Source organism: Ruditapes philippinarum, unplaced genomic scaffold, assembly GCF_026571515.1.
Source record: "Ruditapes philippinarum isolate M1 unplaced genomic scaffold, ASM2657151v2 ctg709_1_1_1_1, whole genome shotgun sequence".
Classification (NCBI taxonomy): domain Eukaryota; kingdom Metazoa; phylum Mollusca; class Bivalvia; order Venerida; family Veneridae; genus Ruditapes; species Ruditapes philippinarum.
The window spans coordinates 16,816-88,904 of record NW_026857486.1 but is presented as its reverse complement, the minus strand read 5'-3'; the positions used below and the strand labels follow the sequence as shown (position 1 = coordinate 88,904).

The window sequence follows — 72,089 nt, the reverse complement described above, 5'->3', positions numbered from 1 at the left end:
GTTATATCAGTGAAACACCAGAGCAGAGAATTTGTTTGTTTTGTCCAGATAATAAAATAGAAGATGAAAACACTTTTTAGTTCAATGTCCCTTTTACAACAACATCAGAGTAGACATTTTTAGTGAACAATTTATGAATGAAGATTTTATGAACATGAACGAGGATATGAAAATGAAATATCTTGTTGTAAGTTTTCCACGAAAAGTAGCTAAATACCTTGTTAATGCTTATCTTAAAAGAAAGAAATCCTTGTTTAATCGTTGAAATATTTATCCTGTAATATTGATGATGTGTACAGTACAATTTTCATGTGAACTATTTATAATGTATATATGTTTCAGGTGACTTATTGGTCCATTGGGCCGGGTGTTATGTTAAATTATTTAATTTCGTTATTTGTAAACTGTCATACACATGTCACTATAATAAAATATTTACTTACTTACTTACTTACTTGTATTACGAAGAAGCGGATAAAATGTGTGTAATATCTTTTCTAAACAACCCATCTTAACATCTCAAGATTTTGAAAAAAAAAAAAAAATATTTAAAATCTATTTATGTGCCTTAATTTTTTCTGTTTGCATCACAGGCAAATCGGATAAAGGATATTGAACACTAAAAATGCATTATCACCTGTTCTGATATTTTTCTGAATGATAATTTATCTCCATTTCATGTTATGTAATTTCTTTTGTTTTTAAATGAACTATTTCAACAGCAAATAAGTTGACGTTTCATTTGCTAATAGATATATCTCCACATCTTCTTTAAAAAAATGATCTGAGTGTCAGTTCCGTGATAGTAAATTCTTAAACAAGTATCTTTTTCACGCCTTTTTATGGCATTCTTCGCCACAAAGCTATAAAGTTATCTTTTCTATATTTGTTAAAAGCTATTTTATATAATTTTCCACCGTTTACCTTGAACTAACTCGGAATTGTCTATGAACTTTTACTATATTTCTATGTAGGGCGAAGGATTTCTTGCCCTACGCAGATTGCGCATGCGCGAGAAAATTCTAATTCCGGTCGATTTTTCATAGCAACGGACCGCGTCGTAAAAAGGTCTATTCTTTCAATTATTCCTTTTTTAGATTCAAGCATACATTTTGTAAACTTCAGGCAGCAAAAATTAAGCTGTTCACACTTTAAAATTAAATAACGCTTGAACTAAAATTAAAAATAAAATGTAATTTCGTCATCTTGTAATGCACAATTTCAAAATGATACAGTATCACGGATTTATATATTGTAATATAAATCCGTGACAGTATGTACATCGAATAAAAACTTATCTTTTTTCATTTCGACTTTATGTATATATATGTCGATGATTATATGGTTATGACAAAAGTTGAGATTTCATCAGATTGTTTTCAAATAGTATTAATTTTCATTGGTCACATGAAAACCTCGGACTAATGAAAATATATTACTCCATACAAAAGCAAAGGGAAACAAATCTGCTGTGCCATTTTACTTTCATTTTGGATTGAGAATTTGATATATTTATATATTACATTTATTATTGTAATATAAATCCGTGATTTGACATATAGGGAAAAGGTGCGTTATAGTTTCATATGATGCTTTGATTGAACATTATTACAAATAATAATTTAATTTTATCATATTTAAATACGCAATACAAAGAAATATTCATTCACTGTGAATTGATAGTGTGTTTTACTGTTTTACTCGTGAGAGTTATACCGAAACAGTGCAATCAGCAGATCTCTTCCGTGTTTCATTTGTTGACAGTTTGGGCTTGAATATTACTTGCTACGTATAATCAGCAAAGGCGTCAGTGTTGTTTCCTTAAAAGGTATTTATTTATCTAAGATTTGACACCAGGATTGTTAAGATCGGTGAAAAATTGATGAACATATGCGCTGATAATTGAGATGCTAGTGATATTTCTAAATTCTATGCAAAATGAAAGCAGAGTAAAATACCGTCATAAAATTTTTTTTTCATAAAATTTATTTTTGTCAATAATTATGATGTTTGGATGATGTTTAAGGGTTTTGAGTTGTAGAGTACAGTGTAAGTCATGGCCACGCGACGTTCACCTGTGGTTCCAGGATAAGTCTATGGGAAAATCAATGCGAGAGTCTGACCTAACAAGGCCTTTAAAGATGGCGACAAAGATGCAAATGTGACGAGCAAGGAAAGGCTTCGTCAATATTTGAAAGATTACACAAACCTTAAAACAGCATGTCCACTTAAGATCTTCTTCTGCGATGCCATAGCGTCTGGGAGAAGCTTTTCGGAAGCCATAGTTGAGTTTAATGTTCATAAAGGGTGGCCGCTAGCCTCTTTCGAGCTTAATGGAATCAATACACTGGTTTCTTACATTAAAGGAGAAACTGACAAAATAGAAGAAATATCAAGGTTGGATGAATTCCTTGCAGACAGTAAGTTTTTTATACTCGAGTGTTCTTATGCAATCGTGATGCATCTTTTGATGAATCCGGGTCTTGGACCCCGAGTCATCTCGGCCCTATATAGCCTCGAGTGCCCATGTTCCGGTGATATAAGAACAGGATTGAGAATAAATCCAATTTAAAGAATGAAAAAAAAAAAACAGTTTTAGCATTTGCCAAATAAAAACAAATAACTTACCTTCAAAATGCCTTGGTTTTTATTAAAATAGCATAAGTAGTTCATGATTTTTTTTCAAAACTTTGACCACCTTCCAAAAATTCTTCTGTAAAAACATGGTGCCCTGATTCCGGTGACGTCATACACATGCTAATCAAGGGGGGTAACTCCGAATAAAACAACAATTAGGCCACTCACATTTTTATGTTGGGTTCTACAGGTACATATGTTTTATACATAGTAATTCTAATTCAAAACATAAATTTTTCACAATTTTAATCAGTTATCATTTTATGGAACATATTCTCAAGGAATTAAATTGTCAATTTAGTTTATTTACATCTTGTAATCAAGTCACAAATATGCTAGGATGCAAATTCACTCTTCCTCCTTGCAACATGGGCAAACAAAGTGATCTCCACGCCTTAAGACTCTTTCAGAAGTACAATAAATCAAATGCACCCAGTGGCCACAAGAATCACACTGCCCCCATGTTGTAAACTTTACAAAATTGCAGTTCAACAGTTCAACTAGGGTAAATTTTTTGCATTTACAACAAAGTTCAGACTCATCAATTTCAATTTCACTGTCAGTATCTGACACATTTTCTACAAGATTTATACATGATGGCCCAGGTTGTGGTGATGGTGGGGTCTTCTTTTGCTGTTTTCACTGCTTAACCTTAGATTTTGACTTGTTAGATTTTCCTTGTTTTTGAACATGCTCAGTCATTTGTTTCAGTACAGACTCATTGATTTCCTTACCTGCAACAATTTTACTCATGGTATTTCTTGGTTTTGTTTTGTTTTCATTTTTTACCCTTTTAAGACTAGCCTCTTTCTGGTGCAAGAAATTTACAATGTCCTGAGACATTTCATTTAATTCTGACTGGACGCCACCTATCACTGTTGCCTGGCTATCATCACTGACATCAGTGTCAGAAGAACATGATCTGAACACCTCTGCAGGTAGAAGTTTCTCCTGTGCAATGGCCAAGGGATCAAACGGGTAAATGCCTGCACGGCGGAATGCAGCCTGGACATTTTTTGGGGTAAAAGCACCTAGATAGGATGAACAAGATACTTGGCAAATATTGTATCTGGTAATTACTGATGAAACTTCCCTTATGAGCTTGTGACATTTTATATCATATATTTTCTGAAAGGGGCCAAAACATCCTACATCCATGGGCTGAAGAATGTGGCTTAACCTGTACGAAATTTTACTCCTGTAATTTTGCCTAAAATACACCTGTTTTACTGTTAAAAATTACAACTGTATTTTTCTTCAGTTTTGATAAACATATAGCAAATTACACCTGTTTTTTTAAAAATACACCTGTTTTACACCTGTACTATGAACGAAATATGTAAATTAACTGTTTTTTTCTACGGGTCGAAAATACAGTTGTACTGTTTTACAGCTGTTTACAGCTGTTTAAAATACAGGTGTAAAATTTTACAGGTCTAAAAATACAGGTGTAAAATTTTTTCAGCTCAAAAATACAGGTGTAAAATTTTACAGGTCAAAAATAAAATACAGGTGCCCTTATTGTTTAAGGGATGAAAACCACACATAAATGCAAACATATTTGGCATGTTTGGTGCAAATATCTTTTTCATTGGGATAAATACACAGTCGGTCAGAAATTTTGTGCATTTGTTGCTACTCAATCTTTAAAAATAAGAAATAGTTGAGGAGAAAATATCTTTTTACAAGATTAAGGTACAAATAGCATACAATCACAATAGTTCACAATGGCACTCTGTGCTAAGGTGAGCGGAAATATCACTGAACTAGAATCACTATCACTAAAGATGGGGATAAATATAACAAATTTTCACTTTGTCTTAAATGGATTACTATATTTTATTACATTCTGTTACAGTCTTACACTACTGATACTTCATCAATAAAATCCAAGTCATGAATAACAATGACTGCAGGCATATCCTTTCATTTGAAGAAAAATTCACAAATGCTAATAAAGTTTTTTTTCTTGTAAAAATTTATTGCCAGTATTTGCCAAATTAATGTCTACATATATAGGTACTTGGAATAAAGCCTTTGCAAGTGTTTTCTCTTCTTAACTGGTCCCTGTCATTGTGATTTAAGATCCTGTTTAAAGCAGCTTCACCTGAATCAAATAAAACATCAATAGTTTATCATTAAATGAATACTAAATGATAATCATGTAATTTTCAATGCTTGCTTTTGTACTAATGTCATCAATGCACATATTCAGTGCCTGACCAATTCATTTTTTTAAATACGTACCAATTAACTTCAACCTATATAATTATGTTTTGACAATTATTGAATACATGTCTATTAGTGGTAAACTGGTAACTTAACTTTAATAATTAAGGTAGATTTTTTTTGTTTAACCATGAATTTCTGTCAAAACTATTCTAATTAGTTCAACTACAATTTCGTTTTACCATGTCTGTTTTAGTCCTTTGCTTTGTTTCATGTAGATCAACGTCTCTGGGGGGTGTACTGTGACCTTTAAGAACAAAATTCATAGTTCATTATAAAAGATATGAAAATAAATTATGACCTATTAATAAGAAGTTAAGTATAAATGTATTTAATATCATCTCTTCAAGACTGTATTCAAAAATATAAAGCAGTTAACAGTCAATATTGTAGTATCTAATTAAATGCTATTGGTGACAAAATTTACATTTAAAAATTATTTTCCAACTGGGTAAATAGAATGTAAAATATTATTTTTTTTCAGAATAAAGTTGATAAAAAGAATTGCTAGCAGACCTGAAATAATACTTGTTTTTTGCATAAATGTATCCAAAGGTTATTACCTGTTTTTTTATGATTCTGGTTTTCATCTTCTTGTCCAAGATTCAAATTTCATTTGCAACCAGCATATCCCATAATCCAGAATATTGTCATTTTTATTAACAAGACTGTAGCCTTGATTTTTTTCTTTGAAAAGTTTAAGAATTTACAGCCAAACATTTTATACAAAATATTGCCTAGAAAATTGCTTATATCTCCACAATTTCTTAATTATCAATAAGATCCTTTGTGATACATGAGCACTATTTCCACAAATATCTCAGATTTTAAATTTTACAACTGTAGAACTGGACTGATTCATCATGCCTAATGTTAAGCAGGGATATTCCACAAATCAAAGCACCCATCATTTTACTTTCACAATCATATAGACATATGAGAAAAAAAAAATTTCAAATTCATAATAAGTTTTTAAAGATAACTTTGCAATTTCTTTCTAAACAGACTTCATTTAAAATTTATAAAGTTGTTTCCCCCCAGAAAAAATCAGAAGAGTCTGGACTGTAGCAGAATTTATGGTGGGAAAACAGGTGGTTACCATTATCAGACTGGTCAGTGCAAGGTGTAAAATCAGTCAGTTGTGTAAAATCATTGTAGAGTAGTAGAGGCAGTGTTTATTTATTTATCCTACTTAAGGTATTAGGACCCTAATGGGCACTATCAGGAACTAAACAATTGACATCATAAGTCAGATGTATACCTTAAAGTACACCTGTATGCAAAATTTAAGCAAAGTTTACCGTACTGAAATCACGTTATGGCCACTTTTCTGAACTCAAGCTAGGATGTTATGAGTGCCCTTTTTTAGAAAGTAGGAACCTTTAAATAATCTGCAATAACATTCTAATGAAAAATGTTTTCCCATAAATTTTTGGTAAGAAACAAATAGTACCATTCAGCTAACAATCCAAATAAGCAAAATTATGGTTTCTACTTAAAATTTATGAAATCTGTATAAAAATGTTACCCTACCCTACCCATTTTTACCACGTGTCTGACCATTTTTCTACTTGGGGAGCCTAATTTAAAAAATTCTTAAAATTTACCCAAATGAGTGCCTGTTTTCAAAGTTTCCCTAAATTTTTAAAAAAGTATATTGGTTGATCTTGTAAAATATTAAATACTTTTACCGTCTAGTTTTGATTATATTACACTTTGAAAATATCAGGTACCATATTTATTACTAGATTTAGCATAATTTAGCTAATAAATACCAATATAAATTAAAAAATAAAAATTTAACACTTTTTTCTTTCCAAATGGGACATGAGAGATACATAAATAATGTTAAAAGAAAAAAAGAAAGAAAAAAAAAGTTGACCCTTCTGGGGATTGAACCCATGGCCCTCATTTTCAATGTAGTTAGCAGTAGTTCTAGCCTATTTGAATACTCTTCAAAGCGGAGGTAATGCATTAGGGTGCTAATACCTTAACAGGTCATTTATATTACAAACTAGATTGAGAGAGATTAATGTATGAGTTTATTTCATACACAATTAACTTTACAGAGTGAAGAATAGCTCATAATGTCTGCAAATTTGGAGTCTTGAATAAGAACATGTACCAGTTTGTTGTTGTTATAGTTTTTGTTGTTGTTCTTTTTATACTTAAAAGAACAACAAGGACAGGCCTATGTGAACTATCTCATATATTTTAAAACTAAATAATCATATACAATGTACATGTATATTCAAATTTAGATAGCCCTCTTAGTTCAAAGTTGCTTACATAATGAATGTTAAAAATTAAATCCTAAGTGTAAATACTGTGCATGCAGTCTGTACAATTGCATCAAAGTGTGTATTGTACATCTGTATCATTGAAAATACAGTTGTAGTTTTGGACTTAGATTATTTTCAGCACAAAATATCAGCTCAATATTTTTCTAAGTATCAGAATTACATGTGTACATCTAAAACACAGGTCTTGTCTCAAAAATACAACTGTAAAATTGTTAAAATACACCTGTATTTCTTAGTCAAAATGTCAAATTCAGCAAACACAGGTCCCTAAGACCTGTATTTTTACAAAAACAGGTGTTTTTCAGTCGTTTTACAGTTGTAAAACAGGAGTTTTTTTCGTACAGGTACAATGGGGTGGCAATAAGAAAATAACAATTCCTAATTTATGTGCCCATTCAGAGAGACCTAAAGACACATGAGACTAATGCCCATCTAGGATCACAAGGATTTTCTTATCATTGCGTCCAGGAACAAATTTTAGAAAGTGATGTTCTAAATAGTATCTAAAAATGCTGCCATTAGACCAGCCGATTTCACTAACTGTTCCATCAGCACCTGAAATGTAAAAATAGTTTGATTTAACTATGCCAATATAATATTTAAATATGATAAAAAATAAGTATTAAGATATTTGTTAAATAATTAACTTTTTTTTTTAAATTAAATAATTAACCTGGCGATGCTCCAATCATAAGCTCAGACCTCATACGTTGTCCTGGAAAAACAAGATAAGGGGGGATAGCTTGTCCAGCTGCACTTCCAGCACCAATCAAAGTTACAATCTGTCCCTTGCCAGAGGTAACAGCAGAGGGGATGTAATCAGAACTTGCCACTACATTAGGAGGCTTATGCCCTGTCCTGTTTTTGTTCGGGGCCCGCCTGGGCTCCTTGCCGTTGGTTCTTGTTGCTGGGTCATGTGGGGGTTGCGTTCATTGAACGCCGCCTTTCCTTGTTGATCTTGTTTATCATATTTTATGTTCAACTTTGACCGCCTTTTCATCAATGTTGAAAATCAAATGGGGTTCAATGTTGTGGTTTGCAATTGTTTCTTTTAAGTTGATGAAGTACTTCATCACTGTATCACGTGATGCCATTTTTGCACGGGCGTGTTCTAGACCCTAGAATGGAGAATAATAATATGTTTAAGAATAACAATTGATTGAATACAAATTATGAAATAATACATTAAAAAGCATATTATGATATAGGTCTACTGTACTTGAATATATTTAATTATTAGATGTGAATTATTTCAATATAAAACAAAAAAAAAATACCTACTTTTGAATCTGAATCTGAATCTAAATGTGTACACTGCAGAACCTTCCGGTATGTACGCAGCGGGAAAGAGGAGCTAAGTAATTTAGTAGCACTGTTTGAGAGCTGTTTTAAAGCTCTGTACTGTCTCTGCGCACACAACGGCACTGTCTAAGTTATTCCAATCAATAATAGTCTTAGGAAAGAATGAATGTTCAAATTTGTCACTTTTTGAGATAATAGGTTTATAGCACTTATGATGGTTTATAGCTTGTTTTTCTACAATGTTTTTAGTTATGTAATTGTCTAGTTTCTTAGGTTTAATTAGGCGTTTACCACGAATAGGGGTCAGATAGGTATCGGTGGGCATGGATGGCACCAGCCCATCAGCCACCTTGAAGAAGAATGTCAATCGTGCCATTTTCCTTCTGTCTTGTAATGGAGATAGCTCAAGTTGCTTCAACATCCTGGTAACGCAGCCTTGATCTCTTGATTTGTAATCCCCAGAAATAAATCTAGCAGCCTTCCGTTGGATCGACTCAAGCTTGTCTATATCTTTCTGTAGGAATGGGTCCCATACAATTGAGCTGTATTCAAGAGTGGATCTAACAAGGGATAAGTAGGCTGTTTTCCTGCAGAGTAGTGGGCAGTGTTTAAGGTTTCTCTTGAGGAATCCGAGTGTAGAGCTGGCTTTGTTGGTAATCTTCGTGATGTGGGTTCCAAATTTTAGATTGTCTGTAAAAGTGACACCAAGGTATGGATTTTCATCAACTTCTCGTTTAGGGCAAAAGCATTCTTTTACTTGGGGGACCATACGCCGCTTTTCATGGAATGGCACTACTGTGTCACATTGAAGGCTCCATGATAACCGTCGTATGAACACATCTGCGGATGTTTCTAAATTCAAAGTTTCGCCATTTTCGTGTTAAATGTTGAATTCTGCTTAAGCCGGTGCTAGGGGGCGTGGACGGTAACTTGCACTTTACAGTACCGTCCATGAACAGGCTCAATCAAACCGAGCCTGCATCATTTTCAATTTTGTTGTGTTGGACTTTCTTTAGGGATTCTGTTTTTCTCTATTTTGTTGTATGATATGATTGTCTAGTCGGTAAAATATGAAAAACAAGATCAACAAGGAAAGGCGGCGTTCAATGAACGCAACCCCCATATGACCCAGCAACAAGAACCAACGGCAAGGAGCCCAGGCGGACCCCAAACATAAAAAGGACAGGGCAACGACACGTTAATCATTAAATTATAAATAATTTGTAACTGATTAGGAATTCAAAGAAAATAATAATAGGCCCACAAAGGGGAAGGGGACAGAAGACCGGGGAAGGGGGGGGGGGTTAATCAAAGAAATAAAAACTAGAGGCAATGGGGAAGATACTTACCGTAGACGAGAAAACAACAAGGGACACAAGCAAGTGTCACCAAAACAGTATGAAACAACATAGACAAACATCTGAGGAACACAGTGGGGCGCCGCCTTGGAACGGTCAGCAGCATAATAATGACTGCTGGGGAGTTTAAACCGGTTAATGGTGCACCAAACCTCGCTCTTAGCCCCACCATGTTCCTATAAACGAGACAGTGTAAATAAAATGAATCCCCGCCACTGTCAATTGATGTTTGGAAAATATGTCGTAGTTGGTGTAAGGGTCTTGGCACAGGTCTTTAGAACAATGTTTGGAATGTTTGGAATTCCATCTGGAAATATGGCTTTGCTTTTGGTTTAACAACCTTTAATTCTGGCCACCTCTTTAAAAACCCTCTCATCCATTTCATCGTGAGTGGTCTATCCTGGGTTCGCCGACCTAACTGGACAGCATAATCAGTGGCAATGTCAACACACTCTTGTCTTGTGTACCCATGGCCATATCCTGCCATAGTTTTGAAATGGCTGACAAGATTAGCCTCGTCATACTCGTCAAACAAGGGTTGTCCACCAGCAGACAGAGTATCAATATGAACTAACCCTAAAGTTCTGTCCCTAAGGGTACTCTCTGGGACACCATAGAGTTTTGAAGCTTTTCTAACTGATGTGCCATGCTCCTTTATATGCATATAGGCATTTGTCAATGCTGTAGGGGAGTAAAGCCTGTTTTTACGGCGAATTTTCTTTGGATTTTGCTGAAAAGCAATTTTGAGATAAAACAAATGATAAAAAATCACATAAGAAATAGGTCTGAAAACCACTCATGGAAAATGTGCTTAGCCCTAACTTACCGAAAATTGCACGATGGGAAAATGTCAATGGAGGTTTGTTTACAAACATAAATCAGCTGTCAAATTTTCAAATGATGTTTTTGCAGCAAAAATAGGCAGATTTTAAAAGCAATGAATTGGAAATAGTAAAAAATACAAATTTACATCAAAATGAAATGTCATGACCTGTTTTACCTGCTTTGATCGCATTTTGAGTTAATTTTTCTATTTGCTGTTTGCGTTCTGCAATACACAAAATTTTATCGAGCACTTGACGTATGACGTCATCGATTTTGCGCGATATAGGAAGTAAACAAAAATCACCGGAACCAGGAATCCCACGGAATAAGGGCACTCGAGGCTACCAACTCGGCCAAGGTCAACTCGACCCATAATTATGTACTGTGTATTACTGGTAATGATTACTATTGTAACTTTTTTTAATACACTTGTTACTCAATATAGTTACAAATAATCAACTTCGTACAAACACATTTTTGTTACTATTGAAATTTGAAGAAATAATACGACAAATTCATTCCGAAAAAATAAAATTTGCTTCTAGATTCTACTGCTTTGAACACACAATCAGTAAATATCTCTGTACAAAACAGTAGAAGTGTAGACAAGAATTTCAACGAAAGAACTTCAAAGTATCTGTTTATGTTTTTTAATGCTACTTTTAGATCCACCAAGTGTATTAAAGACATTAATACACGGCAGAGTACGGCCGGAAGGTGATAATCAGCCCTGAAATGAATAATGCTCTCGGGCTGAAGCCCTCGGGGGCCATTATTCATTTTGCGGGCCGATTATCACCTTCCGGCCCTAATCTGCCGGGTATTAATCTCTTAATATATCTTTTCATCATTATTGATCACTGTTTAATATTTTCATGTTTAAACTTATCAGGTATATATATTAATATACGATATATATATATGATACTTAATTAAATAGTTATGGTAATTTAACACTGTTTCAAAGTTTTATTGGTGAAAGAATGTGAATTTGTAGAGAAAGGAAGAAATTACAATTATCCTGCTACTGTCAATATCATCAGCTGGATAAAGCCTTGCCTGATAAACTTATTTATCTCCAGTCATTACGTCATATGATGCCGTCAACTGTTCAGCAGCAAAACAAAACTACATAGAGATGCTATTTTATCGGGGAAAAGTAAGAATAAAATCATTTAATTATTCTAAAAACATGATTAATAGCAGGATAAATCAAATACATGGTTGATGTCGGGATGGAGAAGGTTTATCCGGTTCGCTTGGCTCCATCAGGAACATCGTCATCTTTGTAAAATTACTGTAGCTCTGGACAGGTTAGGCCATATTTTGGACAAGGCAGGCCATGACTCGAGACACGTTCACGTGCTTTAATTTAAAATTTAATATTGCTATTTCATTTTCTCTTTTTTTAACCTTATCAATTATCATCCTAAACATCTGGGACAAATCTTGAATCAATACATCTGAATAAGAAGAAGTGCAGTCCAGAAGAACCATATCCCACCCCTCCTCCCATACATTATTTTGGGTTTGTTGCCGTTTGTTCATTTTGTACACTAAGAACTTTGTCCATGACATAACTTGAGAACTATAAATGGTATCAACATGAAATTATGTAGGTAGATAGATCTCACTGAGTAGAAGTGCAGACATATCAGGGAGAAAGAACATAATGCCCTGAAAGGAAGTCATGAAACGCCAAATCCAAACTTCAATTTATCTTATTGATGTAGGATAAATAATTCAAAAACATTTGAAAAAAAAATCTATAAACTACTGCATTCTTTTTATGTGCAAAATTATTAACTATAAAGGATGTTTTTCTGTTGAGGGTGTTCGGCACTTGTGACAATTTCTAGTTTCTTATGGTATCTACTTCAAACTTCAAATATTTGTTACTTATAATAATCATCTAGCATGAATATTTTCAGAAATACCTCCCCCTTGAACTTAGATTTTTATAAAATTGTTATTTTTATGCCACCGCAGTATCTCAGATATATAGTTATCTGCGATGTAGTGACATAAAGCGATTCAACTGTGTATGTGTTTGTGTGTTCTAAAGATTATGTAGTGAAGTTAAAAAATGGTAATTTAAAATTCAACCAAACTAAGCAGGATTATTTCTTGCATGAAGAGCTTTCAAAATTGTTTTGAAAGAATTAAATGCCATGCGGGAATCTGTATGTCATTGCATCCCAAAAAAAATCTTCTTCTAAAGACCCACAAGGCCTAGAGTTTAAATTTTTTGCATAAGACATCGTCTATTGGACCTCTACCAAGATTGTTCAAATTGTAGCCCTGGGAAAATTGGCCCCACCCTTGGGGTATTTGATTTTTATAATGTACACAATATTACAGTAAAAGCTTAAAACTGAAGGTACAAGGCTTAAAACTTTGATATTTGATATATAATATTATCTATAAGTCCTCGACCATAATTGTTCAAATTTTGCCTTATGTGTATATTAGCACGAGTAGAACATCCAATATTCATAGCGATAGCATTCATCATCATTCCAGTCAGGATTTTTTTTCTGGATTTTGGGAACAAGACCCATACCCATGGAATTGGGAATTTCAACAGTGTTTTGTTAAAAATTGGGGGAAAAATGCATGACTGAAATTTTGCAGTGATTAAATGGATGCAATCAATTACTGTCTATGATGGCATCTTCAAAGATTTAAGCACTATTACAGTGAAGAAGCCCTTATTTGCAAAGATTTTAGAATTTTTATTCAATATTTTTATTTTGTAACTTTCATTTGGGAATTTTTTTCTGCGGATTGGGAAAATAATATACTATTTTCAATTTGGAATATGACCTAATAACGGCTATAAAATAAGCCAAAAAAAATCCCTGCCAGCATTAAGCATGCCAATGTCACATTTGCATAAATTTTGCGGAATTCTAGGCCTTTAGAAAATACAGAAAACTGATTTTTTCGAGGTCTTTTTCTTTTTTACATGAAAGTCTATAAAATTGCAATGAAAGGTTTCATAAAATATACAACCCATTTGACCATGCATGCACATGAAAGTCATGGGTCAGCTGGATTTTCCTGCATTGATAAAAACTAGAAATAAGGTATTTTCATGAAATATTGTGTAGTGAACCTATAACAAGATTGTCCAAATTATAGTCCTGGTGTCAGAATTGGTCCTGCCCTTGGGGTAAATGATTTTCCTTACATACATATAGTAAAAACTTAAACATATTTTTGAAGGTACAAGGCTTAAGAGTTTTGATATTTGGTGTATAATCATTTATTAATAGGTTCCTACCAAAATTGTTCATATTTGCCCCTAGTGTCAAAATTGGCCTGGCCCTGGGGGTCATAAGCTTTCCTTGTATGTATTATATGATTTTCAAAGTGCATCTTGTAAAAAATCAAAAGATCTTGTCTGAAGGGAAATAATATGTATTGGAATGTCTTTTATACATGTAATGCAATTTTTGGCAAATTGGCAAAATAGTATGTATGATTTATTTGCTGTACATGTTTTGTGATATTGAGATAATCATTGTTAATATATTTCTTGCTAAAGTGTAAAATGCTATGCATTAGATCCAGGTCTGTAGCTTGAAGGTCAAAGTTACATTTTAACTAAATCAAAGTAATCTTTCATAAAAGAAACAATGTAGACTCTTCCTGTGGTGTACTACATATAAGTAGATCAGCAAAATTTGTTAATACTAAACAGGTCTTTTCCTAGTTTCACAATTCTCAATGGCAATTATACTTTTCCTATTTTATAAAAACATGTCCCATTAATTATAGACACTAAATTGTTTGAAAACACATTATTTGTTATTTCCTTTGATAGCATATTAAAATGAAAAGTTCTGTGAATTTTACACTTTACATCTAGAATTTATAAGGGGTGAAATGATTCATCAAAATTGAGCCGCTTCATGACAAAACCAACATAATGGGTTTGCGACATGATGCATCCAGACCAGCCTGCGAATCCGCGCAGTGAAACTGATATCAAAGGGCATCGATCCTGATCAGACTGCGTGGATGCGCAGGCTGGTCTGGATCCATGCTGGTCGCAAACCCATTATGTTGGTTTTTTCATAACACAGCTCAAATGTTACTTGTTTGCAATTTTTTAAAGTGAGTGGGCACTTAAAATAGTTTTTTTTCCATTTCTTTAGCTGTATAACCATTATCTCAACTTATTTGACTTTTTAATCCCCTTCCACATCTTAATCCCTTCCCCACGGCCTCCGTCTGTTTGTTGTCTGTAAACTTTTGTGTCCACTCCATTACTTTAAACTGCTGAATTTTTTTTTTGAATAACTTGACACTAGTGATCAACATTATGAAACAATATGCAGAGCGCAATAATTTGGTTGCTACCCTCAAGGTCAAGGTCACACTTAAAGGTCACACACTTAAAAAGTCTACATTTCGTGTTTTCTCCATAACATTTAATCCGCTGTAATGTTTTTAAAATGACTTGAATCATCACCATTATGAGACAATGTGCAGAGAGTACAACAATCAAGTCTCTACCGTCAAGGTCACACTCAAAGGTCATATGGTAAAACATCTATTTTTAATATCCACTCAATAACTTACTGACAATTCAAAGGTTTAAAAGTTACTTGGCACAAATATACCCACTATGACACAAACTGCAGAGTGCAACAGCTAGGTCGCTTCTCCAAGGTACATCCTGGTTGCTACCCCCAAGGTCAAGGTCATACTTAAAGGTCACTTAGTGTTAAAAAGTCTACATTTCGTGTTTTCTCCGTAACATTTAATCCGCTGCAATGTTTTTAAAATGACTTGGCAGAAATCATCACCATTATGAGACAATGTGCAGAGTACAAAATCAAGTCTCTACCTTCAAGGTCAAGGTCACACTCAAAGGTCCAGTGGTAAAGCATCTATTTTTAATGTCCACTCAATAACTTACTGACAATTAAAAGGTTTTAAAGTTACTTGGCACAAATATACCCACTATAAAACAAACTGCAGAGGGCAACATCTAGGTCGCTTCTCCAAGGTACATCCAGGTTGCTACCCCCAAGGTCAAGGTCACACTTAAAGGTCAAGTGATAAAGTCCACTTTTTTTTGTCCACTCCTTAACTTTAACTACTGAAAAGTTTTTAAAATAACTTTGTATCAATGGTCACCATAGCAACATGATGTGTAGCCCAATATTAAGGTAGTTACCTCCAAGGTCTAGGTCACACATAGAGGTCCTATGTTTAAGTCAACAATTTTGTTACATGTTCTCTTCCTCCCTATTGATTCCTTGTGTGTCTTTTTAGCTCACCAGAGCCGAAGGCTCAGGGTGAGCTATTAGTATCAAAGGGGGATGCTCTGGCGTCCGTCGTCATGCGTCAACAATCGTCTTCTTCTCTGAAACTACTGGGCACGAGTTGAATAAAATTATATTATGCGAGCCTCTGGTGAGCATATTATTTTATTCAACGAGTGCAATAAATTCAGTAATGAACTAACACAAATTTAATATTCTATTTATCACATACCCAAAATAAAGAATAAAGACCGTTTAAAGTGAAATAAGAGTTATTTTCCGTTGACGCGCCTATAGTAGAACGCTAACATTTAGCGCGTCTTTACACTATGTTTGCATAACGCTAATAACGTCACGTCAAAATATATGCACGACCGTGCAATACCATATTTACGGAGTCGGCACGGGTGTGTGATAAAACCAAATATGTAAAAAACTTGTCAATATATGAATTACCCATGGTTGCCAAGACCTTGACCTCAAAATTAAAACTTAAATAAGAGGATCTTCAAAGGTATCTACCTTTTAAATATAAAAGATAATTGGTCAATACCTGAAACACACTTTTGTGATGAGCAAATGTGTTTAAGATATGCATGGAACACACACACAGCACACGGTCATGGTTGGGTAAAGGTCAAGGAATACACATTCATGTCTGCTGCGGAATGGAATTTAGCTGTCCTTCCGACTGCCTTGTTGGAAGTTGTTATAACTAGTTATGTTTATAAATCCCCTTCTGAAAAGCAAGGGGGGATTTTAGTACAAAGGTACTTTCTTGTTTTTAATGTATAGCTATGACAATAGGACCATGCATATACAAAATAACTGTCATGTTGTATAATTATAAAATACATTTTGCATGAAGTGAGGTCTAGTGACCCACATATTTCATATTCTTGTAATAAACACTAACTTTGACTGATTTCACAGAAATAACAGTCTGTCCCCAGGTGAGCACTTTGGGGTTAATGGGCCCTCTTGTTGCACACTTTATATTCATAAAGTTTTAACTAGTTTTATAAAATATTCCTAAAATTCACCATTTTTTGCTGTGAATAACACCACAATCCACAGTGATTGCCAAGATCTTTGTTAGTAAATTGAGCTTCATCCAGTCTCAAAGTTTTTATGCAAGTCCCTTTACTGTTAACTAAACAAAGTTCTGCTGTTAATATAGCATGCCTCTTACCTAGTCATATATGCTTATATCAGGTCATGGAGATGTGTGGCATATGCCTGCAGATATACTTGTGAAAGGAAGTGTAGTCAAGGTAGGGTCTGAAGAGGATGAAGAAGATAGAAGTGGTGAACCATTGAAAAAGAAAATGAGAACTGAAAGTGTTGACGATGATGAGAGTTCAGAGTTAGGTGAAGATTATGACAGTAGTGTTGAAAAAGGAGTGAAAAAGAATGCAATAAGTGATCATGCATTGTCTCAGCTCTTGACGCAAACAATCGTTAATGCATTTGCAGAAGTGAACAATAATCAAGAGTTGTCCAGTTCCTTTATACCATCTTTTATTGTCACATCTAAAATTGTAAGAATAACTATGTACAACTGTAAATTGGATAGTCTGATAATGACAGATGATTTGAATATCTTTGTAAAGCCCAAACACAAACCCATCTTAAATTTTTCAACTATCTTGAGTATCTGGTATGCCTTGAATTTTGAAAATTATTTTGATAAAACCAGTGACCTCTTTCTTAAGTTTGAGAAATTTGTCCACATTAAGTCAAATTTTAAAGAACATGCTGGTGACAGGTTTGAGATTTATAAAAAAAAGTGTACCAAACCTATGTCACAGGCAGCAGAAATGCATAATGGTTTTGAATTTGTAATGACATATCAAGGTATTTCATCTTTCTTTGGTGTATTAGATAAAACACTTTCACAGATTTAAAGGATGGTAGATGGCATTTACTGTTCAACATATATGGATCACTTCTCTGTCAAATTTGACAATAGGGACAAATATGTTTTATAGGAGTATTCTTTACTACAAGATGTTTTTGACTTAGGAAATAAGAAAAATTCGTGTGGGGTCAACGCTAGACAGTGGCACTTATTTTAGTTTTGCTTGATTTTGCTACAACTTGTTATAGCTTTGATATTTTTGAATGAAATGTCTAGATACTTATTCAACATATATGGATCACTTCTCTGTCAAATTTGACAATAGGGACAAATATGTTTTCTAGGAGTATTCTTTACTACAAGATGTTTTTGACTTAGGAAATAAGAAAAATTCGTGTGGGGTCAACGCTAGACAGTGGCACTTATTTTAATTTTGCTTGATTTTGCTACAACTTGTTATAGCTTTGATATTTTTGAATGAAATGTCTAGATACTTAGTCACAACATTGTTTATGTCTAGATACTTAGTCACAACACTGTTTAGGAAGCTGCCAGTGTGAACTTGACATTCCTTCAAAACTTACCTTAAAGGTAAAATTATTGAAATTTGCTAGATTTTTGCTATTATTGGCTATTACTGTGATTACATAGTCATAACAACCAGTAGGAAAAGTCCTTCAAAAAGATTTAATTAAACTCTACTCAGGAATGACTTGAGCATCAAAGTTTTCATAGCTTTTATACCTAACTGTATACTGATATCTTTCATACATGTTATGCAATTTTGCCAATAAAAAGATTCAATAGCTGCGAGTTAGTCAAGACCTCTAGCAAGCTTTTCAGAAATATTTATGAAACTTTTGAGGTCATGGCCTCTAGCAAAAGAGAGGATATTAATGAAATGATTTGAGCACATTATAAGGACATTATGATTCATACCATGTATACAATGATGATTTTAAACTGTTAAAACAAAGTTTAATACAGCTATGTAATACAGTAAAAAGCTTAAATTTTTATCATGTTAAAATAATTTTATTTTGAATCAATTATTACTCTATTTTATTTATTTATTTATTTATACATTTTAGGAACATAGCACATGATACAAAATATAAAATCATACAGTTAAGAGATAACATATATAAATCATATAAATAAAATGAGATCATAAAACAGCATAAAAGAGCACACTTTTGTCATAAAAAATAAAATAAGAGGTACTATGCACCTATGGATAGCCCATTAAGCTAAATGCTTATTTCCAATGGGGTCCATAGAAATAAAAAAAACAACATAATTTTAACCCTCCCCCCCCCCCTAAGAAAAAAAACAAACGAAAAACAACAAGATAAAAAACTAAACTAAACTTTGGTCAAAATTTTGGTTGAAAAAGGAAATATATTTATAAAAGTATGCCCTTTTTAAAATAAGCATAGTATTACTATCACAGAAATATTTGATCACAGTGCCTAACACATTAGTTGTACACATATATATCTTCTGAAAGACTTTTATAACTTTCTAGTAGGTACTTTTTAACAGATTTTTTGTATTGCACAAAATTATTAATGGATTTTATATACTCTGGCAGATCATTCCAGTCGTCTTTAATTCCATTATAATAAAAGGTCTGTTTCATCACAGAACTACACTGGGGGACAATAAAATTAAAATTGCTTGATCTAGTGTTGTAAAATCTTGCATCAGCACAACATCTAAAGTCGGCTCTAAGGTATGATGGACTCTTTTTGTAAAAAATCTTATACATATGATTGAGTCTTAACTGTTTGACTCTGTTTTCTACATATAACCAATTTAATTTTTAAACTCATACACTGTTACAGAAGTTCTGGGCGTTAAGTTTTGGACAAATCTTAATACCTTATTCTGAGTAATTTGTAACTTTCTTTTCAAATGTTTTGATAAACCTTCATACCAAGAGGAACAAGAGTAGTCAAAATGACACTGAATCAGGGCTGAACATAAAAGCTGTTTTGTTTTAGTATCTAAAAGTCTGCTCTGCCTGTATAAAAATTTTAGCTTGGCATTCACTTTAGAAATAATGTTATTAACAATAGTTTCCCCAGATAAATCACTATTGATATATAGACCAAGATACTTGACTAAATTAGTACCCTTTATGCTATGACCATTACATGTAACAGTAAATTGTTCTTGCTTTTGTAATTTTCTTTTGGGGCCAAACAGCATACATTCTGTCTTACCAAGGTGGAGTGACAGCTTATTGTCTACGAGCCATTCTGAACAGCTTTCTAGGGCTGTCCCAAGTTTTTCTGAGATGAAATTCGAGTCTTTATGTGAGAATAAAATAGTGCTGTCATCTGCATACAGTATTAACTTGCAATCATTATCAATACTTAAAATCATATCATTTACGTAGCACAGAAAAAGCAACGACCCTAGAATACTACCTTTGGGGACGCCACAGGTCACACTGTTTGATTGAGAGTAAGTATTTCCTATATTAACAATTTGTGAACGTTCTGAAAGATATGATCTGAACCAGGAAATAGACTTAACACCCATTAATTCTAACTTTCCACTAAGAATATCATGGTCTACGGTGTCAAACGCCTTTTGCAAGTCAAGCATCACCATACCTGTGTATAACCCTTTACTAGTATTAATTCTTATAACATCTTGTAAGTGAATAAGACAGCTATCTGTAGAATAACACCTTCTAAAACCAGACTGGTGTTCATACAGTAAATTATTGGAAACCAAAAATGTTTCAAGTTGAACATAAGCAGCTTTCTCTAAAAAATTTGAAACTACACTTAAAATACTGACAGGCCTATAATTACCAACTTCTAGAACACTATTCTTCTTGTAAAGTTTCATCAGGTACTTTACCTTCAGAAAAAGATAGATTAACAATGTAAGTAATTGGTATTTTCAAAACACTAGAACAATCCTTCAAAATCGGGCAGGAATACCATCTAATCCTGTGCTTTTACTAACATTTAAGTTGCATAGTTCCTTAAAAACTAAATTTTCAGATACATATTGTAGATTTAAAATATTACTATCAGGATTTCTTTTACTATAAAAATTGAAAAGCTTTTCAGACCCTAAATCATACAATTTTTTACTTGAAGGTAATTTCTCAACAAGTTTAGAAGCAACACTTGTAAAAAAATCGTTAAAATAATTTGAAACAGTATCAGCGTCATTGCAGTTTTCCCCATTAATTGATAATACAATATTTGAAGATTTCTTCTTGTCATTTTTATATCCCAAAGTCTTTAAGTTTTGCCAGAGTTTGCTAGGATCAAATTTGTTTTCCTCTATTTTGTTAGTAAAATATTCTGACTTAGCAGTCATTATATCTCTTTGAATTTGATTCCTTAACTTACAAAAAATCTTATAATCCTCTCTTTCACCATACTTTTTGTATCTATATAAATACGAGTCTCTTTGTTTGATACTATCTAGTATTTCGGAGTTAATCCAAGGCTCTGACTGGTTACGTAGTCTTACTTCCTTTACTGTGGCCACAGAGTCTAAAACACTAGTAAACACATTTTAAAAGAAATCCATGCAGTATTAACATCAGTAGAGTAAAAACAAGTACTCCAGTCAGCATTTGTTAATCTGGAAATAAAATCTGTTTTATCATAATTTTTTAAAGACCTGATTTTAACATAATTATATATAGGAATAACTCCTGACTGAGATATTTTTTCTTTGTTATTACATAGAATATGATCAAGTAGACTAATAGATGAACTACAAATTCTAGTAGGTTCTGAAATAATCTGTTCTAAATTAAAAAGCCGTAAAATATTGTAATAAGACTTGTAAAAAGAACCAGACTTATGTAATACACAAATATTAAAATCACCTAAAATTATAGTTTCACAATCTGTTCTTAAATGAGTTAAAATGTTTTCAAAACTGTCTAAAAAACTAGAATGTTTTGGAGGTCTGTAGACAGTCCCAACAATGATAGGCTTGTTTCTTGGCAAGAGTAGTTCCAGGAATAAGATTTCTTCGCCATCCCATGATAAGTCTGTTCTTATATTGAACGCCAGGTCGTCACGTACAAACATGCACACTCCACCTCCATTCCTATTGCGGTCACGCCTTATAACTGAATAATTTGGAACATTAACTTCCCCATCAGGTACTGAAGAGTCGAGCCAGGTTTCTGACACTGAGATAACAGCTGCTTTGGATTTTAGTGCAATTAGCCGGAGTTCCGATATTTTAGGAAGTAAGGATCTCGCGTTAACATGAATAAAATGCAGTCCTTTTTGAAAGAAACACTGGAAATGATCTTGACTTATTTCAGAAGGATTTTGTGTTTCATTTGAATTTGTCGTAAACAACAATTCAGAGTCATTAAAATTAGGAGCATCTTGTGAAAATGGAAGTTCAGTAAATGTGCATCCATTACACGTAAAGTTAAATATAACATCACCTCTACATAGGGATTCATAATCTTTTTCTGTTATACTGGTGGTACATTTTATATGAGTCCACTGTTGACAAATATCACAGCTTACTGCTTTACTATGAGGTGTAACTCCTCTTTCACAATTAGTACATGGAGATCTGGGTTGTCTCCCTTTCCGTGAAGTAATACGTTTATCTGAAGTTGGACCCGGGTGAGGATGAACATCGCCACACTGAAGCAAGTAGAAAACAAGTAAAATGGTTTCCTGCGGGGAACGTTTTTAATGATATAAATATATTTCATTTAACTATTTTCAATGGGGGGGGGGGGGCGAGGATAAATAAACGTTTGTATAAGGAATATAGTTGACAGTAATCGATTAATATAGAAGAAGGTGTTTGGAAACTGGTGACCGTTGACGACCGGAGAAGGTCGAACATAAAACAATTATTTCTTTTTTAAGAAAATAATTAAATAGGCCTACCATTTTATGAATAATTCCGAGCAAAAAAAAATAAAGTAAACACACAAGTATTTATTATGGCAGATGCCACTACGAATATTTTAATTTTGTAGATTTTCAGTACATTTTGAGATACATATTAAAGAAACATTGATAATTTTCAAACACATCATTCAAGTTTTTCCACCTTAAACGGTAACATAATTATAGAAAATTAAAAATCTCACGTAATAGTTTTTTGTTCTTAATTAGGTGTCTTATTCCCTAGAGGATTATCCGTAACGTACCGGCAAACGGTATTTATCCAGGTTTCCGAAAAGGTCAATTAACCAATCATGTACGGTTTACAGATCACATGCTCCTCCATGTACCGAAAACAGGTCACGTGCTCCTCCATGCCTCAAAAGTTAAACGCGTCCCAATACCCTGCGGTCTCCAGACCGCAGGGAATGAACACTGATCTAAAGTTTAGTGTTACATAATGTTTATCAAGTTTAAAAATTTGTTTCGAGTCTTGGTCGAAATGACTTCCCCCGAGTTTGACAGTTGAGTACGAAAGGTACGAAAGTCTTTCAAGCAGATTTACAAGTCCAATCTGCGGGTATGTTACATTTACAAGGATCCCTGAAGAATTGTGTATCGTTCGTTGACAATTTAAAATGTTTTTCTGATAAAAGTTGATTGTAGTACAAATTAAAATCGTAAAAAATGTGGTCAACAAAATTCCTTTTTGTCCCGCCATCTTGACCGGAAGCTACTATGACCTTTGTATCTAAACATTAGACGCATCTGCACATCTTTCTTTTGACTTGCTGAAAAGTTATTAGCTCCCCTAACTAGAGAACAGTTCAATACCGTTACATAATCATTTTCGGAATAATTTGGGATTCAAACCTAACACAACTTTGGGTCTCCTAAAGGGATTTTCAACATCATTTTTACCCCATCTTACTACTATGTTTACCTTTTAGCCCTAATTATTCTGGAATTTCATTAATTACACCCATTATCAGGAAATAATTTGGTAATCTGTTGTACTTCAAAATCCTACCGTCTGTTGAGGCCTTTATACCACATACCCTTTGCACACCTGTAGCGTATTAGAAGGTACATGTTTTTTCTCCTCAAAACCTGGCTGATTTTTACAGTGAACGGCTACAACGTTACAGAACATATTCAAATTTCGTTGTTTCAAATCCTGACCCTGATTCAGCTTAGGAACCCTGAAACATTTTTTCTTTCTTAAAATATACAATGATTAGTGTTTGTAAATGAACTGAAACTTAATCAGAGAAAAAAATTAAAATAAAACTACGACGTTTGAATGTTCAGTATACAGTTCATTGACTTTAAACTTGATAAATAAATTTTTGACCATTTATTGTTAATAAAATAATAATTGAGAGTTAAATAATAAATATTTAAATGCTCAAAAATCATCCATTGTCAGTGGTATTTTTAAAATTATGATTTCCTGTCAGGTTGTTTGGCAGAAAAGATCAAAACATACAACGGAACATGTTAAATATTGTTTATTGATCTGTATTGATTTTTTCTAAAATACTTTTTTATGCACCAGGGTTTCATTTTTTTATTGACAAAGTTTTTACAAATATGTTACAGATCTTTACTTCTGCATCTACTTATTACTTTCAGGTAAACCCTATATCTGTATATAGTAATGTTCTGATATATTTACACTTACATACAACTGTTGCGTTAACATTTGATTGTGTGTACTAAGGTTTCATACGTTTTGAATAAAGCCATTCAAGTGGATAATTATTGATGAAAAGCAACTGTAACAGGTAAAAATATATTTTGAGCTTGATTTTCATTGTGAACTGGAGAATGTATTTTATAAAAATGTGAAAACCGTTATAGTATTGAAAATTGTGAAAAAACTTTCACATTTAACCATGTAATATGCATTATCTGTAAAAATAGCCCCTGTTCTGAGAAGAGGAAAATTTTATATGTTTCAATGCGCTATAGCATTTCGCTTTAAAAAACGACCTGGTGTCTAAAGGATACGTAATTTCAATGAAGCTTAACAGGATTAATCTATATCTCGAGTACATGCACATATTACATGGGTTTTCCAGTTGAATGATTTTTGGCCGAATTATGGTCCTTGAATAAAAAAGGTTGTTTTTTTTGCGTGTTGCCAGCTAAACAGAAGCTTGTCAAAAATACTTCTCAGAAACTACTGGTTCAATTTCATCGAAACAGGAATGATAAGTACCAAGTCTAGTTGTACATATCATCAACTTTAATGGTTGAATGTTTTTTGTCGGAGTTATGACCCTTTACTTATTTTTATTTTATTTTTAAAGTTTGTCCAGACTACTCCTCTTCTCCTCTTATACTACATATGTGATTTCGATGAAACTTTACAGAATTGATCAGTAGGTCAAGTCCTTGAGCATATTACACAGGTTTCAGATTCAGATTTTTGACAGAGTTATGGCCCTTGAATAAAAAAGGTGTTAATAAGTTTGTCTCATATCACTTATGCAAAATCAATAAAAACTTAAAGATCTTAGTATTGATAAATGGAATAAAAGATGTTGCTGACAAATGCTATAAATGTGTATCCTCTCTGTTTAAAAATTATATTTGATTTCTTTAAATTTTATTTTCTTAAAACAAATTTGCATACAGGTGCATAAATTATAATGCCTGATGTGGTGCTCTTGTTAAAATTTGTCCGAACCCACTTATGCAGTTTCAATGAACTTTACAGGATTGATCAGTAGCTGAAGTACTTGAGTATATGACGTGGGTTTTCTGGTTGAATGATTTTTTAGAGTTATGCCCCCTGAATAAAAAAAAACAAGTTTTTGCCCACTTAACGTCATGTTGCATAAAAAATAAGCAACTCAAGTTTGAACTTGAACTTTTTATGACCTACACATGTGATTTCAAATTATTTAATATTTCTAAAATTGGCCATAGATATTTTGTATTCATTCTTGGGCATAACAGTTAACTACCCCTTAGTAAATACATATACATATAAGTATGTTAAGGTGAACTTGACATTGACCTTTACATGACCTCTATTGTATTTTTTTAGCTTAAATTAGCCATTACTTACTTTATTATAGTTGTTTACCTTTACATTTCATTATATAGAATGTAAAAAAAAAGGTTTAAAACGATATATTTACCAACATAATAAGAACTGTTTACATTAAAAGAAAAATTAAATCACTGATGTTTTCATTGTTTTGTTTGATTTTAGCTCATCTGAGCACAATGTCCTCAAGGTGAGATTTTGTGATGGCCCATTGTCCATCTCTCCGTTCATACGTCAATTTCTTTAAACAACTTCTCCTAAACCACTTGGCAAAATTTGTTGAAACTTTCATGGATATTCCTTGCATGAAGCTCTACCAAATAATCAAAGACTTAAATTCCATAAAGAACTCTGGTTGCCATGGTAACTGAAACATTATTTTTACAAAAATCTTAAAAAATCTTCTTGGGACAATCCAAAAGAGCTAGAGCAAAGATATTTGGCTTAAAATATCTTCTAGTGGATGTCTACCAAGTTTGTTCAAACAAAACCCCTAGGGTCAAAATTGGCCCCGCCCCAGGGGTCATTGATTTTCCTTATATGTATATAGTAAATTCTTAAAGATATTCTTGTGAAAATCCAAAAGCATGAAAGATTAAAATTTGGCATGAAACATCTTCTAGTGGGTATACCATGTTTTTTCATGGAAAGCCCTAGGGTCAAAATTGGCCTCGCCCCAGAGGTCATTGATTTTCCTTATATGTATATAGTAAAAACTAAACCAAAGAGCTAGAGCTTAGATATTTGGCATGAAACATCTTCTATTGGATGTCTACCAAGTTTGTTAAAAAAAAAGCTCAAGGGTCAAAATTGGCCCGCCCTAGGGGTCATTGATTTTCTTTATATGCATATAGTGAAAACTTAAAAAATATTCTTGTGAAAATCCAAAAGAGGTAGAGCTTAGATATTTGGCATGAAACATCTTGTATATGTCTACCACGTTTGTTGAAATAAAACCCAAAGGGTCAAAATTGAACACCAAGGGGATCATTGATTTTCCTTATATGTATATAGTAAAACTTGTGACAATCCAAAAGCACTATAGATAAGAAATTTAGCATGAAACAAGTTCTAGTGTATGTCTACCATGTTTGTTGAAATAAAACCCCTAGAGTCAAAATTAGCTCCGCCCCAGGGGATCGAGGTGGACAGTTCAATCCCCAGCCAGGTCAAATGTTTGTTTTCAATCTCTTTTTCTGTTATCTTTTTAGCTCACCTGTGAGCTTTAAGTATCGTTGAATGTCCGTCATCCGTCCACATTGTTTGTTAACACTCTAGTGGTCATATTTTTGACTCAAGTGTCATCAAACTTGGTCAGGATGCTTGTCTAGGTAATTGCTCGGATGAGTTTTAACATGGGTCATCTGGGATGAAAAAATAGGTCAGAGGAGCTAAAAATAGAAAAATCTTGTTAACACTCAAGTGGCTACTGTTTTGATCCAATTATCTTGGAAATTGTTCTGAAAGTTTGTTTTGATGATTGTGTCGCCTTGAAAAAGGCGACATATAGGGGTTACTTTTGTCGGCGGTGTCGGCGTCGGCGTCCCCATAAGCTTGTCCGGAGCATAAGTCAGACATTATAAGTCGGATTGACTTCAAACTTGGTATGCATGCTTCTTATAATGACCCGAAGTGCAGTGCACAAGAATCGGTACTCTGCACTTCTTATTTTTTGAGTTATTGCCCTTTGTTAATTTTCATACTTTATTTTTATCTGGGCCATTTCTCCTAAAGTAAAAAAGCTATGGACTTGAAACTTCATAGGATGATAGATCTTATTAAGAAGAAGTGCAGTGCACAAGAACTGGTACTCTGCATTTCTTATTTTTCGAGTTCTTGCCCTTTGTTAATTTTCATACTCTATTTTTGTCCAGGCCATTTCTCCTAAAGTATAAAAGCTATGGACTTGAAACTTCATAGGATGATAGATCTCATTAAGAAAAAGTGCAGTGCCCAAGAACTGGTACTCTGCATTTCTTATTTTTCTATTATTGCCCTTGTTAATTTTCAAACTTTATTTTTGTCCAGGCCATTTCTCATAAATTATTAAAGCTTTAGACTCGAAACTTAATAGGATGATAGATCTTATTGATAACAAGTTATTGCCCTTTGTTAATTTTAAAATTTCATTTTTGTCCTAGCCATTTCTCCTAAACTATATTGTTCACAAGGCGACACATCCGACTCGCGGAGTTCTAGTTTCGAATTCGAATATGGGTCAACTTGGGTCAAAAACTAGGTCACACCACCCAAAAAAGGAAAAACCTTGTTTACACTCTAGTGGTCACATTTGTTACTCAATTGTCATCAAACTTGGTCAGGATGCTTGTCTAGGCAATTGGTCGGATGAGTTCGAACATGGGTTATTTCGGATGCAAATCTAGGTCACAGGAGCTCAAATTTGAAAAGTCTTGTTAACACTCTAGTGGCTACTGTTTTGATCCAAATATCCTGGCAATTGGTCTGAAAGTTTGGTTTAATGATTTCTAGGTCAAATTCGAATATGGGATACCTTGGGTCAAAAACTAGGTCACATCGTCCAAAAACCTTGTTAACACTAGTGGTCACATTTTGACTCAATTGTCATCAAACTTGGTCAGGATGCTTGTCTAGGTAATTGCTCTTATGAGTTCGAACATGGGTAATCTTAGATAAAAACTAGGTCACAGGAGGTAAAAATAGAAGAAAAAAACACTAGTGGCTACTGTTTTGATCCAAATATTCTGAAAATTGGTCTGAAAGTTTGTTTTGATGATTGCTAGGTCAATTTTGAATATGGGTCAACTTGAAGTCTAAAACTAGGTCACATTGCTCAAATATGGAAAAGCCGTGTTAACACTCGAGTGGTCACATTTGTGGCTCTCCTGTCATGAAACTTGGTCAGGATGCTTGTCTAGGTAATTTCTCGGATGAGTTCGATGGGTCAGGTGAGCGATCTAGGGCCATCTTGGCCCTATTGCGTCTTTTCTTCCCGATTTAGATATTCCTTTTGGGAAGTAAATTTTAGTATCTCGGCATATGTTGCATAACTTCTTAATACCACATTGTCAGTGGAGGATTTTCCCCCCTTGCTTGATCGAATCTGTTTATACTTGCCATCTTTGTACGAATAATTCACAGTTTGATGGTGCAATGCTGTATGTTTTTTCTTTCTTCAAAAACGAATTGAATTTTAAAAAGAAAATGAAAAAAATACATACAATTTTATTCATATATCACACCATGAGAGTTAAATGATAGAAATATACAGCAAGAGGGCCATGATGGTCCTAAATTACTCACCTGAATTAAGTTGCTTGCTTTGCAAACGAGATTTTAAGATTCGATGAACATAAAGAGTACATTGTGTCTACATTAAAAAACAAGATAGACATTTTGGCAAAGTTTCAAACAAATTAGTCACAAACGAACATCTAAGGTGATAACAAGCTTTTTCTTTGACTGAGTCAACAATCGTCTTCTTCTCTGAAACTGCTGCCAGATTTACTTCAAATTTGGTCTGTATAAACCTTGTGACAGTCACACTTAAATTTGCTCATGTCATTTCAATTGGCCCCTTTTAGGGGTCAACAGAGCTAAAAATAGAAAAGGCTTTAAACATCTTCTACTACAAAACTAATTGATGGATAATCACCAAACTTTGTCTGTAGCATTCTTAGGTAATCTTTTATCAAGTTTGCTCATATTAATTTGATTGGCCCTTTTTAGGGGTCTCTTGGGCTAAAAATAGAAAAAACCTTTAGAAAGCTTCTTCTACAGAACTAATAGATGGATGATCACCAAACTTTGTCTGTAGCATTCTTGGATAGTCTTTTAACAAGTTTGCTCATATAAATTTGATTGGCCCCTTTTAGGCACCGTTTAAGCTAAAAATTAAAACACATTTAAACGTCTATTTCTTCAGAACTAATTGATGGATGATCACCAAACTTTGTCTGTAGCATTCTTGGGTAGCCTTTTATCAAGTTTGCTCATATTAATTTGATTCGCTCTTTTTAGGGACCGCTAAAGCTAAAAATAGAAATACCTTTAAACGTCTATTTCTTCAGAACCAATTGATGGATGATCACCAAACTTTGTCTGTTACAGTAGCATTCTTAGGTAGTCTTTTATCAAGTTTGCTCATATAAATTTGATTGGCCCCTTTTAGGGGTCTCTTGAGCTAAAAATAGAAAAGCCTTTAGACAACTTCTTCTACAGAACTAATGGATGGATGATCACCAAACTTTGTAGCATTTTTGGTAGTCTTTTATCAAGTTTGCTCATATTAATTTGATTGGACCCTTTTAGGGACTGCTAAAGCTAAAAATAGAAATACCTTTAAATGTCAATGTCTACAGAACTGATGTATGGATGATCACCAAATTTTTGTTTGTAGCATTCTTAGGTAGCCTTTTATCAAGTTTGCTCATATTAATGTATTGGCCCCTTTTAAGGGCCACTAAAGCTAAAAATAGAAAAACCATTGAACATCATCTCCTACTGAAATAATTGATTGTTGATCACCAAACTTTGTCTGTAGCATTCTTACTTATCTTAGGTAGTCTTTTATCAAGTTTGCTCATATTAATTTGATTGGCCCCGCTTATGCTAAAGCTTAAATGCCCCAGGTCATGACATTGCTTTAAATTATTGTTTAAAGATATTCTATGCTCAAATTTACTATTAGAAAATATTGGCAATGGATAATTTACAACACTGAAAAGCAGTTGTTTCTGGTAAGCGATCATGGCCCTCTTGTTTTTTTATTTATTTTTTTAAAATTGTTTAAGCCAAATAAATATTGAATTGAATATCAGTGTTGCAATTAGCCTTATAGCCAATTTACTACAGTTATGACACTGGAAACAGCATTGCCGACACTACACAAAAACAAATTGGTTAATAATCTCTCAGACATTCTGAGACCCAAATAAATTCAGCGCCTTCTGTGCTTTGATTTACTTTACATGACCAAGATTCAAACTTGATTCGAGATCATCAAGGTAAACATTCTGACCAAGTTCCATGAAGATACATATCATAAATGTGGCCTCTAAAGTTTTAGGAAGCTTTTCTTATGATTAAACCTAGTGACCTAATTTTACTGCATATGACCCAGTATAAATATTCTGACAAAGTTTCATGGAAATACACTCAAAAAAGTGACTTCTAAAGTGTAGTCAAGCTTTTCCTTAATTTGACATTGTGACTGAATATTTAACCGCACATAACCCAGATCGAACTTGAAGATTAAGTTATTCTAAGATATGGTCATAAATGTGACCCCAAGAGTATAAACAAAGTTGTAGACATACAAGGTACAAAAGTAAATCACTAAAGCTTACTCTGTCACTACAGGTGAGCTAAAAATGCAATACCACCATTTATAAGCTGATCATGGCTGAAACCTAACTTCTTAAGATGATTTACAAATTACAATAACTGAAGTTAAGCCATTTAACAATATTATTTATTTTTTTGGGATATTAAATAAAATATGTCCATTTGTGTATATTTTTCCTGTTCTATACATCCAGCAGTATTATAAATTAGCCGAAATGGGAGTGGAAATACAAATATGCCTATCACATATAAACGATTCACTTCCATTATTCACCTTAACTGTTGTTTGAGTACATGTAGTTGAAGTGGATGTACTAGCATTTTCTGAAATGAAAAGAAAAATTTAAGAAATATTACTGTCTATAATCCCCTATGCAGGGCAAATCGGACTGGTGTTAATAAAGTGGAACATTTACATGCAAAGTGGACCTAGAATATTCCTGACAAAAAATAAAAGAGTAAAGAAGGAGCTGCATTAAAATTAATAAACCCCTGATGACCGCTGTGGCAGCTTTGTCGATATACATTGCCCATTTGGATAAATTCTAAGTGCAAAATTAGGTCAAGGTCAAACTGAGGTAAATGAGAAATGATCACAGGTAGCATTTGCATGAGTATTCATGTATTCTAGTAAATGAAATTGATACTTCAGCAAATGGGTCCACATTTGGTGAACCAAGAAATATGACTTTGTGGCGATAATTATTCAAACGATGGAAACATACTTTTTTCAGAGACATATATAATTTTATCCATGTCTTTGCATTTACAAGAGGGAATAATAGTATCAGCTCATGCTGGACAGTACCATATTTGTTGACTTCAAACTGCAACATACGCTACTGTATTATTTTAGGTACTACTATGGATAGTTATATCACTTTCATCAGTATGAACAATGTGGTATGGTTTACAACAATTCTAACAAGAGGCATACGGTATCACGGAAAGTCACACTGCATTTGATGATTGGTTACGTTAAATGTTTAAGTTTTGCCATCCCCAAATGTACATTTAGAACGAGTGCTATCATTAAATAAACAATTGGATCGGAAAACTAATTACCATTAATTATTAATTTAATATCCTGCCACTGTTCTTCATTAGCCAGTATCACATGCACTGTGTCGGTCATTAATGTTGTTTAGTATTTCTCGTCTACTTCTGTGACATCGTCATTGACCACAAATTTCACCATTTGTCAATGTTGAATGTAGTTCGTGTTCATCTTTATACAAATGTCTAAATAAGAAACGTTGATTTTAGCGACAGCAGACTGATTGATTATAGATATTCAATATTATCAATATTCAGAGTTAAATGTAAGCTTTCCCCGTGCAATCGGGTAATGTTAACTTTTATAGCAAATGCAAAATCAGCAAACACACCTGTCTATCAAGGGTAATAGATTTTTTTTGGCAATTCTAAGGCAGCAATTTGTTTCTTTCTAGAGAAAGCAGCTACAGACTAGATATTTTTAGAAATAATCATGTTGCATTATATGTAGCAGATGTAACTTCATGGAAAACGACTCACGACAAAGTTAAAATGTGTGATTGAATATAAATATTATAATCCTACAAATCGTGCGCGCTGAGTAGTGTATAGAAAACCAAAATTTACCAAGTTTATAAAATAACAAAATATCAATTCGTTTAGATTGGTAAAACATATTTTGATTAAATTTAAGTCTACAATATATACCGACACATAAAAAAGGACATATCTTTAACGAGAAATTCTTACACTGCATGGCAAGGTCCTGGTGGCTGTCTGACACCAATTATTTTCTTATTTTGCGGTCAACGGACCACGCCATCACTATTCTGTCCACCCGCACGCTATTTTCACTCATGGTTCTGGAAAATCATATAAAACATAAATAAGTAACACAATATTCCTCGGGCTTTTATCATACCTTCACAGAAATACAAACTTTATCTTATGGAAGGATATTTTCTTACAGTAGCTCCTTTGCAAAATCCCTAGCTATACACGTCATACAGTCGGTTGGTCAGTTCTGGATCACCAATGGTAAACATTTACTACTTAGCTTAGAAAATAGGTTTTAAAAACACATTTTTCCACAGGGAGAAAGGAAAATCCTGAGTTGAAATGTTCACACTTATTTTGAAAATCCCAATAAGTAACAAGTTGATGTTGATGCTGCACATCATGCAAAGACGCCGCCAAATGATGTGAACAGTCAATCAGCATTGAAAATCGTTCTCTATTACAGTTGAATATCCGAAGCACAAATAATTTTTTTTCCATGCTCTTGGTATATGCTCGTTGTTTAATAATAAAGTTGCATATTTTTGTGAAAAAGTAGAACCAAAATGCTCAATGAGGTAAAATTGAAATATAATAATGTTTAAAACACAAACTATTTTACTTTTTAGTAATTAGAATTGATACAAATGTTAAGCGAGTACAGACGCTTTTTAAAGAAGATAACTGCAGAACGTATGATGCATTCATACACTCTTACTACATGTAGTTCCTGATTATTATCACCTGGGTGATTTTAACATTACGATATATTTCTATGAGCAAGTATATCAAATTAACTTGATATGTCATTATTCATTTTTCCTTCGAATTTTTAACACCGCACTTTTGGGTCCAACGCACTTTGGGTCCATTTCTGACCCAAAATTGCGTTGCACAGGTATATATTAATTATCAACATCAGAAAAACAAGAGCCATGTCAACATGGCCATCCCCCGCCGAATGTGTTTGCTCATTGGAAGAATGTATATGTAGTAGAGGGGAATAATTCCATTTTAAGAGGTCTTTTGGTAATGAAAACTGATGGCTATAGTGATTACAGATTTGAAACCTATGTGAATACTGATGGCTGAAAATAACAAAGGGCAATTACTGAAAAATAATGCATGGTAGGTTATCATTCTTGTGTGCTGCATCCCTCCTCAGTAAAATCTATCCACCTATGAAGTTTCAAGTTGATACCTCAAATACTTTTTGAGAAAAAAATTGAATAGAAAAATTAAGTATGAAAAAGAACAAAGGGCAATAACTCAAAAATTATAAAAGGTAGAGTTATTATTCTTGTGCACTGCACACCTCCTGAATGAGATCTATGCACCTATGAAGTTTCATTTTGATATCTCAAAGGCTTTTTGAGTTATGCTCTGGACAAAAATTAATTTTGAAAAATAACAAAGGGCAATAACTCAAAAATAATGCAGGGTAGAGTTATCATTCTTAAGCACTTCACTCCTCCTCAATGAGATCCATCCACCTTCGAAGTTTCAAGTTGATACCTCAAATACTTTTTGAGATAAGCTCTGGACAAAATAGCATGAAAAAAAGGGCAATAACTCAAAAATTGTATAGGGAAGAGTTATCATTCTTGTGCACAACATTCCTCCTCAATAAGATCTATCCATCTATGACATTTCATGTTGATATCTCAAACACTTTTTTTTATGCTCCACTCAGGTGAAAAATTAGGTATGAAAAATAACAAAGGGCAATAACTCAAAAATTATGAAAGGTAGAGTTATCATTCTTGTGCACTGCACACCTCCTGAGTGAGATCTATGCACCTATGAAGTTTCATGTTAATATCTCATAGGCTTTTGGAGTTATGCTCTGGACAAAAATCAATTTTGAAAAATAACAAAGGGCAATAACTCAAAAATCATGCAAGGTAGAGTTATCATTCTTGTGCACTGCACTCCTCCTCAATGAGGTCTATCCACCTATGAAGTTTCAAGTTGATAACTCAAATACTTTTAGAGATATGCTCCGGACAAAAATGTCGGGCGGAAGGACGGACGGACGGAAGGTCGGGCGGACGGACGGAGACTATTTCTATATCCTCCGCCGAAATTTTTCTGCGGGGGATAATAAACGACTGCACTTTGGGGCGATAAAAATTCAGTCAATAAAAATATTTTTTTATTGATTTTTAAAGTATTATATTGCAGTCAAAGCCGATGGTAAACAAAAATCAAGGAATTGAATAGACGCAACATATGTGTTCTGAATTATAGTAGAATCAATAGGGGATTTGAAATGATCTTGATTAGTTAGAGAATAACTTTTATCAATATTAAGCACTAGTCAGTACACGCAGTACTAAAAAAATCATCTACTATTTAAGTAGTTTCACATTAACAGCGGAACTATATCATAATGTAAAATTCTCACTGGGGAACTAGAGGGAATAGTGGGGTGTCGCCCCCTCCCCCCCAGTCGAGATTATAAAATTACATTTTAAAGGCCCATTATGCTTTAATTTTCTATAGTATCCAAAAAGGTACTCATTGGCCAATTACCTGAACCATCTTTTTCATCTGTTGCTTTTTGGCAATAAGTACAGTTATAAATCAAAGGGCTGCAAGCTCTGTGGTATTTTCTGATCTTTGCAATCTAAATCGTACTGTATATCTGTATGACATTGTGTTTTCCTGTATAAGTTTATTTTTGGCGTCCGCGCCAAAGCGCGGCGCCTCTTATGGAATGAAATCAAATTTTGTGAACTTCTCGAGCCTTTTAGTCGGACATAATAAAAGCCGATCATTCCGATCAGTATGAGGGTGCTTGATTATTAATTAAAAATGAAATGTCGCGATACAGAACAGAACAAATATTTTACAGTTATATAAGTGTTTTTCAAAATGAATGTTTGTCACTTAATTTGGTAACAATAATTAATAAACACAGATCAACTCTCAAACTTATTGATTATTATTATACATAAACATGCAATTAAAAATAAAACCCCAACAACAACAATAGCATGTATGTGAGATAAAAACAATAAATATGTACAATAATTGAGAAAAAAGGTACATTTTTATGGTATTAATATGACACTATCTTCTTTGAAACATTTTATTTAATTTGTTATTCGTGTTTAGTAAAGATGCCGAGGAATTATTCAAAGTTACAAATTAGATTTTATGAATTATTCAATTGATTGATAATTTAAAAATGATAAAGAAAAATACAAATGTACATGTATATGGTTTAAGAATAAACAATATTATATATTGAAAGATTAACCATAATTTACTGACTTTTTCCAGTTAAGTTTTTACTTATAATCGTCGGTCAATATGACCATTGAATTCTTAAAATAGTAGTAAACGTAAAAACTCAGTATTAAAATAGCACATAAAACACAAAAAAGAAAAGAAAACAATATTCATAAAATTTGTATTTTTTTATTAAAATAGATATTACAATTATTATATAATAAACAATTATGCTCAACATGATCAACATGGTAATGTAACCAGTGTCATATTGTTCGTAAGTGTGAACATATACCTTTAGAGGGGGTCTTCGCTAATAGCGATAACATAATAAGGGACAATTACACACGTGTGGTGTTGATCATGCATTACACATATGGATTATAAATGATTGTATACATGTATATCCGTTGCTATTAATAACCACCATTATAAAGAAATAACAAGTAATATTCTAATCTCTAGCATGCCAATCAAAGTTAATAATGAACGATGTCTTTCGTAAATTTTAATTTACATTTAATTTAATTTTAAATTTATTTGATATACAATTCTGGTAAAAACCAATTAACCATTGAACAGTTTATAATCATATGTCTACTAGTTCACCTTCACCTGTTGGACGCCCTTTGATGCTTTGCATCAATGCTTTTCTTGTAATTTACTATAATTCATCTTGCAGGGCACCAGAGTTTGATACATACGGAATTTTGCATTACTAGAGTTGCATCAAAAAAATCATTTATGTTCATTTTTTATGATAGCCACACTTTATCCTTGCATATCGTGGCTATTTCCTTAACAAAGACACTAAAAAAAGAATTTAAAAAAATGTTGACTCGACTGGGTTTTGAATTCCAGACCTCTCACACACTTAACGAGCGCGTTACCCCTGCACCACAGAGAAGTTATAACAAGAAAAATATTACATACATTCGTATGTAATATAGGTACGATTGCATACTACTTTTTGTTGTAATGTAAAATGAACAAACATGTCTTGAGATATTTTATATCTTTAAACATTTTCATGGAATGTAATTAATGTATCACCATATTAAAGTTGCATGCCTTCAGGTGAGAAAAATGATTTCAAGGAAATCAAAATATGAAAAGAAAATTCACGGTCAATTGACTGCTTTGAAGCATAATCACAAAATAAAATTACAGGAAATTAAAAACCTTTTTAATACACTTAAGGTAGAATTTCATTGTAAATCATAGTCAAAGTTTTGAGATATGATTAATTATTCATATTAACCTCATTATTGGTTATATATTGATAAAAAAAACACAGTTTGTAAATTTTTATTACAATAAAATATGGAAAAGGTATACGCGCCGAGGTTAGCTATAATTAAAATTCCCGCGCTAAGTCGCGGTTGTGCTTGTGATAATCACTTGATACTGTAAATGGCAGCCATTTTACGATACGAATCCTGGAAAACTTTATTCTGCCGAAAAGATATGAAAAAATACTTGCAATTCAAAGTTTGCTGGCTACATAAAGATTATCGATTTACTCTTTGCACACTTTTTCTCTGCCTGAGTATAATAATTTTGACGTGTTTTCATTGGCTTAAACCATCACGTTACCAATACACATGTAGGTGTGAACTAATTTCGTGTTCATTAAAATTATTCCGTTAATAGACATATAAAAATCTTATTTACAAATGAATTGATAAAACAACAATCCCAGAAGCATTTAAGATAATAACAATCATTGGAAAAAAATAAATGCATATAAATTGTAAATTTGTGTATGACAACTCAACCCCCTAAACAAAACATAATAGACTCAACCAAAACAAGCGCCTGCTTCTTCACCTAACTATGTAGTTGCATGACCATGATTAGCAATTTAGCGAACCAAATCTTAGAGATAAACCTATTGTAAAAATAATACTATGACCACTGCAGATTTCGTACAGAAAACAGAGGCTGAATAAAATCAAGTCATTCTAAATTTAGAATTGCCATATTGCATTTCGGGTTTTTAAAGCAGCAAAGGCTGAATAAAATCAAGTCATTTTAAATTTAGAATTTCCATTGCATTTCGGGTTAGGGTAATTTCGAGGTATTTTGTTCAGGGTAAACCTGTTGTTTAAAATTGAAGTAAATAATTTAGCAAAAATCTTCTCGCCCAAACAGTCCAACATGTAGAAACTATATATTCAACTACTCGGCAGTCAGATTTATTTGTGTAGTATTCGGTAATCGACATCGCCAAAAATAGCATTTTCATTGATTAAAATTATATTCATCCGCGTAATTTGTGAGTGTGCATTTATTGACAATTCTATAAGCCGGACACTTGTAACAAAAAATTGTTCTTTCTTTTAAATTGCTGGTTTTTAAGCAGTTTTGAGTGACTACTAACTACTTTGCGTGGTTAGGACTGTTAGGAAATTTTGTGTTAGACCGTGGATGTAGGTTATGTATTTACTGATCAGCGATCAGAAAATACAAAAACTAGTGTTTTATACGGAAGTCAAATACAACATTGTAGACTTTTTGCTACTTTTATGACAATTTATCACATTTATCGCTACTTTATTCAGGTAACAAGTATCTTACATTTCTCTGATACCATCTTTTAAATGATTGGTCAAATAAATCATTTTGTTTAGTTCGTCGGTTTAAAAGCGCAACAGAGTAACTGACGATAAGAGGCGTGCACGTCGCGGAGAAGGCACACGGCAGGTCAATGTCAAGTCATCTTAAGTACCAGAGGTGATTGGTTGACCTGTCGTGACTAACTCTGGAGGGTTGGCGCTAATGAGAGCCGTTTTTGTTATCGTCAGTATGGAACTTGATGCCTGGCCAGTATTGTCGTACTCCTCTACCGCCAACGAACAAAGAATGGGCTACAGGAAGATTCAGCTTGACAAAGACGTCCCCGATGAGACTACCTTAGTGGACCGGCAAGGATGCTATATTCTCGGACATATGGAATTTCCGGCGCCGAGTATAAATAAACCGAAATAGAAAGAAAGAATGACGATCAGATCGTCATATACAACAAAAGGGGCCTGCATTTTAGTCAGATTTAATTGTTCCTTAGTCTAATATGTTGTTATTTCCCCATAGTTACAGTATGACACGGGTAAAACAGCGTCTTAACATAATTTTGCAACGTATTTTTCTCAAAAATTGTTAAAGTTATCACTTTTCAGCTTTTACACGAGCAATTATGTTTATATAAACATTAGTTTGCGTTAAATTGATCTTCTTTAACTTTATCAATTATTCTGGACTCAAATTCTGAAAGGAAAGATCAACAGAGGAGAACATCGTTCACTTAACGCAGCTGTCATCAGCATCCATGCAAACGAGATCGTCGTCAGGCACCAAGTCGGGAAACATACAAAAATGAGGGGAAATGAAAACAATGCTAAATTCATAAAATTTTACCCAAAAGGGATTAAATGATACACATTTTAGCACTGAATAGGCGAAAGCCGTGTTCAATCAATAAGGGAAGTAATCAATGACTCGTAAATGTTAAGGAAAAATGTCTCTAATTGATTTTGTTTATTTAAGCAAAGAAAGAAATTTTTAACTAGCACTGAGATTTTCTTAAACTTTCTAGATGAAAAGTATCATAATTCATAAATATTGATGAAAAAGATGGGGGTTACCATCCTTCTTTAAGTAATCTGCCCCTAGAAGTGATTTTTTTATATCTTTATGGTCATTTTCAAGGGCAGATTACTCAAAACTATGCCAAGCAACACCTCTTTTTATTTATAAATTTGTGTTCATTTCTTGTTATTATGCAAATTTTGTTAAAATTCTATGTAAAATTGAATCGAAATATTCGAAACTAAAAGGGTCATCTTTAGATACGTTGCTTGTTTTAAAGTAAACAATCGAAATAAAATGCCAAATACATTATCTTATAAAGAAGTGATTGGGGCAAGTAGGGAACAATGCAATTATAGTAATAAACTCAACGACATAAAAATCATTACAATGGAATGTAAATAACATTTTGTTTACTCTTCGGATATAACATGTGTTGTGTTCTGATATACAAAAGTTTCTCACGAGAAAGAGCTTACATGAGTAATCTTATTGCACGTGCTAAACAAGTAAGAATGTTTTACTAGACAACAAACAAAGATTGATGAAAGAAAACTATGTAAATATCACAATTGCATTCTTTTCTCTTTGCACGTTCATCTATACATTAATCAAGAAAGCGTAATTGGCAGCGTATGAAAGAAACTCACGTTATCCGAAAATTCCATTAGTTTTTCAAAAAGAGGGTTGCATGTTAAAACCACTGTTGTCTTACATTCCATTTTGTTACATTCTACATAATACTTAATTTGTCAATAGTCGTGCTTACCTTGCTGATGACACTCTTATAATGTTGAATTATATCTTTGTATCATGCAACATTTCATTTTCACATATTTATTAATGAAATATATGGTTAGACAAGTTAAAGTTTGATGCTGCAAATCAAAGACGTCGCCAAATAATGTGAACAGTCACAGGTAATGTACAAAATCAGCCTTGACAATTGTTCTCTATTACAGTTGAATATCCGAAGCACCAATTATTTTTTCTGAATATGTGCTCACAAACTACCATTATGATATTATGTTCACTATACAGAATAAATTTAGTTCGATAATTGTAATTTATAAACATTTATTGTGCACCGTATACAAAATCATCTCCGTTGCGCTGGAATCCCGGATAAGTCCATTTCGTAAGCATATATTCAAAAACATTAAAATAATTTTATTTCCTTTTATATTTTACATCAAACTTTTATGTTGATACTACATTTAATACATATAATTTGAGTTTGATAATTGTTATTTTAACCATACATTGTTCTTTTTATAGAAAATAATCTCCATTGCGCCAAGAATATGTCCATTACAAGGCTAATTTACCAGTATTGAATCCTTCAAAGCAACCTATCGCCAATACATGTATTTGTAATACATTTAAAACAAACTTAATTTGTTTCACTCAGTTAATCTGTTTTGCTACTTAAATGTTAATGATTTTCATGAATAAGCATGCGTTGTCACTGATTTGCAAAATAATGTCCGTTGCGCCAGTTGCGGCCGTAATCTCCGTTGCGTATTTAAGTCATACCCCTGGTTCCTCTCACAATTTGGTTCCCGTCATTAGACTATAGAATGGCTAACTGGCACGTTATTAGTAAATAAAACAAGATCAAAATAGAAAGAATATGATATTAAAACAAGGCACTATCACTTAAGTTAAACGTATATTTTAGTTCCTTAAAGCTCGATGACATGTTGCACATTACAAAAGCTATTTGTATTGGAGAATCTGAAAACAGTGTAATTTTGTTAAAGATCCTGTATGTTGTAATTAAGGTTGTTACCACACTTAAGAGAAATTCTAATTATGCTTCTAAATCAATTTTCAAACATCGAAGAATATGTTAAATATTTACTGCAAATATTTGTCCACATTATATGTAATCATTCAAATATATACATTCATCTCTTATTGAAAAGTTGACTAAGACATTATAGAAAATCAATTTGTAATTATTTAATTAATTGCTCCTTTTATTTACATGAAATGTAAATTCAGTAATATCTTTACAAATAATGCTTTTATGAACTTACAAAATTGATAAATCTGCATTTGAGCATTATATTTTTGATATAAAACTATAACGAAATTGAGTTACAGCATCTTTAAAACAAAAGAAATAAAAAATCAAGACTTAAATTCTCCCTACTGCTGAATGGACGAATGCATATCTACTAGCCGCCGCATGCACGCGGCGTCTAATAAGTCACATAATGCCCAAAATTATAAAGCTACAACATTGTAAAACTAAATTTTCCATATTTCATTTCAATTAATTAATTGAGATGCATATGAATATCAATACACACGACGAAATATATGTCAAAATAAAATTGGTTATAGAAAAATAATAGTTTTGCTTCAAATAAAGGCATGAGAAGTTTCGGTATTTAAATCAACATTTCTCTTTAGAATACACAAACTTTTTAACCAGCCCTCTGACATGAATTCAAAATACGGCGAAGCGAAGTAGCAGCAACAGCGGGGGCTCCTTTCAGAAAATTGTTGAAGCCTTAGTTCATTTTCAGTTAGCGTCTCCGACAAACAAGGACACAATGTTAATCTCTGGATCTTGTGCGTTTTTTCTTTTACTCTTAAAATACCAATTTAGTGTGTCTATAGCCAATGAACCAATGTGCTCAAAATTTGCTTATGATGAGCAACTTTTAGAGAAAATGATAAGGCAGGAAATAAAAGTAGAAACGATGCAGAATGATATAAAGAAAACGCAAGAAACTGTTTCCATTACGCTGGAGGAAATTAAGAAAACTAGTGTAGAGGTGTTCAAAACACTGGAGTCCGTGCAGAACAATGCCACGGAGGTGATGAAAGGAATCATCCGCGACAAAGAAAGAAATGAAGGTAATGTATTTATCTAATGTAATACATTTCAATTTACTATTTCTGCTACAATTCTTTAGGGAAATTTATTACAGCCTTGTAACAGCAACATCTGCTAATAAATTATTCTAATGACAATTCTTCTTATACTTTGTAAATGAATAATACCGTTCATTCAAGTAAACATTGCTATTCTAAAACCAATATACAGCACCGAATTGCCTTAAATTGATTAATATATTTGTTTTAAGTTCAATATTTTATTTCATTTTTGTGCTATATAAGATTTTGAGTAGAATTTATACATGTACAATTCTTAATTTTCAGCATATAATCAGAAGGTTCAAAATTTAAATTAAAGTGACATTATGCGCATATGTTCATAGTCATGTTGAGCTTAATTGACTTTATATTTGAAAAGATTGACTGTCAAAATGGTGTTTGACCAACAGTTGATATTGGACATGTTTAGAATAAAATTATAAATCTGCCTTAAACTTAAAAAGACTGCCCCACTCTTTTTATAAACTAAGCGTTATAGGTAAATTCTAATGGATATTTACAGAAATTTCGTTTGAATCTGTTTGTTATTTATTGTTTATGCGAAAGTTATTATTAAATTGAAAGGATTTGTGGCAAAATGAGAAAATTTATTTTGATCTTCGCCTGTTTACTCACTATATACCCTTGGATGGGCATAATGTCACTATAATCATTGGAGAAAGTATCGATTCTTTACAATTAGTGTTTCCATTTCTAGAACTACAATCATAATGTATGTAGCTAATGACTACAACATTATTCATTGATACAGATTATAGCGTTGAATTTTGCAAATCGAGTTATAATTCTACATTTCTTTTACAACATCACTTCATTCACTATTCTTGAAAACGTTCATTTTTAAAATTTGTTTAGACAACTGTCAATCATACCCGCGTAAATTTAGATTTGAAAGTTCCGCCAATGTTTGAATCGTTTGAATTAATTATATACATTAATTAATTGGGAATTTCAAACGTATCGTATTAAATGTACTTTGATTTCAATCATATATCATATGAACAAAATACAAGTGCATACGTCTTTTATATTTTGGTTTAAATTATGCTTAGGCGTGTGCTAGGATACATTGACGATATCATGCATTATAAGCATGCCTACCACAATTTAAGACTTGAACTGTGTTTTGAATTTGTTGCCTTGTGGAAGAATAGTTTAATTCCGTTTCTAAACCAGTGTTTCTTTTTATGTTTGTTTATAACTGCACATTATCTTGGTAAATGAATTCGGTCCAAAATGTCCATAATCTGGTTCAAAGTTTTAGGTATACTACGTTAAGAATTATGTGGGACATGTTGACCAAGATTTTGTTTTATTCTTGACAGAAATACTGAGAAAAACATTTGAAGAACTACGGAATAATTTCACAACTGATATGGAGGAAGGAAGGAAGGTGTTAATAGAACTTGCAGGTAAGATTAAAGAATATCAGCACATTAATCAAGTATTTTCCTATCCATAGCTCAATAGTAAAGATGAATGCGACAATAATTTATATTATCATTGTATATTCAAATAAATAATCATAGATACATGTATTAAAAACGTATAAATCATATCAAGATATGAATTAGAATTAAGCTGTGTTAATTTTTTCTTCTCCTTTATATACGTATAAGTTTCTTTTCGGAAGCTGGAGGTCAAGCCAGAGCACTCGTTTTGTGGGTATTTTGATTTGATGTTTATTTAAAATATCTTGTCCCTGATTCTCATTGTATTCATTTTTAAAGCAAGTAAATGTAAATCGTATCATTCGTGGCAGATTAATGAACGATATCCATCTAAATACATTTCTCAAGTATTTTTTTTAATTTACAGAAAACATTAAAAAGCCTTCCGTAGGATTTTTTGCACACAATGTGGTGGATCTAAAGCTTGACAGAACAGACAAAATCATTATATTTGACACAGCAACGACCAATGAAGGATCAGGATATGACACTTCCACTGGGATCTTCACAGCACCTGTCGGGGGATTGTACCAATTCATTGTTAATTATTGTACATACATCAGGCAATATTCGCCTCTTGCGTTGGTGCTATCAGGAAACGTGATTGCTAGGTCGTCAGATCATGATGCAGACTTCTATCCTTGCAGTTCCTTTTCTGCAGTAATAAGAGTGAAATCGTCAGAGAAGATATGGGTTAAATGTTTGGCTGGCTCATCCGGTTATGCTTTATATCAAGATAGTTTGAGGATGAACACCTTCAGTGGAATTCTTGTCAATAAGTAAAACATTCAATATCTTCACGCATGAAATGTAATAGAGGAGTTTTATACAGTACAGCATTGAGTAATTCGCTGCCTGTTTCACAAAAGTGGTGTACATGTATATATCCATCATTGATATTATTTCTTGACTGCTATATTTTTGTTTGTGAAATAAGTATATATTCGTTTATTTAAGTGTCTTAATTCTCACATTTACAAATACACGTATAATACATAAAATTCATATACATTGCAAATACTAATCAAATAAGATGTTTTAGAGACATATGTAGCCATTATCACATATACATGTAATATGACTATTTACGTATAAAACAGGTACGAACTATAATACTCTTGTTAATCTGATTCATATTTAAAAAATTGCTATAGAAGAGATAAAAGAAAAAATAGATGTGGGATAATTTGGATTATACACAACAACTTATAGAAGTTCAATTCATTTGATCTCCTTTTATATTATAATTTATTGGTAAATAATAACTCAGTCTCTAGAGAATTAAGTTTTTCGACGTTACTCGTAGTAAAATACAAAGCCTAAGAAAGTTACTTAACATATTATACAACATGTATGTTGTTCTGCTTTATATAAATCAGACTTTATGCATCATGATGGCCCTCTCTAGCATTGTGTTTGTTTGTTTTTTTTATATTTATAGATGTTTTCAAAACGGCAAATGTTAAACTTTAACTTAATTGATTTCTTATCATCAGCTATATGTACATGTATGTCTCAATATATAAATATCGTTTCGAAATTGGAAAAGAAAAAGGATATTCAATTGTTTATGCTATATCTATGTGAACTTATTACAACATTTTTTGTTTTCTATGCGATAGTGAGGTTTCATGCGGAATAGTGATATGAAATAATTAATCAAACAGATCATTGAAGAAATATTCTTTTGATTTGTTAACAGAAAAGATTTCCTTAAAAAATAAACACAAACAATAAATTTGAAATGGATCGAATCTAGACAGTATCAATGTTAATTATCATAATGTAAATAAAGGGAAATACTTAAATAAACAAATTGACCTCTGGCAAGATAGATTTTTTTGTTTTCAAATGATTTGAGAACAATCTAAGGATATTATGATTACCACAATGTGTGTCCTTTTCACTTGTTAAGGAATGTGTTATGCTCCATATTTGCACGCAAATTCTTTTAAGGGTATTTTCAAGTACTTTTGTATTTACAAATATCATACTAGAAATATTGTTCATTGAATTCTTTGAAAGTATGTTTTTAACATATCGTATTTGATTTTATTCCAAACTTTTCATATTAGAAACACATACTTTGAATTAAAATATTGGTGTTAAAACAGATTGCCATTGAAATAAAGCTTTTAAATATTCTAGATGTCAAAAACCTACTTAGTTACAACTAAATATCCTGAACTATATTGTTAATTCTTTCATTGTTTCCTGATCAGCTGTTACTCAGACCCCCGAGCTAAAACTATTTTAGCTGTTGGTTTAAACGAAATATTTCAATTAATTTTTCACAATTTCAAACAGAAAAATGATTAAATAATTTGCTAGAGTAAGTTCTCTTTTTCAATGTAATCTTGTCACCATAGAAGTCTGTGGCTAATAAAAGACCAGGAACCATTTATTACGTTCAGATGACTTCAATAAACTCATGTTCAAATTGTAAAATAGTGTTTATTGGATAATTAAAGGGATATGTGACTTTCTTCATTTACTTTTAAAAAAATTAATTTGTTTTAAAGTTATGTAATTTTCATATCTACGGTATGTCTCACTATACATGTAAAAATGTATTCTACTTCATTTTCTGTACATGTTTTTGCATAAATATCATACTATGTGTTGTTAAAAAAATTGTATTTCCAATTTTCATCATCCAAATACTTTATCACTTTGTTTTTTTTTATGTTTTTGTTTTGTTTTTGTTGTTGTTGTGTTTTTGTTTAAGCATTTAGGCATTTTGTAAAGACTTAAGTGACATTCATAATTAATACATAATTTTCATGAAAAAAGCATTTGTAGCTATTTTATGAATAAATGATAAGTATTATCAAATGATAATAAGACTTTTAAACTGAGTAAACTGCTATAAGATTTCAATTAATTTTACATTTTAAACAGCTTGTTTGGCTTTATTGTTACGAAGTAAATTTGTGTACATATTAATTCATTATTTGGCTTCCTTTGACACAGAGAGCGAGTAATAACTTTGTCTCTGCCATAAATGTAAGCTCATATTCCCATTATATGTAAAATGTATCATTTAACTTAATACATTTGTTTTAATATGACAGATGAAACTTAACTTCACTAAACTTAAGTACAAACTGTAAAATAGTGCTTAATGAACGATTCCAGATTAAATCTAGCAAATTTGCAGTTGTACTTTTGACTCAAGTTCACTGTGTTCGAACTTTCGGCTCGTCCAGATTAAAATAAAACACACAAAAAAGTTAAAGAGTGAAATATTTTAATACAAATTTCGAGATTGTGAGTAAAGTCACTACCAAGATAATCTTGAATAACGCCTAAGCCACTGTAATCGATCATAGACCTGTAGATCGATGTATCAAAGGTTTGTTACAAGTGGACCTAGGTAGCATTGTCTAGAAAATTATCTGTACATGTTCAACAATATTCTTATAAAATAATGCTATTTCTTGTAAAGTTCTTTACATTGTGATTGCTTGCTGTCGGACAAATCTTAATAATGAGAAGCTTAATTATTGTATTCTTGCTGGTTTATATAAATTCAAACTTCATCATACTGAGTCTTTGAATTTTATAATTCCTGTTTCATGCATGGATTGTTTGTTAGGAAAATACAATCATATTAACTTTTGTATACATTGCTAAGCAAACCTTAATTACTTAACCACTTATTTTGTTCTTAATTTACCTGTAAAATGAAAATCAGTACACAAATTCAGCTCTTCCCAATATTTTCATTCAGTTATTAAAGAGCAAACGCGAAGTGACCTTGACCATGGGTAGTACATCACTTTACATAGTATTTCGTAATGATGATCCTTTGCGCCGAAATTAATTTGAAAGTTTTCAGCAGTTAAAAAGTAATCGTTGGCTTACATGTGTCAAGTCATCTTATAAACTTTTCAACAGAATAAAAGTTATCGACAGACAGGGGGAAATGAAAAAATGTGTTCATCTCACTTTGCATTACAACTGTATATTGTATATTAACACACATGTAGTTATATACATTGCAGATAAAGGTAAATTTTTATATAAATAAATTTAACAGGCTTCACAATAGTCTGCTATTAAATAGATAGGACAGTCGAATGCATTACTTAACGACATATGCAGACTGAAAAAGGAATGCTTACGTTAAATGACCACAGGAAATTTCTTCTACGCTCAATGTAGTTCTTATTTTTATCAATTCTCTTTGTTAGAATCTTTCTTGCGTTGAAGTATGATATTGCACGGTTCACTCCGATATATCGGCCTTCGTGATTATATTCCTGCGCATATAAACACGAACAGTGCATAATTTTACAACAACGCACTCAACATTTACATCTGTTTCCCGAGTAACATATTGTAAAGAATAAATAATGAAAAGTTGTACATATCTGTGACTGAAAACCTTAAACCCCTGTTACACTAGGACGGCGTTCTCATGGCGTCATAAGAAATTTCAGAACGCCGAGGTGAGCGCAGTAAGATCGCAAACATCGCCGTAGCGTAGCATCGCCGCAGCATCGCATAGAACGCCGACCGACGGCGCGCAGTTTGAGCATGCTCAAAACAAACGCCGTCACTCGGCGTTCTGATAAGAGCGCAGTGGAATCAAAATAAGGACGCCGTAGCAACTCACATCTCCTATTCAACAGGAGCGCCGTGAAAGCGTAAAAGGAACGCCGAATGAACGCCTTTGTTAGCCATGGCGCTTGTACGGAGATTGTGCGGCGTCTCTATCGCGCCTATACTGCGTGTGTACGGCGCTTGTACGGAGCTTTATTTTTTTTTAAAACCTCTTATTACGACTTTACGGTACTGTCACGGCGACCACTGCGCTTTCAAGGCGATTCTACTGCGTTCATCTAATATTGCAGAATACAGTACAGTAGAATCCCTACTTAAGACCACTCCGGAATTAAGATCACCCCTGTATTAAGACCTTACTTTGATACGATTTTTTTATTTGTGTTGTTATTCGTTGATTTAAAATAGGTTGGTTTCTATTTCTCGATATTTATAGATATATATATATCTGCAAACATGATGATCAGCCGGCTAGATAAACAAATGCCTGATATGATTCAAAGGGTTCTTTGTCCTGTGTGTTGATTGTATTTAACTATATTTAAATATGAAAAAAAAATGATTTGCAAAACAACCAACCTATTTTAAATCAACGAATAACAACACAAATAAAAAAAATCAAAGTAAGGATTTATTCCAGGATCAAGATCAAAATTTTGATCAACTTCAAAATACTCATATCTTGCAAATATAACAATTAGTTATTTCTGAAATTTCATAAACATGCTATGTCAAATCCAGTTTTATCATATCTAAAATACGTGGATAAACAGCAGAGAATATTTGAGTTTTTATATTTAATCCTGATCTTGATACAGATCATTAAATCTTTGTGACAGGGCCAGGATTTATTTATTTTAAATAGAATACTTAAGAATATGACTTTATTATTCATCAATTTCCCATAATCCCCCAAAATATGACCTGAGACGTTGCCTTCATGACCAAGTGAAGTGGTATATAGTAGTGATATTAGTTCTGAAAAACAGTAAAATTTTGAAAATCAGTATTTTTATGTTAAATATCTCACCCACGAAGTAAGGTCGTATGTCGACTGTCATGTTTTAGTAGTGAAGAGAGACCTCAAGTGTACCTGGTCTGACACGAGAAGGCATCTGAGCGGAACCACCGATGTGCCGTAAACTAGTTGGAAAGCTTCCCCACATTATACAAGAATCGTTAGTCCCTTATGGGATTTAAAATCATAAGGGGCAAGCAACTAGAAGTCAACGACTTTCATAAGTTGGCCACGGACGCCACTTAAACAATACAACAACAGCAGCAGCAGCAACAACAAGAACGGCAAAAAGTAAACATTATTGTTATATTTTGTTTAAATTGTTTTACATACAAAATTAGCAATGTTGCATTATAATTCTAAAGTACATTATTATGTATTCTTAGGTTGACATATTAACATTATTATTTAAATAATTACCTTTCTTAGGTTTCACATCGGGAGAAGAAGTACAGATTGGAAAACTTTGTTTAATTTTTGTGCAATAATTTTACTCGGTCATCTAACATACCTTACAAAAGTAATACCAAGGGAATAAGATATAATGTAAACGGATAATTATCATTCCATACTCGAATAAAAAATTAAAAGTAAACATTGACTTTGTCAAATAGCGTATGAAAATCAAGTAATTTATTAACTACTTAATGTACTTATTGTTTATTTCAAAACCACAGGTTAATATATTCTTCTGTAGTTATCTCAATTCTGTCTGTAGTTATCTCACTTCTGTCTGTAGTTATCTCACTTCTGTCTATAGTTATCTCACTTCTGTCTGTTATCTCACTTCTGTATGTAGTTATCTCACTTCTGTCTGTAGTTATCTCACTTCTGTCTGTAGTTATCACACTTCTGTCTATAGTTATCTCACTTATGTCTGTTATCTCACTTCTGTGTGTAGTTATCTCAATTCTGTCTGTAGTTATCTCACTTCTGTCTGTAGTTATCACACTTCTGTCTATAGTTATCTCACTTCTGCCTGTTACCTCACGTCTGTCTGTAGTTATCTCACTTCTGTCACTTTACATTTGCTGTAAATTCATAATTACTTATTTTTTTATTTTTATTTATTGAACATTGTGTTAAAATATCAAATACTATTGCGCGGGATAAGACTTTCCTAATTGTACATTTAAAAGTTATAATTGTACGTATGCTACTATTTGTCACGAATAAACAATTTATATAAAAAATATTTGCATGAAGCAAAGACCAATGTTGAAGAAATGTATCAATATTGAACCGGTTTAGTTTACATTAAATTTGTAAAAACATTTGAATGTATCATAAAAACTGCGAAATAGAGATAAAAAGAGACTGATAATTAGTTTACGCAAAATAGTTAAAATACATGTATATATGTACGTACATCAATTTATCGTTTCTTTTTTTCTGATAAAAGCCAGCTCAAAACGCTTAATTAGATTAATTTAAATATAAAACGTTCTGAACTCAGATTGTACGTGGTTTTCTGTTTTTTCGCTCTACGTACTGATTTATTTGATGTTTTCCCCTATGAAGAGGAACTAATATCATATCTTTTTTTATAAATTGCCGTCAAGAAAAAAAAATAAGTCGACTCTGCGCAAAACATCTCCTTAAATATAGACCCTGATAAGCGTCCGTTATTTGCAACGAAAAATGAAAAAAGATACGTACACGACTATAATTATAGTGCAATGAAGGATTAAATCGCTTTTGTTTTTATATACTTCGGCGCATGCTATAAAAATGTTAAGCCATTGCCCCCCTAACACCGGCTTTTGCAAAATTCAACATTTAAACACGGAAATGATGTAATTTTGAATTTAGAAACATCAGCAGATGTGTTTATACGGCGGTTAACATGGAGCCTTCAATGTGACACAATAATGTCATTCCATGAAAAGTGACGTATGGTCCCAAATTGAAAGAAGAAAAAAGGCAGACAACATATCCCAAGGGTGATTATAAATACAGTATTCAAATAGGACTACTGGAACCACCCAAGTTGAAAAAGGCTTAATAGAAGAAACTAAAAATACCACATAACATGTATACACAACAATAATGTCGTGCTGAACGATCTTCAAGGATAGAAAATATAAAATCTTTGATTAAATGTACGGGGAAACCTTTTATACCTGCAACACGGCACAAATAACAGTGATGTTACAATCAATTAGAGAAATAGAATCCCCGAAGAAAGCTCAATACGGCACAATTGAAAATGTTGCAGACTCGGTTTGATTGAGCCTGTTCATGGCTGGCATTCATAGCATGTTCTACGGAAACGAGGTTGTATAACACTTTCTTTGTTTGTTCAGACTGCCTTGATCTTGACTTTAGTGCATTTTATTTGTTGTTGAAGCGGTGCAGATAATGATTTCCCCTTTAATCATGCATACTTATATATCCATGCATTTAATATATTTTAAAATAAACCATATTCGATGACAGAATTTACAAGTGACATGTACATGTAGTATCATGCTACTATGAATATACCAGTCATGATAAGAGTGTAACTCCCAAGATACCAAGTGTCAACCTGACCAGGAATGAGCGATATGGCTACTTTTCGAGGAAAGACAAAATGCCATAACTCAGAACAAATGGTGCTATGTAGTTCGTTTTCACAAGGAACCGAGATGTTCTAGATATAATAATTCTATATGTCATAGGGTAGTAATCGCCAATAAATAAAATATGAATAAATACTGGTTGTTGTTTTCAATATTTAATCCTTAAACACAAGTAAACAAACTTATTGTTGACGGACGGACACACGACGAACATTCCCAATTCTGCCACTATGTGACATTCGAACTGAAAACGTATTTTTTCATCGCTTAACCTTCACCAATAACATTGACCTTGAAGTGAGACATCTAATTCTGGTCTTACATAGTTTCATAATTGTGAAAATCAGTTTTGAAATCTATTAATCTATAGGAAAAGTTATTGATAGGTGTTTGGGTCGACCTGGTAGCTTGTCTTATTGTTAAGCTCATGACATTAACATATACACACGCACGCATGCACTTGTACATTTACATACATTCATATATACATTAACATACATTACATGAAACATTAATATACAATTGTTATTATTAATTGACTTTAGATAAACGAAATTGACATATGTTCATACACATATCATAAAAAACTGAAGGTCCCATTACATCACTGCTGATTTCATAACTGACATAAAAACGTTATCACTATAAATGTATTTGGATTATCTTTGAAAAGTCGAAAGTCCAAATTTGCGTGATTTGACTATCGATATAAAATTTAGTTGCAAATAGACCTTCGTGTTGAATTACTTTTTCACCCAAATCATATATATACATGTATATTGTAAACGTATGTCAGGATGGGGAAAATAAATACAATTCTTATACAGTTTTCTAAGTTTATAACAAGTATTTCGGCAACAACAGTCTCTAGTGAGTTACTAATATTGGATTTAAATACATACAAACTTACAAGTTTGGATAACAATGTCGTTTGTAAGATGTTTACTGAATTTGAACTTTGGCGGTTTTACAACTTATTTATATTACTTGGAGGTCAAGACCGAAGTGACAACATTGGTTGGATTCCGACTTTTATAAGGTTCGATGTTTGAAATCCACCAATGAAACAACAGAAATCTGGAAATCCTCCAATGGACAGACGGCCGGATTTCTGAATCTGAAATCTTGGATTTCAATGGCGGCCATATTGAAATCTCATATAAAATCTACATACGAAAATCATTAATATACAAAAACATGTAGTGAATACTTATGGATTTCTGACCTTAATCAATTATAAACTTTACATAAATTATGTTCTTGAATTGAATTTGACTGAAATTGACATTAACAATAAGAAATCTTCAATATAAGGTATGAAGTGACAGATTTCAAAGATGTCTGTCATTGGACGTCTGCTACACAGAAAATGTAAAGAGAAAATCAGTTTTCTGCTATACAATAAGGTAAGTTTAACATTTCTATCAGCTTAAATTGCAAAGTCAATAAGTGTTAATACAGGGTTCCTTCAGATCAATCAGGTAAGTGAATCTTTATCTTGTAGAAGTCAACAATATATGACTAAGCTATAGGATTTCACCATGTCACTTGGATTTCATTATAAGTTCTGTTGTAAGTGCATTTCAGAATTATGCTTGAATGTCAGATCCTTACACACCCCCTCCCTAAGTCTTAAAGACTGATATTCCCTGAACTTTTTATACTGTCCGAAATAGGTACTAGACCACAAAATATTTATGATTTATTTCACAGTTAGTTAAAACTTCTGCTGTTCTGTAATTATTATTATTTTATGTAACTATATTATATGAAAAGTTTATTTAATCAGATAATGTAAATGTCCTCAGTCTTATTGTAGTTTTTATGTCAGGCTTAATTAATTTATTCAATTCATAGGTGTTGATTCTTCAGATGCGGAAATGTCAAGATTTTATTCAGATGCGAATTTTAACACCAGCAATTTGTTTCAATATATCTTCCAATTCTTTAGAGTGTGATGCTGCTTCAAGCTGATACATGTATGTGTCATACCAAGTTTTGACTATTTCTTTAAGCTTCAAAGATGTTTCAAATAGTAACCTAGATGGATGATACTCGCGTGGTAGTGGTTTGTTTGGAAGCAATTAATATGTATATTTATAACATACAGCATACATTCATACACAATTACTTTATATTGAATACTACATATCTCCTAGTCCATTTTAAAGCATTGAACAAATTTCTGATAGTCTTCTTATGCTGGGTACTGTTTTTCTAACCCAATGTCTACCAGTCATTAAGTTTCCCATAGGATACAGCAGCTTCACATTATAGAATATGATATATAATATGATAAACAAGATCGACAAGGAAAGGCGGCATTCAATGAACACGTTAAGACCAGACTCTCATGGCCATTAACACACGTGACATCATCCTAATGAAGTCACAAAGGTCATCTTATCGTAATCCCTGGGTGATCAGGCCAGTATTACCGTGTCCCGCTTTCCATTCCTCCAAAATTAATTTTATCATCCGTGAAAGGTGATGTTATCTATGGTCATTCTTAATACACTTTTAGCATAATAGGTATTCTTTCTTTTGTTGTGCCCATCTGAGATATGCATGTATTAGGTTCACAGGCTACCATGCTTACTTTTCCAATTTTAAAAATATATATAGGTCACCTATTGAAGTGCAAGTTCCAACGTCACTATTTTGTTTGATTACCACATGATGGTCCATATAGTTTGTTCCATTCACTTGAGTGCATTGCTAGTCCTTTTTACGCAACACTATCTACTATTTGAAGAGAATTTTCTTTGTAATAAGATTAAAAAATAAAACTGGCAACATAAAGTTTTTGTTTTGTACCTCTACCATAACCCACATTGATGTTTGTACTGGAATGTTTACTTTTTCGGATACAATAACTTGACAAGGAGAACAATTATCTGAAGGTGTGCCTGTCCATTGTTGGATATTACCATCTAAAACATTAAGTCTCTGAATTTCTTTATCAGTTGTTTTCACATTTTTTCATTAAAAGTCTTGGTCAATGATGCCTTGAGAATGTGAGTGTTGCTACTTGTAACCCAAAACACTTTCATATGTTTGTATAATGCTGACAGCATGATCTATAGTACTACAGTTTTTTTCGATGCACTTATACTGAAGCTCAGGACACAGGTTATTGTACAATTGATCTAAAGCCATTCGCTCCTGTGCATTGTAACTCAGATCAGTATATGCTTTGCGTGCAAGTTCGGAGAGAGCATCTGCAAAAGACGCAATAGATTCTGTTGAACCTCGTTTTCTTGCTTTCAGAGAAGATACCCACACTGGTTGATCATACTTGTTAGTAAATCTATTTCGCAAGGCCTCAACCAGGCTGCGATAGCTTGATTTAATGTCAGTAGGAAGTCTTGAAATAAAAACTTGGGCTCTTCCCGTCAGACAGGACCTTAAGGCTAAATTCATGCTATGTAAGTCCCAGCATCCTAATTCAGCATTTATTTCAAAATGATCTATGAATTCTTCAAAATTTTCATCTCCACTAAATGATTTAAGTTTAAAATTTGGTCCTCTTGGCAACGTTTTCCTGGAAAGTCCATTATGTCTGTCATAGTGTTTCGTCCACTTTGATGGTCTACCCCTTGAAGGGGGACTTCGGTCCTGACCTGCAAGCGGCTCTTCTTCATTTATGTCATACTCATCCAATGGAGAATCAGCTCTTTCAGTTTCAATATGAAGATGTGGCGCTTCATCACCTTGTCTTTCATCATTCAAAGCTCTGTTATTATTCTGACAAAATTCTATTTCAGAATCTGAAGAGTCTGCCATAATGTATGTTAATCCAATGTAAATACTGTTTAAATCTCTATTTACTGTTAATCATTGATATAGTCAAGGAATAAAATAATGTTCTTGTCAGTTCATGTGTATGTTTCTCACAAAATAAAATTTTCTTCACAAGTTGAAATGTTATTTTTTTTATGGATGGATGGATAGATGAGATGCACTTTTCTGGTCCGTTTTATAGGATGGTAAATAATTTAGACCATCCCATTACTTCTGACACCATTGTAAACGTATGTCAGGATGGGGAAAATAAATACAATTCTTATACAGTTTTCTAAGTTTATAACAAGTATTTCGGCAACAACAGTGTCTAGTGAGTTACTAATATTGGATTTAAATACATACAAACTTACAAGTTTGGATAACAATGTCGTTTGTAAGATGTTTACTGAACTTGAACTTTGGCGGTTTTACAACTTATTTATATTACTTGGAGGTCAAGACCGAAGTGACAACATTGGTTGGATTCCGACTTTTATAAGGTTCGATGTTTGAAATCCACCAATGAAACAACAGAAATCTGGAAATCCACCAATGGACAGACGGCCGGATTTCTGAATCTGAAATCTTGGATTTCAATGGCGGCCATATTGAAATCTCATATAAAATCTACATACGAAAATCATTAATATACAAAAACATGTAGTGAATACTTATGGATTTCTGACCTTAATCAATTATAAACTTTACATAAATTATGTTCTTGAATTGAATTTGACTGAAATTGACATTAACAATAAGAAATCTTCAATATAAAGTATGAAGTGACAGATTTCAAAGATGTCTGTCATTGGACGTCTGCTACACAGAAAATGTAAAGAGAAAATCAGTTTTCTGCTATACAATAAGGTAAGTTTAACATTTCTATCAGCTTAAATTGCAAAGTCAATAAGTGTTAATACAGGGTTCCTTCAGATCAATCAGGTAAGTGAATCTTTATCTTGTAGAAGTCAACAATATATGACTAAGCTATAGGATTTCACCATGTCACTTGGATTTCATTATAAGTTCTGTTGTAAGTGCATTTCAGAATTATGCTAGAATGTCAGATCCTTACAATATACTTGACGTATATACCAACAGAAATCATGATATGTACAATTATATACCATAACATATCAATTTACATCAAAGTTATATCTGTAACATTTGACCGAACGTTTGATATGAATAACCACTGACGACTTGTTTTTATAACCTACAGCGTTCGAAACAAAATTGTTCTATAATTGATATGTCATATCACACAATCTGAAAATGTTCTGTATTTGCCTTTTAAATCTGTATTGATATGACTAATGTGGTTTGAATTGCTAATAGCAGATCTTTCTGATGTCTGATATTCCCATTTTTAAATTGACAGCTTCACAACTTTCACACAGTTACACAATGATCGCAACTATGCACAATTGTTGGATAGTTGCATCATTAGCTACTGTCCTTGGCTGCCATACTACTGTACTATATAACCTCTTTACACCTGTACAATACTGATGATACAATTATCCTTTAGTTGTATTATTCACAAGAAATACATACATGTATTTTATCTGTAGGTCATTTCACTGAATGGTGAGTAAAGTGACATAAAGTCCATTTGAGAAAAAAAAATGCTTTAGTACATAAGCTGAATGATTTTTACAATATCTCTCCCATTTTGAGGCGAAACAACCAACCTTTGCCTGGATGAATCAAAGCACAATGATACCGGAGAAGGAATTCCATGTGATTTGCCAACAACATCAACGATTTTTTTGCCATCATATCCCAACTGTAACACGTTATGCGAGTAATATCCACAAACAAATATATTTCCTTCATCATCTGTACACACTGCTGCTGCACCCTGCAACTCTGGATCACAATAACGAGCAATATGCTGATACTGATCATTAAATATGATTACACCTTTACTCTCATCTACGGCTACAGCACATTGCATTGAATCACTAAAAGATATGTCTCGGATTTTGCTAAATAGAGCAATGCCTAAACTATCGGTTGATATCTTTTGCAATTCATTTCCAGTCATATCGTGTATATATAACGTCTGAGCTTTATCAGTGATATAAAGTTTATCATCCCCATAAGCAATTCCAAAACAGTTATGGTTTATGTTAACCTTCCTTGAATGTGACGGCTTCGCAGTAAATAAGATAAACAGAATGAAATTTGAATGCTTGTAGAAGGTAACTACTACCTCGTCTTTACTAGTACTGCACAAACAATACGGAATATGGCCAAAAGTATAAACATTTTCAACAGCCATAGTTTCAATGTTAACGCTCTTTAGCTTTTTGTTTCTAGAATCTGTTAAAAGAAGTGGTCCATCTTCAATCAAACATGAGCCAGATATATCGCAAGTCGCTTTGTCATCTTGTAATTTTACATTCACGTCTTTAATTGTGTCAACAGTATACCGTCTGGTTCCCCTTGTAAAGCTGAGTCTACCAAGCGTCTTAATGTCTTGCAAAAACACCTGTATTCTTGAATCAATCTCAAATGATATACATGTATTTGTCATGGCGTTACATTTTAAGGCAGTTTCCATTTGTTTTTCTTCTTTTAGTTTTTTGTTCGCAATTTTCATGCGCACGAATTGTTGCGATCTGTTGCCCCCTGTTAATGTTTCGAAATCTATTAATTTCATCCTAATATCATCTGTCATTTCAACTGCTTCTTGCCTCTTTTTTACAATTTGTTCCTTAGTGGCTAGATATTCTTTTCCCACTTCATCTTTAGCTTGTTTTGAAAGTTTCTCTATATGTGCAACCAGATTTTGTTTAGCAAAGTCGATCATCATGTCTGCTTCTTTTCTTGACGATTCCAAATCTTTCATAGCTTCTGTTGTCTTCAGTTCGATGTGTTTAAAACGACTTTCTCTGCTCTGTAAATACAAGGTCATATCTTCTTGAATTTTTGCATCGAATAATTCGCTGATCTCATCAGGAATTGAATGTACATGTGTGCACGACCTGTTTAAAGAAAATCATTTAAGTGTTATGTATTGTTTTATAGAAATATTTCTTTCTTTAGGTACCAACCATATCTTGATTGTTTTACTGCAAATAAATTTGTTCAGTCATTAACACGTCTGAGAGTGTCATCTCATAGACTACAAGTAGAAGCTGGTAGGTGGGCAAAACCAACCAGAATACCTTTAAACGATAGAAAATGTTCAATTTGCAATACTCTTGAAGACGAATACCATTTTGTTATTGAATGCTCATTATATACAGAATTAAGAAACACTTACATTCACAAGAAGTTTTGGAACAGACCAAATATGTATAAATTTATAGAACTATTAAATTCAGAAAATAAAAAAAGTGATAAGAAACCTAGGAATATTTGTTGAAAAAGCTTTTAAACTAAGAAATTCTATCATCTAATTATTTGTTAAAGTTATAATTATTTTTTGTTAATACCGTTAGTTGAAACAATCTCATGTAGTCATTAATATAAGTTAGTGTCTAAGTATACTGTTAAGTAAATTGTCTTTTTTCTATAAACTATGCATACTATATTAATTTAAGTGATATATATGCTTTCAAAAGATGAATATATTCTAGGGTTACTTTTGATACTTTATAAATTTTCTTTTGTCTCTATGGCGAAAGAGCTATGACACATGAATAATGTTAATAATACATTGTGTAGTATGCATATTTATTTCATTCTATGCGATGTGCTCATTTTGTTGGAATATCTCATCTTAAATAAACGTATATATGTAAAACGAACAAATTAATGACAATAAGTCATTTTGAACATGATTGTTAATTTAAAACATATTATCAGTCTTGCAATTTCTTTTCGGTAAGGCCGATATATTTATGTTATAACCATTACAAACGAATTAAATATGCATCAATTATATTCTATGTTTCTTGTCTTAGAATGTGGCAAGAATCGTGGATATATTCAGTACATGTATGTATATAACCTATTATTTGATGAATGTATATAATTTCACATAGGTTTAAAACTTTAAACATTTATCAAATATATATGTTTTGGATTACATTTATATCAAATGATAACTATACATATTTATGTAAGTTAAACACAACATTAATGTATTTATACTTGAAGAGTTTGTCGTTATGATCTTCTCCGATATTATCATCATGCTATGTTATGTATTTCATATGTATATGCACTGTTCGTTGTCTAGTATTATGCTGTTATCATGTCATCGTGGGCTTTTAAGCCTAATATGATTGAAATAAAACTTTCTATCTATCTATCTATCTTGTAATAACATCTGGACATTAAAAATCACGATGTTTACTCTATGCTTTCTATTCGTTCTCTCTTAAAGATTGATTTTAAGTTTCATTTCAAAACGTTTCCTACCGGCTGAATATAAATAAAAAAATAATTTGCTATTCTTACTCATTCAAACTTTATTTTCATGTCTATAAACACGAGTTTAGGTGAGCATATGTAATGCAATATGAATTATATCTTCTTATATAGCTCGTGATTCTTGTGTTTGTGTAAACTATGCTATGCTTCAAATCGACTGCTTTTAAATGATACAAAAATGATGTGTGTAGTCAACTGATAAAAGATTTAACATTTGAAATACATTACACGACTTGTAACTTCATGTAAATTGCTGAAAAACGCTCAGTTAAAAGTGCTAAAATACGGGAATACATGAAGTTTGAGCAAAACTATGAATATATGCTATAAATGTTTATAATGATATTTTTATTTTTTATGGCAGCATGAAAGAATATTATAAATGATATTGCAATTAACCGTTTATAAATGATAAACTTTAGTTATACAAAGGCAGCATGCCAATCAGTATACATTAATAATACAATCGGCAGGTACGGCATGACATAAGCATGCTATACATGAAATAGGTATATAACAAAGTCAATTATTATTCATTATAATATATCATATATATAATTTATATGATAAAGTGAGAGGACAAGATTATCGTTGATACAGTGCATTGCCTCTTTTATTAAAAGTTTTGCAAACAAATACCGCTAAATTTTTAACTAACCACACATTTAATTCTAGTACATTAGGTCTCTTCCAAAAATATTTTTTCATATGCATTTGTCTAATATCGTGGTACAGGGGACTATCAAATAAAAATGAAATTCATCCTCTAGAGAGTTACAAAGTTTACATGTTCGTTCGTCAAATTATATTTTATGCGGCTTATGATATCTACCTGCTTACACTTCTAGATAATGTCTTGTTAATGCTTTTTTAAATTTAGTAATTTTAACTGGTTATTTTATGGCTGATATTTAAAACAGGAAAATAGTCTATATGTCCTGGCTCTTGTCGAGTTTTCTAATTAAGCGTTCCAAAGATGTAAACAATTGGTTTAAACAATATTTTATTTCAGTCATATATATATATATATATATATATATATATATATATATATATATATATATATATATATATATATATATATACATATATATATATATACACACACACACAATATATTACAATAAAATGCAAAAAGGATTGAGCAGAAAGCTAGAAGCTTTTTTAGAAACTATCTGTAAACAATTACTATAATGTCTTTTCTTAAGTACATATATAAAAATGTTGTCTTTTTCAGTCTAGTAAAAGTTGAATATCATATGCCCTTAAAATCTTATTAGGATACATTTCCAAGTGTCTTAACATTATATTGTATACATGTCGTATATATATATATTTTTGAATTCGCATTCTAATATATTAATCCAGTATCTTACTATACATATTAGCATATTTGAAAGTAAACTTGTACGATCTTATTCTCCCTAGACAAAATTATTCTGGGTTTGGGCACATACTACTAAAAGTTGTTACAATATTGAAAATGTATTATTTCTATATAACATTTGTTTCTTTGAATCCCAATATTTCACATCCATAGTATAGTGGTGGGTTTTTGATGATTATTTATATATTTTATTCAGGTGGAAGAAACCAGGCTTTGTATAAGAAGAAATCTAATTTAATAACCAAAATAGAGAATACAAATATTTCTATAAAGAAATAAATGAACGAATGTCAACTGTTAATACAAAGAATGTGTTATAACTTTGAGAAACAAAAAAGGAGTGGTCAGGGTTACCAAGTCATGTTACATTCCAGAACCAAATCAGCTAAAAAAAACTTTCATACAAAATTAATCATCCATCACTCAACTTGCAAAACCAGTTCATTCACTCATAACAAAAGGACAAAGACAAACATGAACACAATACACCACAATAGATCTGGTCTGGCCTTTAAGATACATTACCATATTTATTATAAAAATAGAACTTGGATTATTTTAATCTTACCTACAAAAGTTTAATATAGGAACAACTAACTTACCAAACAGTTCTAAAGGAGTGCTTAACTTCAATATAGGTGAATTTAACTAGATAAGACTTGAGTTTCCCTTCAACGCCCGACCCGCTAATGCCTCGTTCGTTGCACTAAATATAATCACAGACCCGTGAGATGTGGAGCCCACAACGCCTTTTAAATCCAAATAAATGCATATTTGTCAATCCCCGCACATGTATTGATAATATATTAAATAAAACCTTAATATTAGCCGTTTTGAAAAAAATGCATATTTCAACGTCTAATATGCATGAAAAATGTATGCCCTTCTATGCATTATTTCAGGCACGAACGGGCACCCGAGTAGAACCACCGACGATCAAGTTATTTGTTTATAATTTTTGGTGAAATATGATTATATGTAGTCAACAAATATAAACATATTATGAATATGTGATATTCGGTAGCTAGGTATACACGGCGTTTTCATATCGCATTTTGACTTTAGTTATGTACTAGAGATAGAGAGTTCAAACTTTGCACAATATACATTGTAAAGTTTGCACTTTTTGACAATTTCAAATACCTGTGATTTAAAGCAATGCATGTTGTACAGCACACTTCATCGTGATCTTTACAGTACATGTCAACAAAGTTGTTAGTGTGAATAGCACATCTCTCTGTCGGAATCGTCGACAATGTGATTGACAAACCCTAAGCTTCAGCATCTAACGGATCAAGTAGCGTATGACCTTTTAAAGCAGGAAATCGCGAGTGTGTACCAACGCAAGTTCGACAACAGAAACCTTGACATTCAACACAATATTTCACAGCCGCTTTGTTTGTGCAAGTGAAACACTGAAAATCTGAAATTTCATCCGAAGCGTCATTAAATCCACCCGTCGCCATTTTGTGAAGCTACTTCCTACTGTGTACATGACACATTTGAATCATTTTATTATGTTAATGATAGAATAACAAAAATATTCCAAAAACTTTTGTATCAATAGAAGAAAGATATTTTCACGGTTCCACCTTTCTGTGGTTTCCATGTTGACAACGACCGTAACATTTAAACTTACGAGCCATAATATATATGACCTGTACATGTATTTCAATATACATGTTATCTACACTTTTAACGCAGATATCTGTACTTTTTATCAATAAAAATCTCATTCAGGTCAGCAGCTATTTATGAAGATAGAATTTCAACATTTAGTTCGGCAAGAGTAGGCTAAATACACCCTATACCAGTATATGTATATACACATAAATCTCGCTTTACTTTTTACTTCTGTAATAGCATTTATGTGGAGTAGACATACCCATTGCAAATATTTGACATCGTCGGATACCCACGGCCGAACCATTAACATTTATCATTTTGATTGCATGTTATGTGACATGTTTATCAATCGTGGGTATCCGACGATGATATTTGATAGATATATTGAATTATGTTCGACTGTTTGCAAAATGATGTAGAGCATTTTTAGTCGAAAAACGGTGTTAGTTTCACGTGATTGTAATACAAGGAATTGACTTTATATGGACAAGGGAAGTAACTCATATGGTAATAGATTAATAAAACCTCCCTTAGAATAGCAAACGACCAGTTATGTTAAATTATATTTATATATTAACAATATATTATTTATTATTGCGTGACAAAATATTTCCAAATAATAGACAATTTACATGTTTTAAATTGTTATGAATTCAGCAACGATGCTGCTTTTATTTTTAACATTTTGTATAATTCAGTAAACGCAAATTAAGAGCGGCAATGATAAAGACTTATGTCGTTCTGGATTGATATCATAATTATCTGTTTTGATTGATATATAAGTAAAATATGATGTAAATAATGTAAAACAGTGTAAATAACACGGTAAATTTATTCACTAGTGTTGTACAACTTACAATGCATTAACAAGAGTTTATTATGACACACAGAGAGACTGATCGATTAGAATTAGTTCAAATTAAAGCTAGGTTAATATTCTATACCGTGATATTTGGCGCTATCTCAAAAAGGAAAAAGGAAGAATTACATACTTTGAACCTATATATGTTTTCTGAGATAAATTTTCCTTTGAATGAAAGAGCAGAAGATTATAACAATGTCCATGATTTTAATGATATTAACCCTGTTGTTGTTGTTGTTGTTGTTGTTTTTCTTCTTCTTCAGTATTAGATGGAAAAAATACTTTACAGGAAATACTTAGAGCAATTTCTATGCTTAAAAGAAATAAATCGGCTGAGATAGATAATCTTTGAGAAAACGAATATTCAACAGAAACAAGCGATACTTTATCTTGACAAATTCTAGAAATCAAGAGATTGTATAGTGCAATTTTATATATAAAAAAAAGAAAAAATATTGAAAATGTACAACATTACTGAGGAATAACTTTTTTGAGTCATTTGTTTACTAGCGTTTTAAATTATAGAATAACTAAATGGTCAAAGAATACAAAACATTGAAAATTCCCTTAAGGCCAGATTACTGTATTGTAACATGGTCAGCGATTGGCAAAAAATAATGCCGGATAAAAACATAAGATTCACTGGAACATCAGGTGGTTGGATGAAAATGTGATACTTATAAATATAAAAGCTATTTAGGAAAATTGAGCTACAATGTTTTCGTAAGAAAATGAACTGTTTCATCAGCCTCTACGACAGTTTATCACTTGGATATTGCATTTAAATAAGGATAATATGCCAGTCTTGTGATCAGCAGACAATTTCAGCGATAAAAAGTGGATAATCCTCTATGGGGGCATTTTGTTATAAATTTTATTGGTCAGCCCTTTACGACAAGATTACTTTTATGGGTCAGACTTATCATTTTCCTAGAACAATCACATCTTTAGCATAAATGCTCAATTTTAAATTTATGTTTCGGTGCCAGTTCTTATAATAATTAATACGAGAGTCTGACCTAAGTTGTTTATTTGAATGCCCCGTTTTATTAGGAGGTTTATTCCCTGCGGGCCGGAGCCCGCAGGGTATTGGTACGCGTTTAATTTTTGAGGCATGGAGGAGCACGTGACCTGTTTTCGGTACATGGAGGAGCATGTGATCTGTAAACCGTACATGATTGGTGAATTGACCTACTCGAAAACCTAGCTAAATCCGTTTCCCGGTACGTTACGGATTTACCTGCAGGGGATCATTGTATACACACCGGTCTCTCGACACAATGCTAGGGAATTAGTCCGAATTACACCTAATAAAGAACATAATACTATTACGTGATATGTCTAATTTTATATTATTATTTTACCGTTTAAGTTGGAAAAACTTGCATGATGTGTTTGAAAATTATCAATGTTTCTCTAATATCTATCTGAAATTTTACAAACAATAAATTGTTTATAGTGAAAATCCACAGAATTAAAACATTCGTTTGTGGTATCTGCCATAATAGATAGAGATATTTTCTGCGTAAACTTGTGTGTTTACTTTATTTTTTTTTTTTCTGCACTGAATTATTCATACAATGGTATTTAATCATTTTCTTGAACAGAAATATTGTTTTATTTTCGACAAAGACCAAAGAATTTCTTCTATTGATCGATTATTGTCAACTATATTTCTGATACAAACGTTAATTTTTTTCTTTCTTTTTTTTCCCCAAACAATGTTGAAAATAGTTAAATGAAATATCTTTAAATCATTATAAAAGCTCCCCGCAGAAAACCATTTTACTTGTACTTTACTTACTAGCTGCCATATATCATGGTATATGGGTAATCTTGTCTCGCACCGCTCTATAAATTGTCTAGAAATATACAGTGATTAAATTACTAAGATATTACATTATCCGAAAACAGCAAATGAAAAATGTTATTTCGGTACACAGTAATTATCTACTTGAGACAAAACAGTTTTGAGGGTAATATATAGTCTAATGGAAACAGTGTGTACAAAATCATATTTTAGTAAATTATTTATTACATCTATAAAACAAAAAATAACAATGCAGATAATGCAGATGTCTTCAGGTAAATTGTAAAACTTTATTGTAAACATGACTGTCAACTGTAACCAGATACTACTATCGATATAAAAAGTTAACTGTGCAGTGTTTAGTGTATTCATGATAGCTCCACCAAATTTTACACATGTGATCTTTATAGTTAGTGTGGATAATTTACTATTTTCATTCGAGAGGTAAACGTATTGTGTGTGCAAATTTGAAACAAAATAATAATAATAATGATAATAATGATAGAAATGAAACAGGTTAAGATTAGGTCTGACAGCGATGTGCAGGCAATAAATCTAAAGTTGTAAGAGTTATTGATGCCGTTAATTCCTATTTTATATTCAGCTAAAATCTTATGATTAGTTTCTGTCAAATCAATCAAAACTTCATGCCATTTTACAAGAGACCAGTCAAAGTACATCATTCTTTTCCATTCGATAAATACTATTTTTGATGTCTGATTCGTCTTTGATATTTTTAACTAATGCACAGTTTTGAAATGGCCATTTCTATAAGCAGACGACAGGAATAGATAAAACAAATAAGAAAATTGTTTATTATATATAAGTACATGAAGCCAAATTAATAGTTAATATGAAATAAGAACATATAAAAAAAAGAAAAATAATGATCATTTTAAAATGACTCTCACAAAACTGGAATAAGTGGATAATTGCATGTAACATAGATATGCTTAAAGTGTTTGACATTTTATGTTACTCATTTAGCGCAAATAAGGAGTACATGTATATAGAATGAAGACTCGTGTCGTTTTGGATCAATATCAAAATACAATGTAATAAAAACGACAAATATCAAAATTGAAAACACACAATTTGATCGGCCAGCGTTTCAAAATATTTCCGAAAGAATTTGATCAATTTCAATAAAATATATAGCATATTTGAACACCATTTTGCAGAAAATGATCATGTAAACATTGCAAAATAATTCCTCCAAATACACGACTAGCATAGGATAAAGGTGCCACACATGTTTAAGCAGTTGATTTATTAATGTTTTGATCTTGAGGTTTATTCAAATTTTGCTCGCGCATTATACAAAGTATAACAATTGGATTTTTATTTTCCTAACAGGCATTCAAGATGTCATGTTATTGAAACTTGCTTTTTCTCCAGCTGTGGACATTCCCCGTTCCTTCATTTCCAAACTAGACTTGACATGAGATGACACTTCTCTTATTTTTTCAGTCAAACATTTACCGATTAACGTTAACGAATATTTGTAATAACAGAAAAATTCTTTTCTTCTCCGTCTGCGTTTCTTTTCAGAAGATGTTTACGTTGTTAAGCTGTGATTCGTTCGATCCTTAAGAACGTTTTGTTCTACATATTCATAATTCTGAACTTATTCAATTGGACAAAAGTCCTGGCTTCAGGCCGCTCGAGTTACTTTGATCAATCATTGGTATGTGTACATTTATCAGCTTCCGTGTCCTCTGGTTTTGTCGAGTTTGTGGTATACAGTTCAAAAAAAGCTATTTGTCAGTCTTTTATTGAATGTTTGTTATTGTTTGTTTCGTGTACGACTATATCTGCGTTCAACGACCATTTACTGACGTGTAGATGCTCGTTTATGTCGGTGATTACTTTTTTTGATAGCTATAGAACTTGCTAGTTGATATGTAGATATAAAACTTTTTTGTTATCAGGATGTGCCCTATGAGCGGTACAAGTTATGAAATAAACTCTGTTTTGTTCTATGTAGACATATTGATCGGAATAAATAACAGAATCGTCGATACAAAGCTCTTTAAATGTTTTAAAGAGAAACGTAAAAGGTATGACGACAATAATATTGACAATGTGGCGAAGTGTACATAATAAAATATAAAACATTCTTAAATAATTGACATAATACATTTAATGCAATTTTGAAAACAAAAATAATTGTTCAAAGGGAATGTCGTCTGTTTGAAAACGTCAATAAGTGCGATCGTAAATTGTGAGTTATCTTAGCAAATGCACTTGATTTTAAGTAAGAGCTTCAGTCCCAAGTGAATAATAATATGATAGAAACAGAATATTGCATTTGGATATTGATATTTGGATATCATCTGAGTATAAAATGAAGCTAAAAAACGAAAGTATTGAAATCATGTGTTCTCCGAAACATCAAATGATGATAGTATATGTAACGGCTTCGGATGGTATTAACAAAGGCCATTCAGCTTTTATTATATAATTAAAAGATAGTATACTATATTGCAAAATGTAATACAAACTTTGATTTCGATATATATCTTACTGATATTGAAAAAAAAACTTCGATAGTTGCAATGATTTACTAGAGTACAGTGGGCACATCATATGTTGTCTCTTTAATGATGTGAAATACAATAAATTGTATTTGATGTCAAAGCAGCCAGACCTTCTATCACTCATTTACAATTCACAGAACGATCTGTTATAGGATTACAATGCCGTCAATAATAAAAGCAAGACCGATTTCTCAACCAAGATAATATCGCGAAATTCTGCAGAAATATTACATGGTGTCTGGATTTACTGAGATGCATTCTAAAATCGATAATTTTGTATGATAATAATGATTGATTACCTTCTTACGTGATTAATTACATGTTAACAGGATAGATTTGGCGGAACTCATTTATTTGTCTATTCAACATAGATCTTAAAGGCACATTATGCCCCAAAAACCAATTTGTGCATGATAGATTTTTGTACGCATGAAAATGTAGCACGAAGCATGCAGTTATGAGTCATAAGGGAAGCAAATGTAAACAATGTAGTACTTTAACTTTCCATATAAAATACTAATTCACTATAATTATAACAGTTACCAACAGAACTAAAGATGCAAAAGGTAGTTCATGTAAATGTAGCAAATGAGCATGTTTTTCTAAACTTAACAAGATACCAAAAATAAACAGTTTTTGAGAAATAAAAAATAAAGCATTTCTGAGGCTTAATGGGCCTTTAAGATGTTTCTAGGAAAAATGTTCTGGAAAAAAAGAGAAATTTTTTTTAGTTTTTTTATTGTTAATTAAATAAGAATGATTGTGTATAGATCAAGTTTAAGATTAAAGAAGTCGCTATGACATGACGCCAAACACTTATCTTATAAGTAAATAATTTATTTATGAGAACTGCTTCCCGTGTTTAGGGAACATATAAATATACATGTATCAAATCACGTATAAAATTAATAATGAATGACACTTATTCTTTTGATGTCACGTGACTTTAAATACTTTCTATTTTAACCGGATTGACATTTTCAACGATTTTTTTCTCATAATTCTGCGAATTGGTTCATAAAGTGTTCAAATGTCAATGCCAACTTTTGAAATGTGAGAGGTTATTTCGAAAAACAAGTTATTTACGAGTGCACAATGTATCACACCTCAGCAGTCTTCATTGTAAAAAAGTAATAACATTTGAGCCGCGTCACGACAAAACCAACATAATGGGTTTGCGACCAACATTGATCCAGACCAGCCTGCGCCTCCGCGTAGTCTGGTAAGGATCCATGTTGTTCGCTTACCAACCCTATAACAAATAGAGAAACTGATAGCGAACAGCATGGATCCTGATTAGACTGCGCGGATGCGCAGGCTGGTCTGGATCCATGCTGGTCGCAAACTATTTATGTTGGTTTTGCCACTTTTTTATGCTGGTAATTGTTAATTGTGTTTTGTTTATATTTTTCTATTTGAGTTACATGATTTACAAAACAATTTGTGATCAAAGATCAAGACATTGTTGCAAGAGACAGGGTATATTGATGTCTGTTGTTTTCCTACATCTGTAAACATAGTGTTCTTTATTACTCAGTTTAAGCTTAGGCTTAGAGACATTTAAAAAGGACCTTAAAGTACATTTATATAGGACAGTGGAGAGAGGCAGTTAACATTTCAAAGGTATACAGAAATTTAACAAACTTTTGATATGTCTGAATACTGGTGAATACTTATTCATAACAATTCAAAAATGTCTTGGCTAAGAGCACTGTTATGGGCAGGGTCGCCATAGAAACCAGATAAGAAGTAAACGAAAGTGTGTTATATGTTTCAAAAAACGGTATTGAGGACGAATTTCATTTTGTGTGTATATGTGATAAGTATAATGACTTGAGAAAAGTATACATTCCGTCCTACTACAGAAATCGCCCTATTATGTTTACGTTTATTGAACTGTTAGATTGCAAAATTATTGTGTAGACTGTATATATATTTATTTCAATAGATCTGAAAGTAATAAACACTCACATTGACATCGAAGCTTAATGATAGCAAATGTTGACTTGTGTGAAATATACATTTGCCAATATCATTTGATATTTACTGATTTTTCCTGCTATGCAACTCTGATATGTACATGTATTGTATTTAAACCAAGTAATTATGTTTTTGGTTATACATGTATATTTTTCATAAAAATGTCAAAGTATACAGTTCTATAAATATACATGTTTATTTGATGTTCAGGAATCCATGTTAATTTGATAATCAACAAATTAATACACACGCTGACATCTGGTGTCTTGTCTCTTGTGTATTGCATAAAAAATAGTAATTTGATTAGACCAAATTATAACATTTCATGAGGAATTGAATTAATCAATATGCCTTGTGCAACCACGTTTAAATGAGTTAACTTCAGGGAAAAAAGGAGATAACAATTCTGCATTTAAAGACTTTGGCTTAGATTGTATGTATATATTTTAGAATTACATTTGCTACTTATAAGTATTCTACGGTGTTCTGTTTGGGCAATCGGGATTTTTTTATTTAGTCTGTACCCGCAATGCACGATGACAGGATGGTGAAAACGCGATGGTACGATGGTGAAAACGCGATCGTCAATGATGAAAACGCGATGGTACGATGGTGAAATCGCGGTGGCACGATAGCACGATGGTGACAACGCGATGTGACATCGCGTTTTCACCATCGTACCATCGCACCATCGCGCCATAGTGTTTTCAACATCGTACCATCGCGTTTTCACCATCGTGCTATCGTGTTTTCACCATCGTACCATCGCGCTTTCACCATCGTCTCATCGCGTTTTCATCATCGTGCCATCGCGCTTTCACCATCGTACAATCGCGCTTTCACATTCGTACCTGCATGCGCGTTTTCACCATCGTACCATCGCGTTTTCACCATCGTGCCATCGCGTTTTTTACATCATACCACCGCGTTTTCACCATAGTGATGACGATGGTGATAACACGATGGCATGATGGTGAAAGCGCAATGGTACGCTGGTGAAAAACACGATGGCACGATGGTACGATGGTGAAAACGCGATGGTACGATGATGAAAACGCGATATTACATCGCGTTGTCACCATCGTTCCATCGGGACATCGCGATGTCACCATCGTACCATTGTGTTTTCATCATCATGATATCGTACCATTGCGTTTTCACGATCGTACCATCGTGCATCGCGGGTAGGGAAGAAAAAATAATCACGATTGACCAAACGGAACACTGTAGTATTCAGTCTTTCCAAGAAGAAATTAAGGTGCTGTTAAATTGAATTTTTGGTCGTCAGGTTTCTTCACTAAACCAGACATCAACGACAATAAGATGTATCATCTGAGCGACAGAAATGTAAGGAAATCATGCATTTTTTGCTAAATATCAAAAAAATAAATTCATAACGTCCGCATTTAATGAAAAGCATTTTCTGCTATTCATACACTAATTGTCACTTTACCATTTGATGGTCAATGTCCATGTGCAAATATCCTTAGTTTCTAAGTAAAATTTTAG

General features: G+C 32.5%; 3 protein-coding genes across 3 annotated transcripts; 2 read left to right on the top strand and 1 right to left on the bottom strand.

The window, feature by feature from the left end:
- Positions 1-17,135: 17,135 nt before the first annotated feature.
- Positions 17,136-17,849, top strand: LOC132749915 (uncharacterized). The gene has a single exon (XM_060739843.1). It carries the CDS (start codon positions 17,136-17,138, stop codon positions 17,838-17,840), a length of 705 nt encoding a protein of 234 aa, XP_060595826.1. The 3' UTR covers positions 17,841-17,849.
- A 24,349-nt stretch (positions 17,850-42,198) lies between these two features.
- On the top strand, positions 42,199-46,731 carry LOC132749912 (uncharacterized). The gene is made up of 3 exons (XM_060739838.1): positions 42,199-42,556; positions 43,924-44,010; positions 44,417-46,731. Exons 1-3 carry the CDS (start codon positions 42,250-42,252, stop codon positions 44,830-44,832), a joined length of 810 nt encoding a protein of 269 aa, XP_060595821.1. The 5' UTR covers positions 42,199-42,249; the 3' UTR covers positions 44,833-46,731.
- A 10,337-nt stretch (positions 46,732-57,068) lies between these two features.
- LOC132749911 (uncharacterized) lies at positions 57,069-63,346 on the bottom strand. Its single transcript, XM_060739837.1, has 2 exons — positions 62,906-63,346; positions 57,069-58,979 (listed from the first exon to the last, which is right to left on the bottom strand). Exons 1-2 carry the CDS (start codon positions 62,962-62,964, stop codon positions 57,620-57,622), a joined length of 1,419 nt encoding a protein of 472 aa, XP_060595820.1. The 5' UTR covers positions 62,965-63,346; the 3' UTR covers positions 57,069-57,619.
- Positions 63,347-72,089: the final 8,743 nt, after the last annotated feature.

What these genes read in the sequence shown, in the direction of transcription:
- LOC132749912 (XM_060739838.1), top strand. Translation starts at nt 42,250, where the DNA reads ATGTTAATCTCTGGATCTTGTGCGTTTTTTCTTTTACTCTTAAAATAC. An exon ending in CGACAAAGAAAGAAATGAAG is followed by an intron (nt 42,557 to 43,923) that starts GTAATGTATTTA and finishes TATTCTTGACAG; the next exon opens with AAATACTGAGAAAAACATTT. An exon ending in GGTGTTAATAGAACTTGCAG is followed by an intron (nt 44,011 to 44,416) that starts GTAAGATTAAAG and finishes TTTAATTTACAG; the next exon opens with AAAACATTAAAAAGCCTTCC.
- LOC132749911 (XM_060739837.1), bottom strand. Translation starts at nt 62,964, where the DNA reads ATGTACTGTAAAGATCACGATGAAGTGTGCTGTACAACATGCATTGCT. An exon ending in TGCATTGCTTTAAATCACAG is followed by an intron (nt 58,980 to 62,905) that starts GTATTTGAAATT and finishes TTCTTTAAACAG; the next exon opens with GTCGTGCACACATGTACATT.
- LOC132749915 (XM_060739843.1), top strand. Translation starts at nt 17,136, where the DNA reads ATGCTTATATCAGGTCATGGAGATGTGTGGCATATGCCTGCAGATATA.